General features: G+C 41.8%; 2 protein-coding genes across 4 annotated transcripts; both read right to left on the minus strand.

Annotated features, from left to right (window-relative positions):
* Positions 1-4434: 4434 nt before the first annotated feature.
* Positions 4435-14321, minus strand: LOC139167468 (pulmonary surfactant-associated protein D-like). Its single transcript, XM_070751903.1, has 5 exons — positions 14159-14321; positions 11169-11344; positions 9133-9213; positions 6747-6830; positions 4435-5077 (listed from the first exon to the last, which is right to left on the minus strand). The coding sequence occupies exons 2-5, from the start codon at positions 11326-11328 to the stop codon at positions 4698-4700; spliced, it is 705 nt and encodes a 234-aa protein (XP_070608004.1). The 5' UTR covers positions 11329-11344; positions 14159-14321; the 3' UTR covers positions 4435-4697.
* Positions 14322-38006: 23685 nt separating this feature from the next.
* LOC139167469 (mannose-binding protein-like) lies at positions 38007-55688 on the minus strand. 3 transcript variants are annotated; one of them, XM_070751906.1, is made up of 5 exons: positions 55407-55688; positions 46689-46906; positions 43209-43292; positions 40997-41080; positions 38007-39101 (listed from the first exon to the last, which is right to left on the minus strand). In XM_070751906.1, the coding sequence occupies exons 2-5, from the start codon at positions 46888-46890 to the stop codon at positions 38722-38724; spliced, it is 750 nt and encodes a 249-aa protein (XP_070608007.1). In that variant the 5' UTR covers positions 46891-46906; positions 55407-55688; the 3' UTR covers positions 38007-38721. The 3 variants fall into 3 exon arrangements, with proteins under 3 accessions (XP_070608007.1, XP_070608006.1, XP_070608005.1); XM_070751905.1 differs by having other exon boundaries at positions 43203-43292; positions 55558-55631; XM_070751904.1 differs by having other exon boundaries at positions 43203-43292; positions 55407-55630.
* Positions 55689-69072: the final 13384 nt, after the last annotated feature.

The following is a 69072-nucleotide window of genomic DNA, read 5'->3' on the forward strand; positions in this document are numbered from 1 at the left end:
CTGAACGCCATCACTCTGCTAAACAAATAATTCCCTCAACACTGTCCAACTATTTACTAAGGCTGCACTACTCTAGCTACTAATTTTTCTTCATCATTCCTATCACCCATTTCCTCCCACTTAGGACTGTATGACTGCAACTTGTTGCTTGTACCCTTAAGATTTTTATTAATATTGATTGTTTCCTCATTGCTTATTTGCCCCCTTTGACAATCATTGTTGTCTCTCATGATTCTTGACAAATGTCTCTTTTTCTTTTATGTACGCTGAGAGCATCTGCACCAAAGACAAATTCCTTTTGTGTCCAATCACACTTGGCCAATAAAGAATTTTATTCTATTCTATTCTTTCTATTCTATTCTATTCTATTCTATTCTATTCTATATTCTTCTATATTCTTCTATATTCTTCTATATTCTTCTATATTCTTCTTCTATATTCTATATAGAATATAGAATATAGAATATAGAATATAGAATATAGAATATAGAATATAGAATATAGAATATAGAATATAGAATATAGAATATAGAATATAGAATATAGAATATAGAATATAGAATATAGAATATAGAATATAGAATATAGAATATAGAATATAGAATATAGACGTGGTAGATAAATCCACAGTAACTGAATTTAAACATGCCTGGGATAAACATACAGTGGTACCTCATGATACGAACTTAATTGGTGCAAGGAGGAGGTTCGTAAGATGAAAGGTTCGTAAGACGAAACATTGTTTCCCATAGGAAACAATGTAAAGTCAATTAATCCGTGCAACAACAAAAAAAAAACCCGCAAAAAAACCGCTGCCGCCCGGCTGTCACCTTTTAAAACAGCGGGGGGGGGGGGGCTTCCCAGCAGCCTCCCGACCCGGAAGTTTGGCAAAATTTTGGGGTTCGGGAGGCTGCTGGGAAGCCCCGCAGCCCGGCTGTCACCTTTTAAAACAGCCGGGCATGGCGGTGACGGCGGCGGTGCTGCTGCTCCGGTCGCCCGATTGTCTCCTGCCTCCCACGCCCTTCGCTTTGGAAATGGACCCCAGCGGGACTCGGGAGGAAAAGTGGGAAGGAAAAGTGGGAAGGGGCGCCAGGGAGGAGACCCTTCTCCGTGGGGATGCTGGTCCAGTCATCCCTCCCGCCCACGAGAAGCGGGTTGCAGTTTTCCCCGCACACCGATGAAGGTTGGGGAGAGCGGGAACCCCGGATCCGCCCCCTCCCCAAGTCCAGGGGGCAAGGAGCGAAGGGGCTGCGAAGGGGCGCGCGGCAGAGCTCCGGCGGAGGAGCCGCGCACAAAGGCAGAGGCAAGGCTGAGCAGGAGGAGAAGCCAACCAGCGAGGCGGTGGGCTGGGAGCCGCAGGCGAAAGGAGCTCGGGCATCGGAGCGCGGTGCTAGGCATTGTTCTACGGACCCCGCCCGCTCAGCCCCGCGGCGGCCCTTTCCCTCTCCAGGCTGCGGGCGAAGAAGAAGGGGAACCCCGGATCCGCCCCCTCCCCAACCCATTTCACTTTTTAAACAATGCCAGGGAAGGTTTCAGGTTTGCCTGAAAAGAAAACTGAAACAGTTGCCAGTCCGGGATACGTAACGAAAATGGGGGGGGGGGGACGGGACTTTCACTTAGGCAGCTTCGTCTATCATTGCAAAGGAGAGGCAAAGATCAAGCTGTTTCTATTCCGTTCTAAGGCAAGCCTCTGTATCAATGAGGCTTCCTCCCATATGTGCCTCACGCAGCTTCGCAGCCTTGTGTTTCCCCGGGTGGGGGTTTCCTTTTTTTCTTTCTTTCTTTCTTTCTTTCTTTCTTTCTTTCTTTCTTTCTTTCTTTCTTTCTTTCTTTCTTTCTTTCTTTCTTTCTCTCTCTCTCTCTCTATCTATCTATCTATCCATCCATTATCTCTCTATCTCTCTCTCAGTCTCTCAATCTCTCTATCTATCCATCCATCTACCCATCCATCTATCCACGATCTCTCTATCTCTCTATCTCTCTATCTCTCTATCTCTCTATCTCTCTATCTCCCTATCTATCCATCCATCCATCCATCAACCCCCCCACCCACCCATTCATTTATCCATCCATTTATCCATCCAGCCAGGTTTGCCTGAAAAGAAAACTGAAACAGTTGCCAGTCCGGGATACGTAACGAAAATTGGGGGGGGGAGGAACGGGACTTTCACTTAGGCAGCTTCGTCTATCATTGCATTGGAGAGGCAAAGATCAAGCTGTTTCTATTCCGTTCTAAGGCAAGCCTCTGTATCAATGAGGCTTCCTCCCATATGTGCCTCATGCAGCTTCGCAGCCTCGTGTTTCCCCGGGTGGGGGCTTTCTTTCTTTCTTTCTTTCTTTCTTTCTTTCTTTCTTTCTTTCTTTCTTTCTCTCTCTCTCTCTCTCTATCTATCTATCTATCCATCCATTATCTCTCTATCTCTCTCTCAGTCTCTCAATCTCTCTATCTATCCATCCATCTATCCACGATCTCTCTATCTCTCTATCTCTCTATCTCCCTATCTATCCATCCATCCATCCATCAACCCCCCCACCCACCCATTCATTTATCCATCCATTTATCCATCCAGCCAGGTTTGCCTGAAAAGAAAACTGAAAGTTGCCAGTCCGGGATACGTAACGAAATTGGGGGGGGAGGAACGGGACTTTCACTTAGGCAGCTTCGTCTATCATTGCAAACGAGAGGCAAAGATCAAGCTGTTTCTATTCCGTTCTAAGGCAAGCCTCTGTATCAATGAGGCTTCCTCCCATATGTGCCTCATGCAGCTTCGCAGCCTCGTGTTTCCCCGGGTGGGGCTTTCTTTCTTTCTTTCTTTCTTTCTTTCTTTCTTTCTTTCTTTCTTTCTTTCTTTCTTTCTTTCTTTCTTTCTCTCTCTCTCTCTCTCTCTCTCTCTCTCTATCTCTCTATCTATCTATCTATCTATCTATCCATCCATTATCTCTCTATCTCTCTCTCGGTCTCTCAATCTCTCTATCTATCCATCCATCTATCCACGATCTCTCTATCTCTCTATCTCTCTATCTCTCTATCTCCCTATCTATCCATCCATCCATCCATCAACCCCCCCACCCACCCATTCATTTATCCATCCATTTATCCATCCAGCCAGGTTTGCCTGAAAAGAAAACTGAAAGTTGCCAGTCCGGGATACGTAACGAAAATTGGGGGGGGAGGAACGGGACTTTCACTTAGGCAGCTTCGTCTATCATTGCAAACGAGAGGCAGCCCGGCTGCCAAAGACAAAGCTGTTTCTATTCCGTTCTAAGGCAAGCCTCTGGATCAATGAATGGATGGGTGGGTGGGTGAATAGATACGGCCAGCTTGCCTCTCCAGCGCTAAAAAGAAAAGTTGCCAGCCAGCGCTGCGAACGACCGAGTCCTGAGCCTCCCGTTCTCTCCTGTTCTCTCCCCCACTGCCCCTTCGCCATCCCTGTGTTCCTAGGAGAAGCTCTGGGGATTGAGACAAGTCAGCCCTTCTGCTCCTCCCCAGCGCTTCTCCCGGAACCGCTGGGAAGCCTCCCGGCTGTTTTAAAAGGTGACAGCCGGGCTGGGGGGCTTCCCAGCAACCTCCTGAACCCTGAACTTTTGCCGAACTTCCGGGTTCGGGGTTGGGGGGGTGCTGGGAAGCCCCCCAGCCTGGCTGTCACCTTTAAAAACAGCCGGGCGGCTTCCCAGGAGCCTCCGAATGCCGAACCCGGAAGTTCGGGTTTGGCGTTCGTAAACACGAAAAAAGTTCGTAAGAAGATGCAATTTTTTTCTCAACCCCGGGTTCGTATCACGAGTTGTTCGTAAGACGAGGGGTTCGTATCTTGAGGTACCACTGTATATCCATCCTAAGATAAAATACAGAAAATAGTATAAGGGCAGACTAGATGGATCATGAGGTCTTTTTCTGCCATCAGACTTCTATGTTTCTGTGTTTCTGTGTTTCTGTGTTTCTGTGTTTCTGTGTTTCTGTGTTTCTGTGTTTCTGTGTTTCTGTGTTTCTGTGTTTCTGTGTTTCTGTGTTTCTGTGTTTCTGTGTTTCTGTGTTTCTGTGTTTCTGTGTTTCTGTGTTTCTGTGTTTCTGTGTTTCTGTGTTCTGTGTTTCTGTGTTTCTGTGTTTCTGTGTTTCTGTGTTTCTGTGTTTCTGTGTTTCTGTGTTTCTGTGTTTCTGTGTTTCTGTGTTTCTGTGTTTCTGTGTTTCTGTGTTTCTGTGTTTCTGTGTTTCTGTGTTTCTGTGTTTCTGTGTTTCTGTGTTTCTGTGTTTCTGTGTTTCTGTGTTTCTGTGTTTCTGTGTTTCTGTGTTTCTGTGTTTCTGTGTTTCTGTGTTTCTGTGTTTCTGTGTTTCTGTGTTTCTGTGTTTCTATATCCTATATTCTGTTCTATTCTATTCTATTCTATTCTATTCCATTACATTCTATGTAAGTTAAATATAGAGTCTCAAGCAACAAATGCTGGTAGGAAATGCATTTATTTAGAAATGGTAGGAAATGGATCTATAAGCCGTTACATTTCTTGTGCAAGTTTTGCTATCCAAGCTAAGCTAGAGAAGACTTGGCAACGTCTATCGGGTGCTGGATCGTAAAAGCTAAGCATTATCAAGTGTGCCTACTACTTCAATGGCGGACTGAGGAAGGATTCCAAGAGGGCTGGCTTAAGTGGAAGAAGGCAACTTCCGTTGGAATGACAAGGCTGAAACCTGACCTCAGCTCCCCTTAGATGCTAATTTCGCAGGTGATGGACCAGCCGACGTCACACATTCTGTTATGCCACTTGCCATCCGGGTGCATTTCGACACATTTTTCCACACCGAGGTTGTTTGGTTCTCCTCTAGCCCAGTTGAAAAACCGTAGGTCTTGGCCTTTGAGGTCCTTAAACTTGCCTTCAGCTGTATTGTAAGTGATGGCCAGGATCGCCGGTTCCTTATGCCACGCTACTATGTCTTGGAGGGCCTTGTTCTCTTCTGCGTTCCTTGGCAAGGGGAGTGTGGCGCTCAGATGTGCACAAATGGTGGTGGCGACCTGGAAATCTCCTTTACTGTTGGCTCTTTTGAACATTTTTTCACCCACCAATGCTCCATTGGGAAACAGGACAGCTGGAAGGAAAGAGAATCACAAAACATTGTTTGTTTATTTATTTTGTCCAATACACAATAATGTGAGAGCCGGGGTGGCGCAGCAGGTAGAGTGCAGTACTGCAGGCCATAGAAACTGACTGCTAGATCTGTAGGTCAGTGGTTCAAATCTCATCCCCAGCTCAAGGTTGACTCAGCCATCCATCCTTCCGAGGTGGGTCAAATGAGGACCCGGATTGTGGGGGCAATATTGCTGGCTCTGTCCAAAAGTGCTATTGCTAACATGTTCTAAGCCGCCCTGAGTCTAAAGAGAAGGGCAGCATAAAAATCAAATAAATAGATAGATAGATAGATAGATAGATAGATAGATAGATAGATAGATAGATAGATAAATAAATCAATAAATAGATAGATAGATAAATAGATAAATAAATAAATAGATCAATAGATCAATAGATAAATAAATGAAAAACACAATGAAGGTTATAGAGGATATGGTAGAGACGAAATATGAGATATAGGAGAGACTATAGGACAGGGGATGAAAGGCACTGTAGTGCACTTATGTGCCGCCTCTATGTGGGTTGAGGCAGGCAGGGTTCCCTTGGGTCCCATTTGTTGTGGGTCAGGGGAAAGGGAGGGTCTTGCCTTCTCTTTCTGCTCAAGATCCCCATGGACAATTGGTGGGCCACTGTGGGATACAGAATGCTGGACTTGATGGGCTTTGGCCCAATTCAGCAGGGTTCTTCTTATGCTCTTATGTTCACTGCACCACCGAGTCTCTTCTCTCTCCTATATAGCACTGAGATATATAGGAGATTTCTTTTATCTCTGCTGCCTCGGCCTGTGTTTGTACCCACTTACTGTTCTGCCAGGCTCTCTGATAGGAACCTCCCGAAAATTCAAGGGTACAAATTTCAGACACACACATGTTTGAAAATTCAAAACAATGTTCTTTATCACAAAAGTCAAAATAAACTAAGCACTCTTTTTGTATTGCAAAGAGCACTCATCCCAAAACAACCGGGTAGTCTGTACAATTTCCCTTAGGCAGTCATTAAGTACTTAGCTAGCAGCTATGAAGAAACTTCACACCCCTTCTTCTTCCAACGAAGTGAGACACACACACAGACATTGCTCTGCTTTGGTTTCAAAGGCATGAAAAATCAACAAAGTCCAGAAAACAGCAACCCAGGATTCCTGAAGAACTGCGATCAGATATTCTTCCACAACGGCCAAACCCACACGCTGCTATTTATAGCAGCAGCCCTAATTACTGGAGCCCCACCCAAACACAGGTGGCCTCCCTTATTTCCTGTAATATGTCCTTAATGGAAGATAATGGAGATTGACTGCCTGGGCTGTGTGCCAAGCCCCCCTCTTCCAAGTCACTCCCACCTTCTTCTTCCTCCAAGGAAACTAAACTCTGAACTGACTCTGTCGGCAATAACACAGGCCTATGACATGTTGAAGTTTCCCCTGCATCCACCTCCACATTTACTGGGGCAGGGGCTGGGCCAGAGCCAACCACAACACTCTACCCACATTGGAAAAACCAGCATGGGTATTGTGTGTATGCCTTATGTGTGGTTATGCATATAAAGAAGTTTTGAATTCTGCCGAATTGCTGAGTTGTGCCTGCCACAAACTCTGACAGAAGGGCCTAACCCCTTCTCCCAAAATGTCTCACCTTGTTGAACTTTCAGGAAGGTAGCTTTGAGAATGTCCATTTGAACCCGAAGTTCTTTCACTTGCAGTTTAAGAAGTTCAAGGTCTGAAGGGCAATGAAATTGAATTAGACTTCCTCGTTGCTATCAAACTCAATTAGAGATTCTTCAATGAAAAAAAAAGATATTTATCATAGGCATAAACTTGGGGAACATTTTCATCTAGTCAGTAGGACTTCGTTACTTGACCCTCATTTATTTATTTATTTATTTGTTTGTTTGTTTGTTTGTTTGTTTGTTTGTTTGTTTGCTTGCTTGCTTGCTTGCTTGCTTGCTTGCTTGCTCGCTCGCTCACTCACTTACTTACTTACTTACTTATTAAATTTGTATGCCGTCCCTCTCCGCAGACTCGGGGCGGCTCACAACAGCAACAGAAAAACAGTGTAAAATACAAATTCAATAATTAGAAAGCTAGAAACCCATAATTTAAAAAACATTCACACAACATACCATACATAAACAGTATAGGCCTGGGGAAGACATTTCAATTCCCCCATGCCTGATGACAGAGGTGGGTCTTAAGGAGTTTGCGAAAGGCAAGGAGGGTGGGGGCTGTTCTAATTTCAGGGGGGAGCTGGTTCCAGAGGGTCGGGGCCAACACAGAAAAGGCTCTTCCCCTGGGACCCACCAAACGACATTGTTTGGTGGACGGGACCCGGAGAAGGCCAACTCTGTGGGATCTAACCGGTCGCTGGGATTCGTGCGGCAGAAAGCGGTTACACCAACACTCCGCAGTCTGCATTGGTTGCCGATCAGTTTCCGGTCACAATATAAAGCCCTTCATGGCACCAGACCAGAATATCTCCGAGACCGCCTTCTGCCGTACGAATCCCAGTGACCGGTTAGGTCCCACAGAGTGGGCCTTCTCCGGGTCCCGTCGACTAAACAATGTCATTTGACGGGACCCAGGAGAAGAGCCTTCTCTGTGGCGGCCCTGACCCTCTGGAACCAGCTCCCGCCAGATATCAGAGTTGCCCCCACCCTCCTTGCCTTTCGCAAGCTCCTTAAAACCCACCTCTGTCGTCAGGCATAGGGGAATTGAAAAAATTTTCTCCCTCCCCCCTCGGCTTATAGAATTTATACATGGTATGTTTGTTGGTATGATTGGTCTCTTAAATTGGGGTTTTTTAGATTACTTTTTAAATATTAGATTTGTTACCTTGTTTTTTATTGTTGTTAGCCGCCCCGAATCTTCGGAGAGGGGCGGCATACAAATCTAAATAAACTAAAATAAACTAAACTAATTAAAACAGGAAATAATCAAATCGTCTGATTTTAACCCATAAATTCTTTAATCATTTTAATTATTATCTAGAACTGAACTTTTATAGCAATGGAAGAAAATCGAGCTACTTGCCCAATCTATTATCTCTCTCTCTCATCTCTCTCTCTATATATATATATCTAAATCTAATCTATTATGTCTGTCTGTCTGTCTGTTTCTCTCTCTCTCTTATCTATCTATCTATCTATCTATCTATCTATCTATCTATCTATCTATCTATCTATCTATCTCTATTATGTCTGTCTGTCTGTCTGTCTGTCTGTTTCTATCTATCTATCAATCTATCTGTCTGTCTATCTATCTATCTATCTATCTATCTATCTATCTATCTATCTATCTATCTATATCTATTAAAGCATAAATGCTTTAATCATTTTAATTATTATCTAGAACTGAACTTTTATAGCAATGGAAGAAAATCGAGCTACTTGCCCAATCTATTATCCTACTGAATCTTCGGAGAGGGGCGGCATACAAATCTAAATAAACTAAACTAAACTAAACTAAACTATATTTCTTATATGCATATTTAAATTTGGGGTGGGAAGCGCCTCCATGGATCCCTGATATTATTTTTTCCTTATGAATTTTTCTACGAAACACAGTGTCTTTATTGCCTGAACAAGAAGCAGAGTAAACTTCATAATAGAAGGAACAGGAGGAAATTCACCCAGCCCCAAACAATAGATATTCTGTCTTCTGGTGTTTTATACAAACCTCAACTCAGCTATTGATAGGAAGGCTGGTTGGGCAAGTTTTGCCTGTAGAAAACAATGGGTTCTAAATCTTTCCTTCTTTCTGGATAGACCACAATTGTCTTTGCCCAAGAAGCAAGTTTATTAACTCAGTGGATGGCAGAAAAATTACTCCACCCTTCTTTGGAACAGGAAGTAGAACAACCTTGTGTAAATATGCCCAAGTTCAACAAACAGGAACCAAAATCCCTGAAAAAAATCTGTGAGCCAAGGAATATTTATCCAAGCCCCTTCTTTGGGGGGCAACGGAGGTAGAGTCACAGTATTTTTTCACCATAGTAAATTTCTTTTCTGGAAAATGAATCTCACCACTTGTTCCACTCCTCTGTTGGTCTTTGTTCATTGCAGACATAGCCAGGAGTTCCGATGGACTTGAAAACTGTTGAAGTCCTGGGGATTTTATAAAGAGAATGACAGATGGGTTCAATGACTCAAATGGAGACTTTCCCCTCCTACAGTGTTGTTATCAGCTGAGGTCCCTTACGTATATCCCAAGCACTTCCCCTTTTGCAAATAGGCAATTGTTGACATAAATAAGTCAGGATTATAAGAAAGCCTGGCTTATCCTTCAGAAAATCCTGCACCAAACCGTGTCTGTGATTAGATTACCGTAGATTTTAGGTTATTATTTTATTCCCTCCGAGGAAGCTTTGGTAGCTGGCAAGAAGAACGGCCCTTCACTGGTGACATATATTTATTTTCTTTCTTTCTTTCTTTCTTTCTTTCTTTCTTTCTATCAATCTATCTATCTATCTATCTATCTATCTATATCTATTATGTCTGTCTGTCTGTCTGTCTGTTTTTCTCTCTCTCTCTCATCTCTCTCTCTCTCTCTCTCTCTCTCTCTCTCTCTCTCTCTCTGTATCTAAATCTAATCTATTATGTCTGTCTGTCTGTCTGTTTCTCTCTCTCTCTTATCTATCTATCTATCTATCTATCTATCTATCTATCTATCTATCTATCTATCTATCTATCTATCTCTATTATGTCTGTCTGTCTGTCTGTCTGTCTGTCTGTTTCTATCTATCTATCTATCTATCTATCTATCTATCTATCTATCTATCTATCTATCTATCTATCTATCTAATCTATTGGATTTGTATGCTGCCCCATTCCAAGAACTTGAGCCGGCTCACAACATGTCAAAAACAATATACCATATACATATCTAAAAATCCAATTAATATACTAAAAACTTTGGAAAGCTCTAATAAGATTTAAAATCATTCATTCCCATCCACACAGCAAAACACACTACACTCGTCGGCCAGGAGACTAAGGTCTAATGGCCCCAAGCCTGGTGGCATAAATAGGTCGTTAAGCTTTTACAGAAGGTGAGGAGGATGAGGGCAGTGTCAATCTCCAGGGGGAGCTGATTCCATAGGGCTGGAGCCCCCACAGAGAAGGCTCTTCCCCTAGGCCCTGCCAAGCAACATTGTCTAGATGACGGGACCTGGAGAAGGCCAACTCTGTGAGACCTAACTGGTCGCTGGGACTCATACTGCAGAAGGTGGTCCCGTAAGTAATCTGGTCTGATGTCACTTAGGGCTTTATAGGTCATAACCAACACTTTGAATTGTGTCCAGAAACTAATTGGCAGCCAATGCAGTCCGTAGAGTGCTGGAGAAATATGGGTATGCCTTGGGAGGACCATAACCACTCGCATTATTATGATATTACCAGCTGTTCGCTACTGGTTTGGATGAACCAATCCGAACCAGGAGTAACCCACCCCTGTCAGAAGGTTATCAGAAGACACACATAGAAACATAGAAGACTGACGGCAGAAAAAGACCTCATGGTCCATCTAGTCTGCCCTTATACTATTTCCTGTATTTTATCTTAGGATGGATCTATGTTTATCCCAGGCATGTTTAATTAAATTCAGTTCCTGTGGATTTACCAACCACGTTTGCTGGAAGTTTGTTCTAAGCATCTACTACTCTTTCAGTCAAATAATACTTTCTCACGTTACTTCTAATCGTTCCTCCAACTAACCTCAGATTGGGCCCCTTTGTTCTTCTGTTCACTTTCCTATTAAAAAAACACTTCCCTCCTGAACTTTATTTAACCTTTTAACATATTTAAATGTCTCGATCATGTCCCCCCTTTCCCTTCTGTCCTTCAGACTATACAGATTGAGTTCATGAACGTCTTTCTTGATTAGTTTTATACTTAAGACCTTCCACCATTCTTGTAGCCCGTCTTTGGACCCATTCAATTTGATCCATCTCTTTTTGTAGGTGAAGTCGCCAGAATTGAACACAGTCTTCCAAATGTGGTATCTGTCCCCTCCTTCTATGCATTTATAAAATTAGCACACTCTCATCCAGATGTTTAGTTACCTTGAATGGCCATTTCTCTTCTGGGGTCCTCTTTGTTAGGTGCACACATAATTAACATGCATGCATTTTGCAACCAGTCTTGAGGAGCAATAGATGCTTTGGGGGTGTCTTGGAGTGAGACCTCCAAGGCCACCAGAAGAATCGTTAGGGATATCAGCATTATTTGGAAGTTTGGCCTAAGATGACAAAAATAATAATAATATGAAACCAGTTAACTTACATTGTCAGAATCTGAATATGGAAACAATATCTGAACAGTTGATTGTAGAATCCTTCTTGGGTGTCTGTGGACATTTCATTCCTATATAATCTAATCTTATTAATTAATTAATTAATTAATTAACGTATTTACTTATTTACTTATTTACTTGTTTGTTTGTTTGTTTGTTTGTTTGTTTATTTATTTAGTTAGTTAGTTAGTTAGTCCAATACACAATGAGGGTTTCAGTGGGTATATATCTATATACACATAGTAAAATGCATGATGAAGGTTATAGAGGAGATACTCATAGTAAAATATATCTAAGGAAGAATAGAAAAGAAGATATAGTAATAGAACATATCAATGAAAGAATAGTAGAAGAGATATAGGAATAGAAGAAAGGTCTAGGAGATATAGGAGAGCAATAGGACAGGGGACGGAAGGCACTCTAGTGCACTTGTACTCGCCCCTTATTGACCTCTTAGGAATCTGGAGAGGTCAACCGTAGATAATCTAAGGGTAAAGTGTTGGGGGTTTGAGGATGACACTATGGAGTCCGGTAATGAGTTCCACGCTTCGACAACTTGGTTACTGAAGTCATATTTTTTACAGTCAATTTTGGAGCGGTTAATATGAAGTTTAAATCTGTTGTGTGCTCTTGTGTTGTTGTGGTTGAAGCTTAAGTAGTCGCCGACAGGCAGGACGTTGCAGCATATGATCTTGTGGGCAATACTTAGATCTTGTTTAAGGCGTCTTAGGCAGCTTCTTCTCTGGTAACTTTGAACTGCTAACCAGAGCTTACAAAACATTTGTCAGACCAATTCTAGAATACAGCTCAGCTGTATGGAACCCGCATTGCGTATCAGACATTAATACAATTGAGAGTGTCCAGAAATATTTCACAAGAAGTGTCCTTCACTCCACCCCCCCGCAACAAAATACCTTATTCCACCAGACTTGAATTTCTGAAATTAGACAATTTACAACTACGTCACTTCTGAACTGATCTAATCATAGTTCACAAAATCATATACCAAAATGTCCTCCTTATTAATGACTACTTCACCTTCAACCACAACAACACATGAGCACGTAACAGATTCAAACTAAATTTAAACCGCTCCAAACTAGACTGCAGAAAATACGATTTCAGCAATAAAGTGATCGATGCCTGTAATTCACTTCCTGGCTCTGTGATTTCTTGCTTCAACCCCAAAATCTTCAACCTTAGATTATCTACAGTTGACCTCTCCTCTTTTCTAAGAGATCTGTAAGGGGTGTGCATAAGTGCACCATTGTGCCTACCCTCCATGTCCTATTGCCCTATTGTCCCTGTCCTATTGCCCGATAGGATATACTATCCTATACTTGATTGACAAATAAACAAACAAACAAACAAACAAACAAACAAACAAACAAGTAAGTAAGTAAGTAAGTAAATAAGTAAGTAAATAAATAAATAAATAAATAAATAAATAAATAAATAAATAAATAAATATTAGTGCACAGAGAAAGAGAAAGAAACTCAAATGCCACCAAAGTCCTAACAATTGAACTCTTAGCTATATTCACTGCTCAAAAAATAAAGGGAACACTCAAAGAACACATTGGGTAGTTAGGTAGGCAGGTAGGCAGGTAGGCAGGTGGGCAGTTAGATACATAGATAGATAGATAGATAGATAGATAGATAGATAGATAGATAGATAGATAGATAGATGATAGATAGATAGATAGTTAGATAGATAGATATGAGATGATATAATATAGATAGATGATAGAATAGAATGAATGGATGGCATAGATAGATAGATAGATAGATAGATAGATAGATAGATAGATAGATAGATAGATATCATCTTTCTATTTATCATCTATCTATCTGTCTGTCTGTCTGTCTGTCTATCTATCTATCTATCTATCTAGCTAGCTAGCTAGCTAGATAGCTATCATCTGTCTGTCTGTCTGCCTCTATCTCTGTCTGTCTGCCTCTATCTCTGTTTGTCTGTCTATCTATCTATCTATCTATCTATCTATCTATCTATCTATCATCTATCTATCTATCTATCTATCTATCTATCTATCTATCTATCATCTTTCTGTTTATCATCTATCATCTATCATGTATCATCTATCTTTTCTGTCTGTCTGTCTGTCTGTCTGTCTGTCTCTCTCTCTCTATCTATCTATCTATCTATCATCTTTCTATTTATCATCTATCATCTATCATCTATCTTTTCTGTCTGTCTGTCTGTCTGTCTGTCTGTCTGTCTGTCTGTCTGTCTGTCTGTCTGTCTATCTATCTATCTATCTATCTATCTATCTATCTATCTATCTATCTATCTATCTATCTATCTAATAGCTGATGGAATAAGGAATGCTGGTTTCCATCCCAGCCCTCATTACCGTATAAAAGTATACATGGAATTAAGTCCTGCCTTACACAAGGAAATCCATGTTCTCAGAGGTATTGAAATAACATATAGAACGAAGTCTTCCATAAATAGAAAAAAAACATTCTAATTGCTCAATCAAATAAACTCTTAGTTCCCCATATATTTAGAAATAATCAGCAGTCTGCATAGAAAAATACAGCATTCATTTTTTTAAATCTAACTCTCGATCTTTATATTTGATAAAAGGAAATATTTAACAATCAACTCTTAATCCATTCCCAGGTTTAGAAAAATGACTCTGAAGGCTGATTGACTGACAGATTTAGAAAGGAATCACCAATGATTTTACATGAAGTATCTCTTTTCATTGTTGAATCAAAAGTCAGATCACTTACTTTGTGATTTCCAATGTTTCACAGGCGTCTTGGGAAGAATAAATTGGTAGACTTTAAAGTTTCCGTTTATAGACCATCGCTTACGTAATGAGGTCTCACATTTCACATCCGCATTATTAGAATAAATGTTCTAAGTCACCATATTCAAACCACATTTTTCAGCAAAGCAAGGTGTCACTAACGGCTTGGACTTCCTCCTTGCTTCCTTATTGACTCTTGTCAGGATATGAACCACAAAACAACTATTGTTGGGGAGTTTTGACACATAAGCAAGCAGTACTCTGCCTCGTTCTATCTGGTGGAAGCAAATATTTAAGGATCAACTCTTAATCCATGCCCAGCTGAGCAGAAATTTCTCTGAAGGTTTTCTTTAAAAAAAAAAAAAGTTTCATTTTAAATTTTCAGTTATAAAAGAAAACTTTTCAATAGTCATATACAGATCATTGGCCGCTTCAGATTTCGGGTTCTTTTTGCCAATGTGGAGGGTAGAGCATTTGTTGGTTGATATTTGAAGTTGCCAGGTGTTAGACCAATCTGAGACAAAGTCGAGGTCTTTTTGGAGAGTAGTTTAGTTTAGTTTAATCAGATTTGTATGCCGCCCCTCTCCGCAGACTTGGGGCGGCTCACAGCAATAACAATACAATGTAAGACAAATCTAGATGTGTTGTCTGTGGCGTTGAAAAGTTTTACATCATCGGCGAAAAGAACACAGTTGCTTGTGAGGTTGTTGATGTGGAGAATGAAGAGAGTAGGACCTCGTACGCTGCCGTGGGGAACGCCACTTTTGACAGGGACAGGGGTGGAAATGGCGCTTCCAGTTTTGACAACTTGTTGCTTAGAGGTTCAGCTATAGCAGAAGAGAGCTTTTTTAGGAAGTATGCACAAAGACCATCTGGTCCGACTGATAAGGAAGGTTTGAGGTCACGGATTGCTTATTCAACGTGGTCTACAGTGAAGTCTAGATAGGTTGTTGAGAGAGTTTGAGGTGCAATTTGCAAAGATGGTGTTCTGTCTGGGTCACTCCAGAAGCCAATACCAACCCAAAAAGAGAAGCCAGACACACTGGTAAAAGTCAAAGGCAGTTTTATAAAATTCAAGAAAAACACAGGTAACAGAAAATGTCCTTACAAACAGGAAAATGCTGTATCTTCAGATATATTTCACGAAGGCCAAAAGTCCATGCAGCAATACAGAATTCTTGCTGCCAAGCCAAAGCTGCAGATAGCAGACCTATACCTCCCACGGATCTTCCAAAGCTGCTGGGCCACAAGCCAGGAACAGAGACGCCGAGAAACAAGACAGGATAACGCCACACCAAGCTGATAACAATCCACATGGCTTAAAGGACTGGCCTGCCTTTTAAACCCTGCTGATGAGGACCACACCCAAACCCAGCTGTTTCTACTTCAATGGTGAAAATATCTCTTTAACTGCTCCTTTCGTTGCTCTAAACGTCGCTGTCTCATGTCAATGACAGCTTGTGCATCATCACCTAATGACTCCAAGCTACTGGCTGGGGAGAGCCCCCCCCTCCCCGGGGCTCTCATGCTGTTCTCCTTCATCCCATTCCTGATTTTCCTCTCCCCCGTCCGACTGTTCAGCCCCCTCCTCTGCGCTGTCATCCTCCTCCGGGCATGGAGCCAGCAGAGACACAGCTGGTCCCTGAGCAGCCTCAGGCTGAATCACAACAGATGGGGGATGAGCCATTACTGTTAACAAAGACCGAGCCAAAGAAAGAGTTGAACAGGTTAGCTGTGGATGGATCATTGTGCTATTCTTTGTTGTTGGGTCTTATGAGAGGTGGAATAGGTCTAGGGTCATTGAGTTTGTCATTGAGTCTAGAGTCATCGAATCATTGAGTTTGAGTCATTGAGTTTCACATGTTGTCAGTGCATTCAACTTTCTACAGAACCAAGTATTCCGTGAGAATATTTCATTCATTCAGATCTAGGATGTGTCATTTAAGGGTTCCTTTTATTTTTTTTGAGCGGTGTATTTTTAAAACGGGATTTTCTTTTTCTTCTGAAGGGTTTTTTTTTTTTTGCTTTGTCTATTGAGAAAAGAGCTATTTTAATAACGCAATGGAAGAAAGCAAAATTAAAACTGCACTGCAATGTCACAGGTTTAATAAACATTAAAAATGGGTAGTTTGGATATGACTTATTATACTTGTATATTATTCTGTAAAATCTTAAGGTGAAATTGCTTTAATTTTATTTATTTTATTTATTTATTGGATTTGTATGCCGCCCCTCTCCACAGACTCGGGGCGGCTAACAACAGTGACAAAAAACAGAATGTAAAAATCCAATATTACAACAGTTAAAAACCCTTGTTATAAAACCAATCATACATACAAACATACCATGCATAAATTGTAGAAGCCTAAGGGGAAAGATTTTCTTAATTCCCTCATGCCTGATGGCACAGGTGGGTTTTGAGGAGCTTACGAAAGGTAAGGAGGGTGGGGGCTATTCTAATCTCTGGGGGGAGTTGGTTCCAGAGGGTCGGGCCCGCCACAGAGAAGGCTCTTCCCCTGGGTCCACCAGACAACATTGTTTAGTTGACGGGACCCGGAGAAGGCCCACTCTGTGGGACCTAACTGGTCGCTGGGATTCGTGCAGCAGAAGGCGATCATGGACATATTCTGGTGCCATGAAGGGCTTTATAGGTCATAACCAACACTTTGAATTGTGACCAGAAACTGATCGGCAACCAATGCAGACTGCGGAGTGTTGGTGTGACATGGGCATATTTAGGGTAGCCCATGACTGCTCTCGCAGTTGCATTCTGCACGATCTGAAGTTTCCGAACACTTTTCAAAGGTAGCCCCATGTAGAGAGCATTACAGTAGTCGAGCCTCGAGGTGATGAGGGCATGAGTCGGCGCTTGGGGTTATTCCAGAGGCACTCGTCCACAGTTCGGCGGAGTCCCTCGCTGAGGCCTGGAACAGGGCTGCGGCAGGGGCTCTTGACCGGATTGCGCCTTTGCGACCTCTCCGCGGCGCTAGACCCCGTAGAGCCCCATGGTTCAACGAGGAGCTCCGGGTGTTGAAACGCCAAAAGAGACGTCTAGAGAAGCGATGGAGGAAGAGTAGGTCCGAATCTGATCGAACACTTGTAAGAGCTTTTATTAAGACTTACAAAGTGGCGCTCAAGGCGGCAAGATGTGCGTACCATGCCGCCTTGATTGCATCAGCGGAATCCCGCCCGGCTGCTCTGTTTAGGGTGACCCGCTCCCTTCTTAATCAGGGGGGAGTTGGGGAGCCCTTGCAGAGTAGTGCCGAGGAGTTTAACACGTTTTTCGCTGATAAAGTCGCTCAGATCCGGGCCGACCTCGACTCCAATTGTAAAACAGAGTCGACTGACAACGAGTCAGTCGAGGTGACTGGGGCACGTACTTGTCCACCTGTCTGGGAAGAGTTTGATCTGGTGACACCTGATGAAGTGGACAAGGCCATCGGAGCTGTGAGTTCTGCCACCTGCTTACTGGATCCGTGTCCCTCCTGGTTGGTCTCGGCCAGCAGGGAGGTGACACGGAGCTGGGCCCAGGAGATTACCAACGCTTCCTTGGGGAGGGGAGTTTTTCCATCACTCTATAAAGAAGCGCTTGTGCGCCCCCTCCTCAAGAAGCCCTCCCTGGACCCAGCCGTACTTAACAACTATCGTCCAGTCTCCAACCTTCCCTTTATGGGGAAGGTTGTCGAGAAGGTGGTGGCACTCCAGCTCCAGCGGTCCTTGGAAGAAGCTGATTATCTAGGTCCCCAGCAGTCGGGTTTCAGGCCCGGTTACAGCACGGAAACCGCTTTGGTCGCGTTGATGGATGATCTCTGGCGGGCCCGGGACAGGGGTTTATCCTCTGTCCTGGTGCTCCTCAATCTCTCAGCGGCTTTCGATACCATCGACCATGGTATCTTTCTGCGCCGGTTGGAGGGGCTGGGGGTGGGAGGCACTGTTCTTCAGTGGTTCTCCTCCTACCTCTCTGGCCGGTCGCAGTCGGTGTTAGTGGGGGGGCCAGAGGTCGGCTCCGAGGTCTCTCCCTTGTGGGGTGCCTCAGGGGTCGGTCCTCTCCCGCTTGCTATTTAACATCTACATGAAACCGCTGGGTGAGATCATCCAAGGACATGGGGTGAGGTATCATCAATATGCCGATGATACCCAGCTTTACATCTCCACCCCATGCCCAGTCAACGAAGCGGTGGAAGTGATGTGCCGGTGCCTGGAGGCTGTTGGGGCCTGGATGGGTGTCAACAGACTCAAACTCAACCCGGATAAGACGGAGTGGCTGTGGGTTTTGCCTCCCAAGGACAATTCCATCTGTCCGTCCATTACCCTGGGGGGGGGGAATTATTGACCCCCTCAGAGAGGGTCCGCAACTTGGGCATCCTCCTCGATCCACAGCTCACATTAGAAAACCATCTCTCAGCTGTGGCGAGGGGAGCGTTTGCCCAGGTTCGCCTGGTGCACCAGTTGCGGCCCTATCTGGACCGGGACTCATTGCTCACAGTCACTCATGCCCTCATCACCTCGAGGTTCGACTACTGTAATGCTCTCTACATGGGGCTACCTTTGAAAAGTGTTCGGAAACTTCAGATCGTGCAGAATGCAGCTGCGAGAGCAGTCATGGGCTTACCTAGGTACGCCCATGTTTCACCATCACTCCGCAGTCTGCATTGGCTGCCGATCAATTTCCGGTCACAATTCAAAGTGTTGGTTATGACCTTTAAAGCCCTTCATGGCATCGGACCAGAATATCTCCGAGACTGCTTCCTGCCGCACGAATCCCAGCGACCGATTAGGTCCCACAGAGTGGGCCTTCCCCGGGTCCCGTCAACTAAACAATGCCGGTTGGCGGGTCCCAGGGGAAGAGCCTTCTCTGTGGCGGCGCCGGCTCTCTGGAACCAACTCCCCCCAGAGATTAGAACTGCCCCTACTCTTCCTGCCTTCCGAAAACTCCTTAAGACTCACCTTTGCCATCAGGCATGGGGAAACTAAACATCTCCCCTGGGCATGTTAATTATACATGGTATGCTTGTGTGTGTGTTTGCTATTACATGGGGTTTTCTTAAATCGTTAAATATTTTAATTAATTGGATTGTTGTGACTGTTTTTACTTGTTGTGAGCCGCCCCGAGTCTCCGGAGAGGGGCGGCATACAAGTCCAACTAATAAATAATAAATAAATGAGTGACTCCCGGTCCAAATAGGGCTGCAACTGGTGCACCAGGCGAACCTGGGCAAATGTCCCCCTCGCCACAGCTGAAAGATGTTTCTCTAATGTGAGCTTTGGATCGAGGAGGACACCCAAGTTGCGGATCCTCTCTGAGGGGGTCAATAACTCCCCCCCCCCAGGGTAATGGATGGACAGATGGAATTGTCCTTGGGAGGCAAAACCCACAGCCACTCCGTCTTATCAGGGTTGAGTTTGAATATTAAAGAATAGGATATGGTAGGATAGGGTAGGGTAGGATAGGATAGGACAGGATAGGATATTCCTGAATACTAGTCCTATCAAGGCTCTGAAGAACCTTTTGCATATAATGGTCCAAGGATTTCAAGGTAATGTAGCAACAAGATTGTATGACCATTAGTGATGGGCGAACTGAACTCGCACAATTCGGGTCCATACCGAATTTTGCAGTGTTCGGTATGCCGAACCCGAATTTTTTTGAAACTTCGGGCAAAGTTTGGGGTCATGTTTGGCGTTCGGAGCTTTGACGTCACCGGCAGGTTGCTAAGGACGCCAAGGTGATCACTTCCTGGATTCCATGGAATCCAGGAAGTGATCACCTTGGCGTCCTTAGCAACCTTCCGGTGACGTCAAAGCTCCGCCCCTGGAATCTCTTCATGGGAGGGATTCCCCAGCTCCTTCAAAGGGAGGTCTTCACGTAAAAATAAACATTGTTATTTTTACGAAAAAGGACATCGCAGCGGCGCTGCAAGCAAAGGGCGGTCCTTTCACGTAAAAATAAACATAAACATGTTTGGGTTCAGCCGAATTTTGCATAACGTTCGTCCGAACTTGCCGAACCTGAACACCGTTGGGTTTGCCCATCACCAATGACCATGTCAAATAAACTACCTCTCAATGTCAATAAAAAAAGAGTCTCAAACAACAAAGGCTGGTAGGAAATGCATTTATTTAGGTATGGTGGAAAATGGACCTATAAGCTGTTACATTTCTTTTGCTATCTAAGCTAAGCTAGAGAAGTCTTGGAAGATGGCAACACCTATCTGATGCTGGATCGTAAAAACTAAGCAGTATCAAGCCTGACCACTACTTCAATGGAAGATTGAGGAAGGATTTCAAGGTAGCTGTTTTAAGCAGAAGAAGGCAACTTCTGTTGGAATGACAAGAGTGAAGTCAATGGAGTATCTCCTTGCTGAAAACAGGGGAAGCTATTGGATTAGGACTTAATTGCCATAGGCTAGATGGTACAGGGGGTGGACAAAAGAATGGAAACACCTTGCAGCTCTTCCGTGGAATCCAGGTTTGTGAAGCTCCCTTCGAACAGTTTTTGTGCAAACTGCGTTCTGTACATGTCTATTGAGCTCTGCAGTGATTTTAGGAGCTGCGGTCTTGCGATCCGCTCTAACCATTCGCTTTAGAGTCCGACCGGTCTCTCTCAGACAACTTCGACTTTCGACCAGACCTGTGCTTGGCTGAGAATGTTTTCCCTTCTCTTTCCAAAGCAGTCATGACTTTTGAGACGTGACCTCTTGAAACGCCAAACATTCGGGCACTTTCTGTTACACTAGCGCCTGCCCTTCGAGCACCAACAATTTGGCCTCTTTGAAAGTCTGAGAAGTCTGCCATTTCTAGAAGGTTATTACCAATTTCCTTAATTTTTTGTTTAAAAAAAGAGGTAGTTTAAAAAAACATATCAAATAACAGAATTTTAAAAAATTATAATGTTGTGGTTAGCTCTGGCCCAGCTCCTGCCCCAAGGACTGTGGATGTGGGGGAGACATCCACATGCTGCAGGCCTGTTTTGCCCCCAGTGGAATCTGATGATGAAGGCTCCTCTGATCAAGAAGACATGAGTGACAGGGAGGAGGAGAGTGTGGCAGACAGCTCAGAAGGAGATCAATTATCTAGCTCCTCCTTGGATTCAGAACAAGAGTTAATGATACAGCCACACATGCGGAGAGCGATGCATAGGCAACAACAACTGAGAGATTATTATCAAAGAAAATGAGGCCACCTGTGGTTGGGTGGGGCTGTGGTCATTAGTGAGGCTGCTATAAAGAGCAGCCTGTGGGTTTGGCCATTGTGGAGGATTATCTGATCGTTGTGTTTCGTGCCTGCCTGGCTGACTTTGACCTTTTGTGTGCTGATTTTTCCCCGCTGTGAAACTAAACCAGAGCAAAGTGTGTTTCACTTTGTGAAAGAAGAAGGACTGTGAATTGCCTCAAAGCTGCAAGCTAAGTATCACAGAACTGATAAGGGACTTGTACAAATTACCAGTTTGTTTGGAGACATTGCTCTTTGCTATACCAAAAGAGGGCTTAATTTAAGTGGATTTTCATGATAAAGAACATTGTTTTGAATTTTCAAACGTGTGTGTCTGAAATTTGTACCTGTGAATTTTTGGGAGGAGTCTACCAGAGAGCCCGACAGAACAAGTTTTGATTGATTTGAACATGTTCAAACATTATGATGCCAAAAAGTGTTTCCATTTTTTTGTCCACCCCCTGTATGCATAACAGACAGAGTAAGCTTTCTTTTTCAGCTCTATAGTCGAATCCCCCAACCCAACATCTGTTAGTTTTTATATTCACAAATCATTGCCCGCTTCTCCTCACAATAATCAATCATCCACTCCCCATTTGTGAGCATTATGGTACACTTTTGATTTTTCAGGATTTTCGGTTGTCCTGGAGCCCATTTGGAAAATTGGAGGCGGTGGCCGTTGAGGTCCTCAAACCTGTCCTCCTTTGCGTTGTAATTGATCGCCAGAAATCCCCTTTCGTTTCGTTCTTCCAATATTTGTTGGAAAGCTTCGTTCTCTTCTGCATTTCTCGGCAAGGCGATGTTGTCGCAGGTATTTAGGCCGCCCTGAAAAGTACTCAATTGTTTTTCTCTTTTAAAAATTTTGCCATCCATAATCGCCCAATTGCGTTCAAGGAGAACTAGGAGGAAAGAGAAGCACAAATGGTTTCGAATGCCGTGTTTATTCGTGTTGCAACATTGAAATGTACCAAGATTACTTCCCTGGCAGTTTAATGGAAGGCTTTTCAATCAAATATAAAACACGGTCTGGAAAATAGCTCATCAAAAAATGGGTCTATGGTCCAAAATACAGTGGTACCTCTACCTAAGTACGCCTCTACTTATGAACTTTTCTAGATAAGAACCGGGTGTTCAAGATTTTTTTTGCCTCTCCCCAAGAACCATTTTCCACTTGCAAACCCAAGCCTCCGAAACTGTAACCAGAAAAGGCGGGGAGAAGCCTCCGTGGGGCCTCTCTAGGAATCTCCTGGGAGGAAACAGGGCCAAAAAAGGCGGGGAGAAGCCTCCATGGGGCCTCTCTAGGAATCTCCTGGGAGGAAACAGGGCTGGAAAAGGCGGGGAGAAGCCTCCGTGGGGCCTCTCTAGGAATCTCCTGGGAGGAAACAGGGTTTAAAAGATGGGGAGAAGCCTCCGTGGGGCCTCTCTAGGAATCTCCTGGGAGGAAACAGGGCCGAAAAAGGCGGGGAGAAGCCTCCATGGGGCCTCTGTAGGAATCTCCTGGGAGGAAACAGGGCTGGAAAAGGTGGGAAGAAGCCTCTGTGGGGCCTCTCTAGGAATCTCCTGGGAGGAAACAGGGTTGGAAAAGATGGTGAGAAGCCTCCGTGGGGCCTCTCTAGGAATCTCCTGGGAGGAAACAGGGCCAGAAAAGGTGGGGAGAAGCCTCCGTGGGGCCTCTCTAGGAATCTCCTGAAAGGAAACAGGGCTGGAAAAGGCGAGGAGAAGCCTCCGTGGGGCCTCTCTAGGAATCTCCTGGGAGGAAACAGGGTTGGAAAAGATGGGGAGAAGCCTCTGTGGGGCCTCTCTAGGAATCTCCTGGGAGGAAACAGAGCTGGAAAAGGCAAGGAGAATCCCTACCATTGATCTGATTTATTGCCGCCCATTGCTCTAGTTTATTTGTTTAATTAAATGTGTATGCCACCCACTCTTGAAGGACTTGGGATTTATACTGTGTTATTAGCAATACCAACGAGCAATGCCAATGAGCAAGTTGCCTAACATAGATAATTGCAAGTCTTTCCATTTTTCTAGGTTTTTGTTTGTTTCTTGTAAAAGTTTATTATAATTATCTTTTTTGAGAGATATAATTTTATTTGATATTGTTAATCCTAAATATTTAATTCTTTTTGCGGTTTGTAGTTTTGTGGTTTCTTACAATTTCTTGATTTGTTTGATGGTCATATTTTTTGCATTGAGCATCATTTTTTGTTTGTTAATTTTTAATCCTGAGAGTTCACCACATTTTTCTATTTCTTTAATTATTTCTGGGTCAGATCTTATAGGGTCTTCTAAGAAAAATACAATATCATCTGCATACGCCTGCAGTTTGTATTCTTCATCTTTTATCTTAATTCCTTTTATTTCTTTATTATGTCGAATTTTATTTAATAGTATTTCCTGAGTTAATATGTATAGTAGAGGAGACATTGGGCATCCCTGCCTTACACCTTTTTCTATCAAAATTAACTTAGTCATATCATTATTAATTATCGCTCTGGCTGATTGTGTTGTGTATATATTTCTAATAATATTTTCAAACTTAATGCCCAGTTTTAATTCTTTGATTACTTCCAATTAGTATTGCCAGTTGACACTATCAAAGGCTTTTTGTGCGTCCAGAAAAGCTAGGGCTACTTGTTCTCCTGGATGGGCATCTCCTAGGAGGAAACAGGGCTGGAAAAGGTGAGGAGAAGCCTCTGTGGGGCCTCTCTAGGAATCTCCTGGGAGGAAATGGGGTCTCCACCCTCCCTGTGGTTTCCCCAATCACACACATTATTTGCTTTTACCTTGATTCCTATGGGGAAAATGGCTTCTTCTTACAAACTTTTCCACTTAAGAACCTGGTCATGGAACGAATGAAGTTCGTAAGTAGCGGTGCCACTGTAATTTCATATCAACAAGCAAATGAAGAGAGACAAAATCCCTACCATTGATCTGATTTATTGCTGCCCATTGCTCTAGTTCATTTATTTTATTTGTTTAATTAAATGTGTATGCCACCCACTCCTGAAGGACTTGGGATTTATACTGTGTTAGTAGCAATGCCAACGAGCAGGTTGTCCATTTTGTGGTCTCTTTTTTTCTGTATTTTTTTAAAAAAATGCAAATAATTAATAATAATAATTATTTTTTTTAAAAAAAGAATTGTTAATATTTGGATGGAAAAACAGCAGAGAAATCCAGGGTTGTTACCTACTCATAGATCAAGATGTGGAAGCAAACATCCCAGAAGTTCTCCCAAAGGTCTTACCTCTAAGATAGTGGAGGAAACGTCTTTGTGAATTGTTCATCTGAGTCTGAAGGTCAGTTATTTTCGATTTAAGAAGTTCAAGCTCTGGATGGGAATGGAATTGAGTTTGTCTTAGAAACATAGAAACATAGAAGACTGAAGGCAGAAAAAGATCTCATGGTCCATCTAGTCTGCCCTTATACTATTTCCTGTACATACAATGGATATATGTTTATCCCAGTTACCGTGGATTGACCAACCACGTCTGCTGGAAGTTTGTTCCAAGGATCTACTACTCTTTCAGTGAAATAATATTTTCTCACGCTGCTTTTGATCTTTCCCCCAACTAACTTCAGATTGTGTCCCCTTGTTCTTGTGTTCACTTTCCTATTAAAAACACTTCCCTCCTGGACCTTATTTAACCCTTTAACATATTTAAATGTTTCGATCATGTCCCCCCCTTTTCCTTCTGTCCTCCAGACTATACAGATTGAGTTCATTAAGTCTTTCCTGATACGTTTTATGCTTAAGACCTTCCACCAGTCTTCCTCATTGATATCCAATTCAGTTAGAGATTCTTCAGTGCAAAGAACGATATTTCTAATAGTTCCATCTAGTCACCCTGGTATATTGATTCGACACAAATAACATGTGACCCTTCCCTGGTACAGAGCTGAAGGGATTGGATACTGTAGCCTGGAGGTTAATTCTCTGCCTTACAAGGCCAAGGTTGCAAGTTCAAGTGCCAGTGAGGGTATGGCTAGCTGATGAGGCCAAAATAAGGCCGAAATAGATCTATCCTAGTCTCCCTTAATTTTAAAAATTCAGCAAAAACATGTGATACATACAGAATATAGTTTGTTGGCTATGAATAAATTAACTGCCTTGGAAATGGCCCCGGGTTGGGCCAAGAGGCAAAAAGGAGCTGTGATGTTCCTTCAATCTACCAGGGTCATCCAACAGAGAAAGCACACACACACACACACACACACACACATATATATATATTTGTTTCTTTTTGTAGATTTTCATGGGTATATGTATGTGGATTGTTCTGAGTTCGGGTTTTACCCCGTGTAATATTTTGAGTGTCTATGCGACGTTTCGGTGAAATGATGGTGAATGTGATTTCACCAAAACATCGCATAGACACTCAAAATATTACACGGGGTAAAACCCAAACTCAGAACAATATATATATTCAAGTCCCAGTGGGTATGGCTAGCTGATGAGGCCAAAATAAGGCCAAAATCGATCTATCCTAGTCTCCCTTAATTTTCAAATTCAGCAAAAACACACACACACACACACACACACACACACACAAATTCACACACATAGAACAAGGACAGAAGCACCAGCCTGAAGATGATGAGTGGGACCTTGTCGAAACGTCGCCAGAAATTTCTGAATCCTACATGGGAAGAAACCCAAATATACCAAAACCATACATACATATACATATACATATACATATACATATACATATACATATACATATACATATGCATATGCATATGCATATGCATGTGCATGTGCATGTGCATGTGCATGTGCATGTGCATGTGCATGTACATGTACATGTACATGTACATGTACACTTATGTACACTTATGTACACTTATGTACACTCATGTACACTCATGCACACTCATGCACACTCACGCACACTCATGTACACTCATGTACACTCATGTACACTCATGTACAATTATGTACACATATACACATACACACACACACATATATATGACGGTCTTGGTATATTCGGGTTTCTTCCTTTGTAGGATTTGGAAATTTCTGGCGATGTTTCGACAAGGTCCCACTCGTCATCTTCAGGCTGGTGCTTCTGTCCTTGTTCTAGGGGGAACGCAGCGAGACCTGAGATGCCTTCCTTCTATAAATACTGGTGGCTGGGTGTGGTTTGATGGCTCAGCAATTGCCTGCTGTGTAGAAACTTCCTGGTGAGTCAGTGGGGTAACATCTGGGGTCATTGATGTAACTGAGGTATGCTGATTAGTTAATGGTTGTTGATTAGGCGTGATATCCTGAGTAGTTGGAGCTTGTAGGCTACTTGATTGTTTTGCAATGTGTGTTCTGAGTCTGGTTTCATTTTGTATGGCTGGGATACGTTTGTTAATGAGGGCTGGTTTCCAGATGTCTGGTAGGGGGGAGGTATCATCCCGCTTGTTCATATTTTGGGGATGTTTTTCTATCTCGATGGCTTCCCGAGTTTGCGGAGAGGGGCGGCATATAAATCCAATAAATCTAATCTAATCTAATCCATTATTATTCTTTTGATGTAGTGTTCTGTTTTGGAAATTGATTTGGTACTGTCAAAATCAATTTCATGTCCTGTGTTGGAAAAGGGTGGAAGGTTCCCCCCCCTTAATACGTTCTTATGTTCTGCAACACATGCATTTACTCTCCTGCTAGTTTGTCCAATATATGTGGCTGGGCAGATTTTACACGGTATTTGATAAACTCCCTGGTTTTCTAGCCCAAGACCATCATACCTGTACCCGTGAAAATCTACGAAAACATATATATATATATATATATACATACATACATACATACATACATACATACATACATACATACATACATATATATGAGCCGAGATGGTGCAGTGGTTAGAGTGCAGTACTGCAGGCCACTTCAACTGACCGCTAGCTGCAGTTTAGTGGTTCAAATCTCAGTAGGCTCAAGGTTGACTCAGCCTTCCATCCTTCCCAGATCGGTAAAGAACATGGAAGCTGAATTTGACTCAGAGGGTTGTGAGAAGACACAAAATGTCTGCACCCTCTTTCTATGCTTTTTTTTTTTAAAGCAGCATGCAAATATTTAGATACCTTGGGTGTCCATGTTTATTCTGGAATCCTTTCCGTTATATGTGATCTCCTCTTGGAGTGAAACACTGAAGGCCAGCTGAAGAAGCATTAACAAGGTCAGCAGCGTTTGGATGCATGGCCTAAGATGACAAAAATAATATAAAACAAGCTGTCAGTCACTGGGTATGGGAGCAATTCCTGAGCTTTTGATTGTGGAATCCTTGAGGGGGTTCCTCAGATATTTCATGAGAGGTGGGGGAACCACAAAAGTTCCCACAATTGAATCCAGAGATGGATATATTCTCCACTCTTCTGGCATTCCGCGTCCAATTATACTCAATTATATATATATATATATATATATATATATATATATATATATATATATATATATGTGTGTGTGTGTGTGTGTGTGTGTGTGTGTGTGTGTGTGTGTGTGTCACATGTTTAATCTGAATTTGAAAATTAAGGGAGACTAGGATAGATCTATTTCGGCCTTATTTTGGCCTCATCAGCTAGCCATACCCACTGGGACTTGAACCTGCAACCTTTGCCTTGTAAGGCAGAGAATTATCCTCTAGGCTACAGTATCCAATCCCTTCAGCTCTGTACCAGGGAAGGGTTACATTTTGTGCCGAATCACCCTGGTATATTGAAGGAACAATATACCAGGGTGATTCGACACAAAATGTAACCCTTCCCTGGTACAGAGCTGAAGGGATTGGATACTGTAGCCTAGAGGATAATTCTCTGCCTTACAAGGCAAAGGTTGCAGGTTCAATATACCAAGACCGTCATATATATATGACGGTCTTGGTATATTCGGGTTTCTTCCCGTGTAGGATTTGGAAATTTCTGGCGACGTTTCAATGAGGTCCCACTCATCATCTTCAGGCTGGTGTTTCTGTCCTTGTTCTAAGGCGAACACTGCGAACAAGGACAGAAACACCAGCCTGAAGATGATGAGTGGGACCTCATCGAAACGTCGCCAGAAATTTCCAAATCCTACACAGGGAAGAAACCTGAATATACCAAGACCGTCATACCTGTACCCGTGAAAATCTACGAGAAAACACACACACACAAACACACACACACATATATTATTGAGTGTAAATATTAAAGAAACATTTAAAACACTTAAACACAAACATTAGACAATATAGTACAAATCATGTTAGATGATTTTTAAATGATGGGGGTTTTAGCTGTTTTTTAATACAGTAGTACCTCTAGATACGAGCTGCTCTACATGCGAGTATTCCAAGTTACGAGCCGCAATGTGAGCAAAAATTCTGTTCGACACCCGTGCTCAAATTCGGGATATGAGCCGAGCTTCCGCTAGGTGGCGCAAGAATCTCCTTGCTTCCGGTTATCTCGGCACGAAAAACAAAATCTAAAGGCATTCGTTCGAGATGCGAGTTGATCGACTTACGAGCTCGGGTCTGAAACGAATTAAACTCGTATGTCGAGGTGCCACTGTATTAGATTTGTTTCCATTGTAACATTGTTATTATTGTTGTTGTGAGTCGCCCCGAGTCTTCGGAGAGGGGCGGCATACAAATCTAATAAATTATTATTATTATTATTATTATTATTATTATTATTATTATTATTAGCAGTAGTAGTAGTAGTAGTAGTAGCAGCAGTAGTAGTAGTAGTATTAGCATTATTATTATTATATTAAAACATTGAAACATACAAAAACACATAACAACTTTTGTAACACTTTTTACAGTAAATTGCACTGATGACATATTTCCATACAACCATATTAAACTGTATTTCTTTAACAGTTTTCATCTATCAATCTATTTAGGTATTAATCAATGTTACCTATTGTCATATAAATTGTTTCTATTCCTTATGTATCCTTACTTCAATCAAGAAGTTTATTTTCCTTTACACTTATAGTTATAACTATGTACATTTATACATCCTCTTTTCCCTCTGTTTCCTTCCTTCCTTCCTTCCTTTCTTTCTTCCTTTCTTTCTTTCTTTCCTTCTATCCAATTATAAAACATATTCCAAACCTCAAAGTATTCCGAGTCTTCTTTTTGATTTAACTCAGTTGTTAATTTATCTAGCTCTGCACATTCTAATATTTTCCTAATCACAACCTTCTCATCTGATACATCACCCTGCTTCCATTATTGTGCTAACAATATTCTTACTGCTGTTAGTATATGCAGGATGATGTACCAATGTTTTCTTTTGAATTTTTCATCAAATATTCATAGTAGAAATGTTTCTGGTTTCATGTTTAGTTTGCATTCTATTATTGCTTCCAGCCACTTACGTATCTTATTCCAATTTTTTTAAATTATTGGGCAGGTCCACCACATATGATAATACGTTCCATTGATTTGATGGCATTTCCAACATTTATAATTCATATTTTTATACATTTTAGCCAACTTTGCCAGTGGCAGGTGCCATCTATACTACATTTTATATTGATTTTCTTTATAAGCAACTGCTTTAGTTAATTTATAATTTGTAATCCAAATCTTTTCCCAAGATTTGGGGAAATTTTGATTTGATCCAAATTATTATTGTGGCCAAAGTTTTTTGCCTGACTTGTCATATTACCCTGCACTATTTCTTCCTCCATTTTATGATTCAGTAAATATTTATCAATTTTTGTTATCATTCCTCCCCCCCCCCGTCCCAATAAGATTTTATCGAATCTTGTTCTCTCCTTTGCTATCCCCTATTTCCTTTTATCTTCATTAAACTTAGAGTTAATCTGGTAGTATGATCACCAATCAAGTTTAATTCCTTTTTGCTTTAAAATTTCTAATTCTTTTAACTTTCCTCAGGGAACCAAAATTTCTTCATATCTAATTATTTTTTGTCTATCCAGTGCATCGGGATATATAACAGTTTCCATGCTTGAAAGCTGGGGAGGGGGGTATTTCCCTATAATGTCGGTGTTTTATTTTAAGCTATATCTTATGTAATGATTCCTGATTTTGTGGTTGTAAAAGTAGGGGTGTGTTTTGCGTTTTTTGTACCATAGAAAACCATGCCATCCAACCTGTAGCTCATGTCCCTCAAGTGCCAGTATTCTACTGTTTAAAAGTATCCTTTTGATTATCCATTGTAGGGCTACTGCCTGATGATATAGCTCTAGATCTGTTGTTTTGCAGATATTTTAGTTTGACCCTTGGTTTTTTCCCCTGCCCAAATAAATTTCAATATCATTTTATTTAAATTTTGAAAATATTTTCTGTCTAATTTTATCAGAACCATTTGGAAGAAATAGAGTAGTTTGGGAATAGACTTCTTGATAATCAATATTCTTCTTATTAACGAGATAGGACTTATAGTAAAATCCCAATTTAAGTTATCGAATGCCTTCTGGCCATCAAGGAATATTTATACTCAATTCTAATCAGGAATATTTGAGTTTAAGGAAGTAAGAGATGAAAAGTATTAAAAGTACAACAAATAACAAATAAGTGAGTGAAAGACTATGGCAAATTGTTCTGCTTAATAGAGTAATAATCGGTGGCAGAAAATAAACAGAACATACCTTGAAGACAGCTTCATCATGAGTTCAGTAAGGCAGATCCTTCAATAGAATGGCCACTCAACTTCTCTGTGTCTATGTGTCTATGTGTCCCTTGTAACCTTTACCAGACATTCAGAGAAGAAAAATCAGCACAAAATTAGATAGATAGATAGATAGATAGATAGATAGATAGATAGATAGATAGATAGATAGATAGATAGATAGATACTTCACCAGAAGAGCCCTCCACTCCTCCACCCGAAACAGAATACCCTACGGAAACAGACTAACTATCCTGGATCTTGAAAGCTTAGAACTGCGGCGCCTAAAACAAGATTTAAGTACTGCCCACAAAATCATTCGCTGTAATGTCCTTCCGGTCAACGACTACTTCAGCTTCAACCGCAACAACACAAGAGCATGCAACAGCTTCAAACTCAATGTTAATCGCTCCAAACTTGACTGTAAAAAATATGACTTTAACAATCGAGTCGTCGAAGCGTGGAACTCATTACCTGACTCAATAGTGTCAACCCCCAACCCCCAACATTTCTCCCTCAGACTCTCCTCGATCGACCTCTCCAGGTTCCTAAGAGGCCAGTAAGGGGCGTACATAAGTGCACTGATGTGCCTTTCGTCCCCTGTCCAATTGTCTTTCCTTTCCATTTTATCATATATATTCTCCCCTTCCCACCTACTTCTCTTCCTCTTCACTTCCTATCTTTATAGTATACCACTTAATGTCTATTCCCTTTCATATGTATTGTATATTAGACAAAGAATAAATAAAAATAAAAAAATAAATAGATAGATAGATAGATAGATAGAAAGAAAGAATTGGTGTTGAACCTTGGGAAGAACTAGATTGAAGTTATTGAATGGTCACTCAACTTCTCTGTGTCTATGTGTCCCTTGTAACCTTTACCAGATATTCAGAGAAGAAAAATCAGCACAAAATTAGATAGATAGATAGATAGATAGATAGATAGATAGAAAGATAGATAGATAGATAGATAGATAGATAGATAGATAGATAGATAGATAGATAGATAGATAGATAGATAGATAGAATGAATGGGTGTTGAACCTTGGGAAGAACTAGATTGAAGTTATTGTTGAAGTTTTTCAAGTTTTCACAACCATGCGTGATAACAATGAGGCAATTGCTCTCTCTCATTTCTATCTGTCTGTCTGTCTATCTATCCCCCCCTCTCTCAATCTCTCTCTTATGAGAAGCTTATCTTTGTGAGGTCTTCTATAAATAAAGACAAGCATTTTGACTGCTCAATCAAATAAACTTTTAGTTCTGCATATATCTAGAAATAATCAGCAGTCTGCAAAGAAAAATACAGCAGCCGTATTTTTACTTAACTCTTAAGGTTCCCTCTTTATATTTCCTAACTATATAGTTGTTTTTAAATTTTTTTAATTATTTTTTAACAAATTTATATTACACACAACATAAAACAGTGCATAGTGAAAAGTGCCCACCACCCAGACACACACACTCTCCCCACCATCAAATCGGGGGTGTTCTTGTATAGTCCACTTGACCCAAGAGCAATATATCTATTTACATATTATAGAGTGATTCCAATTTATTTCTTGTAGCTTGGTCTCGGATTCTGCTCATCATATATCGTCTTACCTTGTCCCACCATCCCATCAGCTGTCCCAACTCAGTTTCATTTTCCGAATTTATCCTTTTATCCATAATTTCAAATTGAATATGGTCCACCATGTACCTATACCAATTTTGCATTGTCCATTTTGTCGCATCCGTCCAACCAAAGACTATTACTGCCTGAGCGCTTTCTATTGCTGCTTTTTTTAATTTCTCTAAATTCTCCCATCGCATTACTTTTAACTAGTATTGTCATTTCCTTAGTGATTGTCCATTGTATATTTAGCATTCTATTGATATCCTCTTTCACTTTTTTCCAAAATTCCTGCACTATCGGGCATTCCCAGAACATATGCATAAACACTCCTTTATCTTGACACCCATGCCAACAATTCCCCCTGACATTCTGCTGAAAGTGTGCGAGTTGAACGGGAGTAAAATACCACTTATGTAATATTTTCCTTCTCATTTCCCTGATTCTTGTATTTTTTAATTTTCCTTATATTTTCTACTATATTTTCCATCTCTTGTACCTCTACTTGTATCTCATTTTGCCACCATTTAGTCAATCCTTCAATCGTGTCCCCGTCTGACTGCACTAGCAATTTATATATATTGGCTGCTTGCGCCTTTATCCCCTCACTTTTTTCTCTTATTATTTTCTCTAACCCTGTCTCCTCCCTCCATAGTACTTCTTTATTCTCTCTTTCACTAAGATATTTACATATTGCATTTATTTGTAGACACCTTCCCTTACCTAACCACCATTCTATACGATTTCTACTTGGCCTGCCATCCTTCTCATATAACTGTTCTATCTTAGTTATCCCTCTTCCTTTCAGCTCTCCTATAACCCTATTTAAATCCTAACTATATAGTTGATGAAAGAAATTTTTTTAATATTAAATTCTTAGTCCCATTCTAAGCTTGCAGAAAGTTCTCTAAAGATTCTCAACTGATTTACTGACAGATTTATAAAAGAATCACCAAAGGTTTAAAATGAAGTACTGTATCCCTTTTTGGGATTGAGTCAAAAGTCAGACCACTTACTTTGTGATTTCCAGAGTTTTACAGGCGTCTTGGGAAGAATAATTTGGTAGACTTTAAGGTTTCCTTTTATAGACATGGGCTTATGAAACAAGGTCTCACATTTCACATTCTCATTTTTGGAAAGAAATGTTCCGACCCACAATTTTCAAACCACATTTTCAGCACAGCTTGGTGTCACGTAGGGCTATTGTTCCTCCATTTCTTCCTTATTGACTCTTGTAAGGCAATATGTAAGACTTAGATGAGGGAATAGAATGGGAATTCGTCAAATTTGCAGATGATATTCTCCTTTTGGGGGAAATTGTTCTGACCCACAATTTCTAAACCACATTTTCAGCACAGCTTGGTGTCACGTAGGGCTATTGTTCCTCCATTTCTTCCTTATTGACTCTTGTAAGGCAATATGTAAGACTTACATGAGGAAATAGAATGGGAACTCATCAAATTTGCAGATGACATTAAGCTGGCAGGAATAGCCAATACTCCAGAAGTCATGTTTAGGATACAGAAGGATCTTGACAGAATGAAATTTAATGAGGAGAAATTGTCTGGTTTGGTGCTGCAACCCAACAGGACCGACACAGACTTCAGAGCAGAATCAGAACTGCAGAAAAAACAATGGCTGCCAACCTGCCTTCCATTGAGGACCTGTATACTGCACAAGTCAAAAAGAGGATGGGGAAAATATTTACTGACCCCTCACATCCTGGACACAAACTGTTTCAACTCCTACCCTCAAAACGTCGCTACAGAGCACTGCACACCAAGACAACTGGACACAAGACCAGTTTTTTTCCGAACGCCATCACTCTGCTAAACAAATAATTCCCTCAACACTGTCAGACTTTCTACTAAATCTGCACTTCTATTCTACTAGTTTTTCTCATCATTCCTATCACCCGTTTCCTCCCATGTTGACTGTATGACTGTAACTTGTTGCTTATATCCTAAGATTTTTATTAACATTGCTTCTTCATTGCTTATTTGACCCCTATGACAATCATTAAGTGTTGTACCACATGATTCTTGACAAATGTATATTTTATTTTGTGTACGCTGAGAGCATATGCCCCAAGACAAATTCCTTGTGTGTCCAATCACACTTGGCCAATAAAATTCTATTCTGTTCTATTCTGTTCTATTCTATTCTATTCTATTCCATTCCATTCTATTTTATTCTATTCAACTTATCTTTTATGCTACAAAAGGCGATCCATCAGTGAGACAGAATGACATAACCATTCTACAAATTTTTGGATAAGAAGGAATATGAAATTTGGAAAAACAGTTCTAGCATTTGAATTTGTGGCCTGTTGCCCTTTTAACCCTTGGCTTTCTTTGTGTGTGTCAGAGGCACCTACAGACTATAGACGGGTAACATTCTTCAACACTAAGCAGATAAAATAGGCCATACAGCACACGTAATAAAATATGTGGAATAAATAATATTAAAACCAAGGGATATATTATGCTACACCGAAAGCATATGCTCTCACTAGTATGAGGTCATTTGTGGAAGGACATTATATGCCCCGAAGCATTGTGTGACAGGGTAGCTTCTATAGGAGAGCCCCATTTTCTTAGCTCAAAAGACAATCAAGAACCCTTTGGTGATCTGCTTTGAAGGCTTGGAGTAGATGGTTCTTGGTGGAGTTATCCTAGTTAATTAGTTAGGTGTTGGTGAAATGGACCCAACTGCTAGGAATTGTTGGACTTATGTCAACTATCCCAACCACTCCCAAGGAATAATTGACACTTGGAGTCCTGTGTACAGTTCTGGACACCGCACCTCAAGAAGGATAGAATGGAACTAGAAAAGGTGCAAAAAAAGGCAACAAGAATGATCAAGGAAATGGAGCCCCTCCCTTATGATACCAGGTTGCAACGCCTTGGCCTCTTCAGCCTTGAAAGTTGGCGTTGAAGGGGTGACTTGATCGAAGTGTATAAAATCATGCATGGGATAAAAAAGGTGGATAGAGAAAAATCCTTTCCTCTATCACACAATACTAGGACAAGGGGGCCCTCCCTAAAGCTCATAGGTAAGAAAGTGAGGACAAATCAAGGAAAGTATTTCTTCACCCAGAGGGTCCTTGGTTGAGGGAATTCCCTTCCAGAAGAGGTCGTGACAGCTGTCAGCCTTGATAGCTTCAAGGCAGGATTGGACAGATTCATGGATGCCAAGCATATAGATGGTTATTGAAACGGATGTCCAAGTGCTGCCTCTATGTTGGTTGAGGCAGGCAGGATTCTCTTGAGTACCACTTGTTGGGGGTCAAGGGAAAGGGAGGGTCTTGCCTTCTCTTTCTGCTCAAGATCCCCATGGACAATTGGTGGGCCACTGTGTGAGACAGAATGCTGGACTCGATGGGCTTTGGCCTGATTCAGCATGGCTCTTCTTAGGTTCTTATGTTGATAGCATATTTCAGGGTGTCCCAAGTAAGAATTTATTATTATTATTATTATTATTATTATTATTATTATTATTATTATTATTATTATTATTATTATTATTATTATTATTATGATGTCAGTACAACACAGCAAACGAGATCACTATGCTGGATTTCGTATTCCATCACCAGTCGGGCGCTTCCCAAGCACCTAGGACTGCGTGATGTAGTGGCGAATTATGTTTGCCGATCCCAATAAAGCGGCCTTTTGCAATTGACAGATGGAGATTTTGTCAATTCCGATGGTTTTCAAATGTCTGCTGAGATCCTTTGGCCCTGCGCCCAGCGTGCCATGTACCACTGGGACCACTTTCACGGGCTTATGCCAGAGTCGCTGCGACTCGATTTTTAGATCTTCGTATTTCACTAATTTCTCTAGCTGCTTCTCCTCAATTTTGCTGTCTCCTGGGATAATAATAATAATAATAATAATAATAATAATAATAATAACAACAACAACAACAATAATAACAACAACAACAACAACAATAATAATAATAATAAAAAGGAACAAAATATTATTATTATTATTATTATTATTATTATTATTATTATTATTATTATTTGGGAGACCTACACAAGAGTCTCCTACTCTTCTTATTATTTCTTGTCCTTTTACTCTTTTTCTTCCTCTAACCTTGCCAATATAATCGCACACCCCCTCAATCCATCATCTGCTCATATTCCATGCCCAAACTGTCTGTGTTACCATTGATCACTTCAAGGATCAAAGTCAGAGTGTATTTTGACCCATTGATTGTTGGTCAGATCTTCCTGTAGTCTTTAGTTCCTTTTTGTAACACGAGGTGGTCATTACAACAACTTCTATATCAGTTTTATTTTTCCCATTTTTTATGGACATTTCAGGTGGATAAAAAATAGGGAAATAACTACAAGGGTTATATGTGGATGCTTTCAACTCTGTGAATCAGATAGGATGTTTGCCCATTAAGAAATTCATTCGAGGTTTGCTTGACCACTCTATTGATCAAAATATGTCCACGCCAATAGTACAATCATGATCTATTTGAGCTTCTTTTTTCCAACCTCTGTCATCTTCGGGAAAAGACTTTGAATTAAAAGCCATAAGTAGTCTTGATAAGTGTTGTGCTTCAGTCTGAGGCTCCTCAGGGAACGGCTGGAACTCTGCCAGCTCCATGCTCAGAGGGGGAGGACGAGGAACAGGAGGAGGAGGAGGACCAGGCAGACGGGGAAGAGGAATGTCAGGACGAGGAGGAGGGAGAACAGCCTGAGACCCCCCGGGGGGAGCTCTCCCCAGCGTGTAGCCTGGAGTCATTAGATGAGAACGCACAAGCCATCATAGATATGAGGCAGAGAAGGGCAGCACAAAGAAGGGGACAATTAGCCAGGTATTTCCATCCCTAATAGGCAACAGCTGGGTTTGGGTGTGGTTCTCCTCAGAAAGGTTGAAAAGGCAGGCCCGCCCTTCCTGTATTGTGGAGAGTTATATTTTGGGAATCCTGTGACCTTGCTTCGATCCTTGGTGTCTCTGATTCTGGCTTGTGGCCTCGAAGGCTGAAAACTTGGGGGAGGCGTGGGTTTTATTATCTACAGTGGTGTGTGTGCCAGCAAGAAGCCTGTTTGGCCGTCGTGACTCTTCTGTGAAGCTTCATAGCATTCCAGTTTGTAAGAACAGTTTTTGTTATCTGTGTTTGTTTTCAAAGATATAAAATGACTTTGCTTTTTACCAGCGTGTCTGGATACTCTTTTTAGTTGGTGTTGACGTCTGGGGGAACCCAGACAGAACAATAAAATGGTTGCGAAAATGTTAAAAGGCCCTTAAGTGATATTGGTTTGGTGCAATATATTACATACAGTATATTTAACTAGTAAAACACAAATAAATATTACATTAAGGAGACAGTTTAATATGAAATTATCCAAACATGACAAGTGCCAATACATTATTTATTAGGTGATTTATCCACAAACATTTTTTCATGTTTTAAATTACATGTTTTAAATGCCCTCTTTCACTGTTGCCCAAGCAAACCTTGTAAAAAACTTTGTAAAATCTTGCTAGGTTTTTTTTTTTTAGTATCAGGGAGAATAAGGTCATTTTGCTCATGTTCTGAAGTTATAGGTGAATGTCATTTAGTATTTTGGAAACGATTAGGGGAATTTGGAAACTAAGATGGTCAGGGGACTGGAGGCTAAAACATAGGAAGAACAGTTGCAGGAACTGGGCATGGTTAGTTTAATGAAAAGAAAGACCAGGGGAGACATGATAGCAGCCTTCCAATATCTCAGGGGTTGCCCCAAAGAAGAAGGAGTCAACCTCTTCTCCAAAGCACCTGAGGGTAGAACAAGAAGCAATGGGTGGAAACTAAACTAGGAGAGAGGTAACTTAGAACTAAGGAGAAATTTCCTGACAGTCAGAACAATTAGTTGGTGGAACCGCTTGCCTCCAGAAGTTGTGAATGCTCCAACACTGGAAGTTTTTAAGCAGATGTTGGATAACTGTCTGTAGAAGTATAGACTTTCCTGCCTAAGTAAAGGGTTGGACTTGAAGACCTCCAAGGTCCCTTCCAACTCTGTTGTTGTTGTTATTATTATTATTAAATAGGTTCTTGCTCCCCTGTCATACTCAGAGAAGTACGATGGTTGGATCAAAACTCACAGATGATTAACCGACTTATATTGCAAGGGATGTCATTCCATCGGCCGTCCAGGTACAACTCGATGCAATCTTCTTCTTGCCCATTAGGTTCACCAGGTGCCCATTGGGAGTATTGCATGGGGTCCCCATTGAGGTGCTTAAAATGACCTTCAGCCTCCGAGTCGGTCATCCCAAGGAAAGGGTGTTTTCCAAGCTTTGAAGCCAGTTTTACCAGGGCTGCGTTTTCCTCTGCGTTTCTTGGCGAAGCAAGTTGGCCTCCAAACTTGGAGCAGAGGGCCTTGCCCCTTTCAAAATTGGCTTCAGCTCCGTTAGATGCAAACTTTTTGGTTCCTGTTATGGTGAAGTTTGGGAAAGCAGCCTCTTGAGCACCTAAGAAAGAAAAGAACGGAAATGAATTCTTTCTCAGCTGTTGTCGTGATGAGAACTCAATTTTAGGACCCATCTGGCTCTCTACATCAAATGAGCTGAAGGGACATCAGGAAGTATCAGAACAAAGTACAGTGGTACCTCTACATATGAACGTCCCTATTTATGAACTTTTCTAGATAATAACAGGGTGTTCAATATTTTTTTTGGCCTCTTTTTTTGGCATTTTCCCCTTACAAGCACCAGCCTCCAAAACTGTAACTGGAAAAGGCAGGGAGAAGCCTCCGTGGGGCCTCTCTAGGAATCTCCTGGGAGGAAATAGGGCCAAAAAAGGTGGAGAGAAGCCTCCATGGGGCTTCTCTAGGAATCTCCTGGGAGGAATCAGGGCCAGAAAAGGTGGGAAGAAGTCTCAGTGGGGCCTCTCTAGGTATCTCTTGGGAGGAAACAGGGCCAGAAAAGGTGGGAAGAAGTCTCAGTGGGGCCTCTCTAGGTATCTCCTGGGAGGAAACAGGGCCAGAAAAGGTGGGGAAAAGTCTCCATGGGACCTCTCTAGGTATCTACTGGGAGGAAACAGGGCCAGAAAAGGGAGGGAGAAGCCTCCGTGGGGCCTCTCTATGAATCTCCTGGGAGGAACCAGGGCTGGAAAAGGTGGAGAGAAGCCTCCATGGGGCTTCTCTAGGAATCTCCTGGGAGGAATCAGGGCCAGAAAAGGTGGGAAGAAGTCTCAGTGGGGTCTCTCTAGGTATCTCCTGGGAGGAAACAGGGCCAGAAAATGTGGGGAAAAGTCTCCATGGGACCTCTCTAGGTATCTCCTGGGAGGAAACAGGGCCAGAAAAGGCAGGGAGAAGCCTCTGTGGGGCCTCTCTAGGAATCTCCTGGGAGGAAACAGGGCCAGAAAAGGTGGAGAGAAGCCTCTGTGGGGCCTCTCTATGAATCTCCTGTGAGGAAACAGGGCCGGAAAAGGTGGGAAGAAGTCTCAGTGGGGCCTCTCTAGGTATCTCCTGGGAGGAAACAGGGCCAGAAAAGGTGGGGAGAAGCCTCCGTGGGGCCTCTCTATGAATCTCCTGGGAGGAAACAGGGCCAGAAAAGGAGGGGAGAAGCCTCTGTGGGGCTTTCTAGGAATCTCCTGGGAAGGAACGGGGCCAGAAAAGGTGGGGAGAAGCAAAAACTCCCTGAAATCTCTCTTGCACTGGTGTCCCCTCGTGAAATTTTGCTTCCTGCACATGTGCAGAAGCAAAACCACACTGGTACGTGCGCATGCGTGTATAGAATAAGAGAAACTGTACACTCAGTGCACCGGTAGTGGCGAAAACAGGGATCGGCCCCTGCCTAGCAGGCCTCCTACCTCGGCCTCCCAAGAGCCAAAATGGCTGATGTTGGGACTCCTGGAAGTGGCGGGGCAGGAAGGGGTGGAGCTAGCCAGCTAGAACCAGCTGACTTGACCTTGCTGTTCTCTGAGCTTGGTTGTTTTCTTACAGATGTTTCATTTCCAACATAATGAATATACCCAGGGCGTGGTGATGATGTCACTGAGTTGGCAATGAAACATCTGGTGGGATTCAGTTGGTTCTGAATTCAGCCAGGGCACAATCTGAGGTTAGTTGGGGGAAAGATCAGAAAATATTATTTGACTGAAAGAGTCATAGATGCTTGGAACAAACTTCCAGCAGATGTGGTTGGTAAATCCGCAGTGACTGAATTTAAACCTGCCTGGGATAAACATAGATCCATCCTAAGATGAAATACAGGAAATAGTATAAGGGCAGACTGGATGGACTATGAGGTCTTTTTCTGCCATCAATCTTCTGTTTCTATGTTTCTAAGCTCGGACTTAGGACCCCTCGAAAGTATTTATGAAAGTCTTTGCGAATATTCCTAATGAGACTGATCCATCTTACTTTCCTGATAGTTCCTTGCGATCTCTTTCAGGATCTTCACCTCCGCCTGTAAATCATGAATCTGAGTTTTAAGAACAGCGAGCTCTAAAGGGTATGAAAAGAGAGAATTATTCTTCACTTCTGTTAGAAACAAAATAGATTTTTAAAACAATGTTGGAAAGCTTCTTCGCTGGTGATGGGCTCCTACAGGTACAATCAGGTACTGTTCTGCCGGCGTGTGCCAACCATCCCTAATTACAGGTTTGTTTGTTTGTTTGTTTGTTTATTCATTCATTCATTCATTCATTCATTCATTCATTCATTCATTTGTATGCCGCCCCTCTCCGTAGACTCGGGGTGGCTAACAACAATGATAAAAAACAGCACATAACAATCCAATTAATAAAACAACTAAAAACCCTTATTATAAAACCAAACATACACACAAACATACCATGCATAACTTGTAATGGCCTAGGGGGAAGGAATATCTCAACTCAAATTGTATCTCTTTGAGGCCAGGCACCCTAACCCTAACCCAAACCCTTGATATAAGTGACGTCAAGTTGGCCATCTTTAAGCCAGTCACATGACCTTTAAGCCACCACCCCTCAGTCACATGATAATCAAGCCTCTCCTACCGGGTTACATGGCTGACAAGCCATATCATTATTCCTTGTCTGGCCTTCAGGGGCTTTGGTTGACAGCCCCTCCTTTCTATGACAGTCCCTCAAATATTGGAACACTGCTATTATGTCTCCCCTGGTTCTTTTCTTCACTTGACTAACCATGCCCAGTTCCTGTAACCATTCATCGTATGCTATAGCCAGACATGGAGCGTGGTCAGAGCTCCAGTGACACCGCATAAATTTTGGGCCTCCGAAGTTTCACTGAATCCCGTTGTCATTGGGGGTCTTTGTGACCCAGAGCTGTCCTGGAAGGACAGTGAAGAAGCGAAGCACAGTCTGGTGTGGATGGGGAAACCGGAATTTCCCCAAAAAGTCAGTGAAAAGCCCTGAACTAGGCAATGTGGAAGTCAGCCAGATGAGCTGTTCAAAAGACATTAGCTCCCCGGCTGATGAATGGAATGTATGTTTGACTGTCTAAATGAGAGTGATTGGTTTTTAAGGAATTGGGGTTTTAGATTAGTCGGTTTAATTTTAAAATTTGGATTTAGCATATTTTCATATATTGTAGGCCGCCCTGAGTCTGCGGAGAGGAGCAGCATAAAAATCCAAATTATTAATCGATCGATCGATCAACCAATCTATCAATCAGTAAACAAACAAACAAACAAACAAACAAACAAATAAATAAATAAATAAAAGCTGGGGTGACCACACCAAAGTAGGAGGAACAGAATGAGATCTTTTTGCTTTGCTCTTGTAAAAAAGAACATTATGTTAAAAGTAGTTCTCCTTGAAGGAAGAATTTTGAAAAAAAAAATGTTTGGAGAAAAGTGAAGCCAAGTGTAAAAATGGTTACTGCTTCACACACATAACAACAGTGAACAATTACAGACTAAAAAAATAAAAATCTGAAAACACTTTTAAATGTTTTTAGAAAAAATCTGGAAAGCAGGATTGGGATTTTTTTATTTTTATGGTCTACATATTTTCCTTTTCTAAATGGGTTATTGAAAATTAAAAGTGAAAGTAAATTTACGGAGTTCTGGAGTTCAATACTGCCACCTAATGGATAAAGAAGGAAAGTAACATGACCTTGAATAGTGCCAGATAATCATAATATCAGATGGAGTTCAATACTGCCACCTAATGGATAAAGAAGGAAAGTAACATGACCTTGAATAGTGCCAGATAATCATAATATCAGATGGAAGTTTTATATTTTCTTAAGAATTACAGTGAAGAGATTTTGAAGTAGAAATCTGAGAGGCTTAGTTTTCATATCATTGGGGTTTTTTGGTGGGGATCTTTTTATTTTTGAAGATAAAACAGTGGCAAAATTTGGCTGGGGGGGGTTATTAATTTTTCTTGCTTTTTCTTTGGAAGTTATTTCCTTCCTTTTAAATTTGTGCTCTTAAATTTTCAAATAAGAAAAAAAATGGCTTTATTTCGGCAAAGATTCAGTTACTCCCAGATGATAGCTTTGAATGTTTTTTCACCGTGCAAAGTGACGAGAGGAAACGATAGTTGCACATTCCTTTAATATTCTACATAAACCCCAAAAGCCTTCTGCAAAATCTCAGCTCCTTCCTACCTCTTACCGTTACCTGCACTTTCTCCTTTTTCCCCTTGATCTCCTTTGGAGCCTGCAGGACCAGCTTTTCCCGGAGGTCCCTGTATTCCTTTTAATCCTGCCAATACAATTTAAAAAAATACAGAAAATGATAAGTGAAGAAACCGATTAACATCATAGCTAGCATGAGACACAAGAACAGAAGGGATTAAAGTGTCACTCTGAATATATTGCGCAGGAAGTCTGGAACCATAGAAACATAGAAGACTGACGGCAGAAAAAGACCTCATGGTCCATCACCAAATCATTGATCACCATCATTGATCACCAAATAGAACAGAATCCCCCAAACTTGGCAACTTTAAGACATGTGGACTTCAATTCAGGCATGGGAAGGTTTTGTGGCTCCCGGTGTTTTCTTTTCTGGGAGAAATGGGTCCAATGGTTCTTTCAGTGTTTGTTGCTGACCCCTGGTCTCTGTTGGCTGGAGAATTCCGGGACTTGAGGGCCACAAGTCTTGAGGGCCACAAGTTTGAAGACCTTTGGAGTAGAACATAGGGTAATAGGGTTGGAGGCAGTTGTGGTCTCCTCCCCTCACATGGGGGGACGCCATCCGGCCAGTGGAAATGGGAATGGGAACGGCATGCCAATAGATTTCAGCCATGGCACAACGGACAGATTCCCAGACCGAAATTTATTTATTTTATTTATTTTATTTATTTATTAGATTTGTATGCCGCTCCTCTCCGTAGACTCGGGGCGGCTCACAACACAATAAAACAGTTCATGACAAATCTAATAATTTACAATTTAAAATATTTTAAAAACCCCATTATTAAGCAGACATACATACAAACATACCATACATAAATTGTATAGGCCCGGGGGAGATATCTCAGTTCTCCCATGCCTGATGACAAAGGTGGGTTTTGAGGAGTTTACGAAAGGCAAGGAGGGTAGGGGCAGTTCTAATCTCTGGGGGGAGCTGGTTCTAGAGAGTCGGGGCCGCCACAGAGAAGGCTCTTCCCCTGGGGCCCGCCAACCGACATTGTTTAGTTGATGGGACCTGGAGAAGGCCCACTCTGTGGGACCTAATCGGTCGCTGGGATTCGTGCAGCAGAAGGCGGTCTCGGAGATATTCTGGTCCGATGCCATGAAGGGCTTTATAGGTCATAACCAACACTTTGAATTGTGACCGGAAATTGATTTGCCAGTCTTTTTCTTTGGGGCATGTGTGAAAGCAAAAATACCGGCGAAAATAGCCCAAATCTTGCTTGCGCTCCAAAATATAGGCAAAAATAGTCAAAATCTCACACATGCACCAGTTGCCAAGGACCATCCGGTTAGCATGGTAAGCGGCTGCCCATTACTGGTTGGAGGTGTTTTAGTCCCACCCCCTGCTCAAACAGAAATCCTATATCTATATCAGAGATCAACAACCGGTGGTTTGGAGCTGCTTTGGCTCTATCACCCCCCTGTTGCAGCTCCCTGTCATTCAAAATATGCGTCACAACTGCCAATGCGTCATCCCAGCTGGTATGTGATTTATTGAGCGTTTCGAGGCCAGTCGTCCAACCATGGATAAATCCAAGTAAAGAAAATTTTTAGAAGAAAACAGAACATTTAATTCAACTTCATATGCTAGTTCTGTGGCCGCTCAAGAAATGATAATGATAATGATAATGATAATGATAATGATAATGATAATGATAATGATAATGATAATGATAATGATAATGATAATGATAATGATAATGATAATGATAATGATAATGATAATGATAATGATAATGATAATGATAATGATAATATGATAATGATAATGATAATGATAATGATAATGATAATGATAATGATTATGATTATGATTATGATTATGATAATATGATAATGATAATATGATAATGATAATGATAATGATAATGATAATGATAATGATAATGATAATGATAATGATAATGATAATGATAATGATAATGATAATGATAATGATAATGATAATATGATAATGATAATATGATAATGATAATGATAATGATAATGATTATGATTATGATTATGATTATGATTATGATAATATGATAATGATAATGATAATGATAATGATAATGATAATGATAATGATAATGATAATGATAATGATAATGATTATGATTATGATTATGATTATGATTATGATTATGATTATGATTATGATTATGATTATGATTATGATAATATGATAATGATAATGATAATGATAATGATAATGATAATGATAATGATAATGATAATGATAATGATAATGATAATGATAATGATAATATGATAATGATAATATGATAATGATAATATGATAATGATAATGATAATGATAATGATAATGATAATATGATAATGATAATATGATAATGATAATATGATAATGATAATGATAATGATAATATGATAATGATAATGATAATGATAATGATAATGATAATGATAATGATAATGATAATGATAACAACAACAACAACAACAACAATAATAATAATAATAATAATAATAATTTATTAGATTTGTATGCCACCCCTCTCCGAAGACTCAGGGCAGCTCACAACAATAAAACAATGTTACAATGGAAAACAAATCTAATATTAAAAAACAGTTAAAAACCCATCATTTAAAAACCATGCAATAGTCAGGCTTGGGAAGGTTTTGTGGTTCCCGGTGTTTTATTTTCTGGGGGAAAAGGGTACAATGGGTCTTTCAGTGTTTGTTGCTGACCCCTGATCTATACAAATGGCTGTCCAGTGTTTTTTGAAAACCTCCAGTGATGGAGCACCCACAATGTTTGTAGTCAGAGGTGAAAGATGGTTTTCTAATGTTAGCTGTGGACCAAGCCATGTCCCACCAACCAAGCCATGCCCACAGAACTGGTAAAAAAAAATTGAATCCCACCACTGTTTATAGTCAACATATGAGGGTCGTCCAGAAGGTAATTTTTTTCTCAGCCTACAGTAATAGTATGAATGGAAAACTTTAGATATACATTATCTGAATTATCAGGGGTGCGTGTGTAAATTTTGTGTTTCTTCTGACAGATAGTGTATCTGTAGCAGTGTTTCGAAATGGCGTCTGTAAGTGATGTATGTTACAAGCAGTGTATCGTCATTGAATTTCTCACTGCGGAGAAAGAAACTGTTGGGAACATTCACAAATGTTTGTGTCCAGTTGATGGAGAATCTGCAGTCGACAGAAATACGGTTAGTCGCTGGGCACAGAGGGTGAGGCCATTACAGTGTAGAAATGGCTTCGTGGCCAGAACAAGGCGTGGTACTGACAGGGGATACACGCCCTTGTGTCTCGCTGGAGGAAAGCCATAGAACGGGGACGGAGATTATGTTGGAAAAATAGGGAGTGTAGAAGAAACACCCTTCTTTCTTGTGTGTAAGTTTCATTGTGTTCAATAGATAATTGTTGAAGAAAAAAAATGTGGTGCATTACTTTCTGGGCGACCCTCGTAGATTTAAGAGAACTGTTTGTGCTGTACCTGGGTCTCCTTTTGGTCCCGGAGGTCCTTCCTTCCCATCTCTTCCTGGTAACCCATTACTCCCAGGGGTTCCTGGCAACCCATTGAGGCCTGGAACCACAGAGCAGACGTTGACTTTCTCTTCACATCTGCATGTCTCAGGATCTGACGGTTTCACCAGCGAAACTCCCACCACCAGGGTGTAGAAAGCATGAAGCAGCATGGCTCAAGAACGGGACCTAAAGAGGAGGACAGTGGGACATATTTCGTTCACCTTTTGTTTCTGACATTTTGTGGCTTTTCAGTTGGCAGAACAAGCATTTCCACTCCTGTTCACTTTCCCCATTGATCAATTGGAGGAAAACCACTAGCTGGGTGTTGGTCATAGTTCCCTCTAAGCTGAGCAGTGAGTGATCGCTCACTTAAAAATCATCATCAACTCAGAGTTTTCCAAACCTGCCCAGAAGCCGAGAGGGAAAGAGTGAGAGGGAAGGAGAGAGAGAGGAAGAGAGGAAGAGAGAGAAACAGATAGAAAAAAGAGAGGAAGGAAAAGAGAAAGAAAAAGAATGGGAGTAAGGAAGAGAGAAAGAAAATCAAAATCTAGTTTGAAACTAGCTCAACTATTTAAGTGGCATTTTGATATTGATAGAGTTGCCCTATTATGAGCTCACTGTTATAGACACACAGGACAGTATTTTATTTTGAAATTCTCTGAGGCAAAACAGGGTGGGTTTTTTGTTTGTTTGTTTGTTTGTTTGTTTGTTTGTTTATTCATTCATTCATTCATTCATTCATTCATTCATTCATTCATTCATTCATTCATTTATTTATTTATTTATTTATTTATTTATTTATTTATTATTTCTGTGCCGCCCAGTCCTGAAGGGACTGCTGCTCAGACACTATACTTTTCCGCCCACCCCCCCAAAAAATTAGAGGGAACACTGGTGTTGGTGTCTCCCTCCCTTCCGAACACCTTTGAAGAGTGATCGGAAACTTCAGGTCATGCAGAATGCAGCTGCGAGAGCAGTCATGGGCTTTCCCAAATATGCCCATGTTACACCAACACTCCGCAGTCTGCATTGGTTGCCGATCAGTTTCCGGTCACAATTCAAAGTGTTGGTTATGACCTATAAAGCCCTTCATGGCACCGGACCAGATTATCTCAGGGACCGCCTTCTGCTGCACGAATCCCAGCGACCAATTAGGTCCCACAGAGTGGGCCTTCTCCGGGTCCCATCAACTAAACAATGTCGCTTGGCGGGACCCAGGGGAAGAGCCTTCTATGTGGCGGCCCCAGCCCTCTGGAACCAACTCCCCCCGGAGATTAGAATTGCCCCCACCCTCCTTGCCTTTCGTAAGCTACTTAAAACCCACCTCTGCCGCCAGGCATGGGGGAATTGAGATACTCTTTCCCCCTAGGCCTTTACAATTTTATGCATGGTATGTCTGTATGTATGTTTGGTTTTTTATAATAATGGGTTTTTAATTGTTTTTAGCATTGGATTATTATTATTATTATATTATATTATATTTATTTATTTATTTATTTATTAGATTTGTATGCCGCCCCTTTCCGTGGACTCGGGGTGGCTCACAACACTGTTTTATTATTGCTGTTAGCCGCCCCGAGTCTCCGGAGAGGGGCGGCGTACAAATCCAATAAATAAATAAATATTCCTTGAGGTCATCAGAAGGAAACTGTAGACTGTAGCTTGTTTTCATATTGTGTGAGGGACTGCAGAGTAGAAATTGTTCTGCACTGCACACCAAGACAACTAGACACAAGAACAGTTTTTCCCCGAATGCCATCACTCTGCTAAACAAATAATCCTCTCAACACTGTCAAACTATTTACTAAGTCTGCACTACTATTACTTCTATTTTTTTCCCCATCATTCCTATCACCCATTTCCTCCCACTTAGGACTGTAACTTGTTGTTTGTATCCTAAGATTTTTATTAATATTGATTGTTTCTTCATTGGTTATTTGACCCCCCATGACAATCATTAAGTGTTGAACCTCATGATTTTTGACAAATGTCTCTTTTTCTTTTATGTACGTTGAGAGCATATGCACCAAAGACAAATTCCTTGTGTGTCTAATCACACTTGGCCAATAAAGAATTTCTATTCTATTCTATTCTACTCTACTCTACTCTACTCTACTCTACTCTACTCTACTCTACTCTACTCTACTCTACTCTACTCTACTCTACTCTACTCTACTCTATTCTATTCTATTCTAAAATTAACGAATGGGACTATCGCTACCGATTCAACCAGGTATGGCAAACCAGTAGCGGCGGCATTGAGAGGCTTTGCTCACCTGCCAGGCCGTCATCAAAAAATGCTCTGCGCACGCCCAGAAACATTTGCACATTCACAAAATATGAGTGCGCCCCCATGTGCTTCCGTTCCTGAACCGGTAGCAAAGGTAAGTGGAGCCTACTACTGGTCTACTACTACCATGCTACATCCACCAGCAGTGTCACAATCCAGAAGACCCTGTTTGTTTCTTCAACAACGGTAAAAGGTTGTCCCCTTGTTATAGGGGTACGGATAGTCGCATGTGCAAATATGAGATTTCAGAGCTGTTGAACTAGTTAATCATCAGCATCTTTCTGGAAACGGAATGAAATAACCTTCCCTCGTTTAAAAGACAATATTTGTTAGGGAAGGTTAGATCAACAGAGGTGGGAAAAACTGAGCTTGCAAGATTTGAGGCATGGCACACTGGAAGCCCTCCACAGGGAATGGGAAAACGGTATTAATTAAGTTAATCAGTTGTGTATTATGCAACAGTTCGTCAAATGCATACAAGCTAAAAACAGCCATTACTGGCAATCATGGACAAAAATATTGCTCCGGCCATCTCACACTACTCACCAGAGCTTACAAAACTTTCGCCAGACCCATCCTCGAATACAGCTCACCTGTCTGGATTTCGGACATCAACACCCTAAAAAGGTCCAAAGATACTTCACCAGAAGGGCCCTTCACTCCTCCACTCGAAACAGAAGACCCTATGAGACTAGACTTACAATCCTGGGTATAGAAAGCTTAGAACTACGACGCCTTAAACATGATCTAAGTATTGCCCACAAGATCCTATGCTGCAACGTCCTGCCTGTCGGCGACTACTTCAGCTTCAACCGCAATAACACAAGAGCACACAACAGATTTAAACTTAATATTAACTGCTCCAAACTTGACTGTAAAAAATATGACTTCAGCAACTGAGTTGTTGAAGCATGGAACTCATTACCGGACTCCGTGGTGTCAACCCCCAACCCCCAACATTTTTCCCTTAGACTTTCCACCATTGACCTCTCCAGATTCCTTAGAGGTCAGTAAGGGGTGAGCATAAGTGCACTAGTGTGCCTTCTGTCCCCTGTCCAATTGTCTCTCCTATATTTTAGATATCTTTTCTCCCATCCATATATCCTTCCTCTACTCTTCATTGACGTATTCTATTCTCATATCTCTTCTTCTATCCCTTCCCTGATATTTACTACTACACGTTTTTATTCTCTTTAACTCTCAATTTGTATTGGACAAATAAATAAATAAATAGATAGATAGATAGATAGATAGATAGATAGATATAGATAGATAGATAGATAGATAGATAGATAGATAGTTAGATAGATAGATAGATAGATAGAAAGATAGATAGATAGATAGATAGAAAGATAGATAGATAGATAGATAGATAGATAGATAGATAGATAGATAGATAGATAGATAGATAGATAGATAAAAATAAAATAAAACAGTTCGTCGAATGCATACAATCTAAAAACAGCCATTACTAGCAATCATGGACAAAAATATCTCCTCATCTATTCAAGGCTGACGACTTTGGTCCACTATAGCAAGTGTCCTCATATCAGAGCAGTGATGGGTTCCTATGAGTACGGTCAGGTATGCACAACCAGTAGAAAAATTTTGTTCAGGTATGCAGAACCGGTAAAAAAAAAATGATTTTTTCCCCTTTTTTTCCCTTCTAGGCTCTGGGTATGTTTTACCTATTGCAGTAAATGAGGTTGAATGTGTATAATTTTAGAAGAGCTGTGCGTGTATGTATGTGTGTACATACACATACAATTTATATAGTAGATAATGTATGTATGTATGTATGTATGTATGTATGTATGTATGTATGTATGTATTCATTCATTCATTCATTCATTCATTCATTCATTCATTCATTCATTCATTCAATTTTTATGCCGCCCTTCTCCTTAGACTCAGGGCAGCTTACAACATGTAGCACTTTTTAACAGAGCCAGCCTATTGCCCCCACACTCCAGGTATATTTTTGTGTGCCTGCATGTAATATGTATGTACACATATGGCATATATACACAGAATTAATTAATATATTTTGGATGTTCAGTGATAGTAAATAGAGAGGGAAATTGTCTCTCTTTGAGGCAAGCAGAGGCCAGGCACCCTTGCTCAACCCCTTGATGTGAGTGACGTCAGTTTGGCCAGCTTTAAACCAGTCACATGACCTTTAATCCACTCCCAGGTCAAATGATCATCAAGCCACTCCCGCCTGGTCACATATTTGCAGTGATGGGCTCCTAGGGGAACAGTCAGGAACGTAGTTCCGGTAGCAAAATTTGGAGCTCCACCCCAGAGCACCCAATTTGCACTGAAAGATGATGAAACAAAATGCATAAGCCACGCCCACAGTGTGGTAGTAAAAAATTTGGTAACATGTTCGGGAAACCACACCAGCAAAATAAGCCACGCCCACAGTGTTGTAGTACCTCGGCTCTCTTTTACCCTATTTGTACATGTTTTTAAGGCCAGGCATATGCGCGGAAGGCTCACACACGACAAAAGCGCATAGCCAGGATTATTCTTTATAGTATTCGTGTTGTCTTTATTCTGGTATGGACTGCATCAGTAGAGGCTAAATCAACTTGTATGACAATAAAGGCTTTGAGCTTTGAGCCCATGAAATTGTGCTGGAGCTGCCATGGTTGAGTCATCAACTCTCTGTACCTTTGAACTTATGGACTACTCAAGGTAGCATCAAAATATCAAATTTTCCTCTTGGAACAATTTGTCTCTGGTTTGCTTTCACTATTTTTAAGCTATCTCTTTCCTCTTTTCTGCTAGAGTAAATAAGTAGTCACTCTATCTGTCAGAACTTCCAATGACGTACCAAGTAATGATGCATTACATTACCTTGCTGTTTCAAATTTCATTTATTTCAGCTTGCTGCTTCAAATTTCCTTTAGTTTATCTTAATTCCTGCTTATAACTGGTTTCCTGTGCAACCCAAGATTGAATAAATCTCATTGTTGCTGATTTTACTGTAAAGTAGCATCAACATTGATCCTTCGGGGTATCAATTACTCCAGAAAAGCCAAACATAGGAACACTGCCCTATCAAAGCTTAATTTTGTTGCATTTGTTAATCTACATAATATAGCATCATTTATTTATCAAATGATTCACAAAAACTATTTTTGTTACGCTACTAATTTAATGCAGAAGTTAAATATAGAAACATAAAAAGATAGAAGACTGATGGCAGAAAAAGATCTCATGGTCCATCTAGTCTGCCCTTATACTACTTCCTGTATTTTATCTTACAATGGATATATGTTTATCCCAGGCATGTTTAAATTCAGTTACTGTGGATTTAACAACCACGTCTGCTGGAAGTTTGTTCCAAGGATCTACTACTCTTTCAGTGAAATAATATTTTCTCACGTTGCTTTTGATCTTTCCCCCAACTAACTTCAGATTGTGTCCCCTTGTTTTTGTGTTCACTTTCCTATTAAAAACACTTCCCTTCTGAGCCTTATTTAACCCTTTAACATATTTAAATGTTTTGATCATGTCCCCCCTTTCCCTTCTGTCCTCCAGACTATACAGATTGAGTTCATGAAGTCTTTCCTGATACGTTTTATGCTTAAGACCTTCCACCATTCTTGTAGCCCGTCTTTGGACCCGTTCAATTTTGTCCATATCTTTTTGCAGGTGAGGTCTCCAGAACTGGACACAGTACTCCAAATGTGGTCTCACCAGCGCTCTATATAAGGGGATCACAATCTCCCTATTCCTGCTTGTTATACCTCTAGCTATGCAGCCAAGCATCCTACTTGCTTTTCCTACTGCCCGACCACACTGCTCACCCATTTTGAGACTGTCAGAAATCACTACCCCTAAACCCTTCTCTTCTGAAGTTTTTGCTAACACAGAACTGCCAATGCAATACTCAGATTGAGGATTCCTTTTCCCCAAGTGCATTATTTTACATTTGGAAACATTAAACTGCAGTTTCCATTGCTTTGACCATTTATCTAGTAAAGCTAAATCATTTACCATATTACAGACGCCTCCAGGAATATCAACCCTATTGCACACTTTAGAGTCATCGGCAAATAGGCAAACCTTCCCTACCAAACCTTCCCCTATGTCAGTCACAAACATATTAAAAAGAATAGGACCCAGAACAGACCCTTGTGGCACACCGCTTGTAACCTGTCTCTGCTCAGAATACTAGCCCATGATCAATTCATACCTGCTACTTAGGGTGTTGCTGTCTACTGATGGCACCTCAGATACCGCTGTGCTGATCCTATGTTTGTTTTATTTTACAGAAGATTATCTGATATTTTGGAGAATTGCTAGTGGCATAGTAAGCATTTCACATCTTGCTCTCGCTGTGAATAAAAATGGGAAATGTGTAGTTTCGTAAATGGCGTATTTGGCAAAAGAATTCAATGTTTAAAGAATTGCTTTCTTGGAGAGTTTAATCACCCATGACCTTTAAAGCCCTACATGGCATTGGACCAGATTACCCCCGGAACCGCCTGCTACCGCACGAATCCCAGCGGCCGATAAGGTCCCACAGAGCTGGCCTTCTCCATGTCCCGTCGACTAAACAATGTTGTTTGGTGGGCCCCAGGGGAAGAGCCTTCTCTGTGGCGGCCCCGACTCTCTGGAACCAGCTCCCCCCGGAGATTAGAACTGCCCCCATCCTCCCTGTCTTTCGTAAACTACTCAAGACTCACTTATGCCACCAGGCAGGGGGGAGTTAAGATATTCCTTCCCCCTAGGCCATTACAAAAGTTATGCATGGTATGTTTGTGTGTATGTTTGGTTTTATAATAAGGGTTTTTAGTTGTTTTATTAATTGGATTGTTACATGCTGTTTTTTTATCGTTGTTGTTAGCCGCCCCGAGTTTGCGGAGAGGGGCGGCATACAAATCAAATCAAATCAATAAACAAACAAACAAACAAACAAACAAAATAAAAATAAAATAAAATAATAAAATAAATAAAATAAAATAAAATAAAATAAAATAAAATAAAATAAAATAAAATAAAATAAAATAAAATAAAATAAAATAAAATAAAATAAAATAAAATAAAATAAAATAAAATAAAATAAAATAAAATAAAATAAAATAAAATAAAATAAAATAAAATAAAATAAAATAAAATAAAATAAATAAAATAAAATAAAATAAAATAAAATAAAATAAAATAAAATAAAATAAAATAAAATAAAATAAAATAAAATAAATGTCATCAGTGATAGATGGGAGAAGGATTTGTAAGGAGAGGAGGAGGAGGAAGATGAAGAGGAGGAGGAGAAAGACAACTACGTGATCCTTGATCCTCCCTGAGTTTGATTGTTTTCTGGTAGACAATCATTAACTAAACCAGTCTATCACGGATGATATCACCCAGTTTGGATAAATGAAACATTTGCAAACTCATAGAGTATCAAGAGCCCTTCCTTTCAACCCTGAGCTAAACTTTTATAAATAGATAAAGTTTTATAAATAAACTTTTATCTAAAAGCTCATCTGTTTGGAACCCATATCGCATCTCAGACATTAACACCCTTGAAAATGTCCAGAGATATTTCACCAGAAGAGCCCTTCACTCCTCCACTGGAAACAGAATACCCTACGAGACTAGACTTTCAATCCTGGGCCTAGAAAGCTTAGAACTACGACACCTTAAACAAGATCTAAGTATTGCCCACAAGATCATATGCTGCAACGTCCTGCCTGTCGGCGACTACTTCAGCTTCAACCACAACAACACAAGAGCACACAACAGATTTAAACTTAATATTAACTGCTCCAATCTTGACTGTAAAAAATATGACTTCAGTAACCGAGTTGTCGAAGCGTGGAACTCATTACCAGACTCCGTAGTGTCATCCCCAAACACTTTACCCTTAGATTATCCACAGTTGACCTCTCCAGATTCCTAAGAGGTCAGTAAGGGGCGAGTATAAGTGCCCTAGAGTGCCTTCCGTCCCCTGTCCTATTGCTCTCCTATATCTCCTATACCTTTCTTCTATTCCTATATCTCTTCTTCTATTCTTTCATTGATATGTTCTATTACTATATCTTCTTTTCTATTCTTCCTTAGATATATTTTACTATGAGTATCTCCTCTATAACCTTCATCGTGTATTTTACTATGTGTATATAGATATATATCCACTAAAACCCTCATTGTGTATTGGACAAAATAAATAAAATAAAAATAAAACCCTTTATTAATTTCATCTGTTCCTTGCTGTGGCATTCCATCTTTCCCCTTTCAGTTTATTCCCTGTTTCCCTGTCCCCTCATCCCATTTTTACCCACCAAAAATAATTAAGATTCTGCTTCAGAAGTCACAGAAAACAGATTAAGAAGGAGAAGGCTACTTAAGCAATTTCGATATTGCAAAATAATTACTTACACAGCGCTGAAAGAAACCAACTCTCCTCCGCGTATGCGTTTCTTGGGTAGTGATTTTGCAAAATCCAATTCTTTCACTAATCATTATCTAAAACAACAGGGGGAAAAAAATATTTGTTTCCTGATTTTGCCCAGGTTTTTTTTTCTTTTACCTGTTGTGGGAATTCCGGTGGAATTCACTCTCGAATCCCCACTCGGTCGAAATATGTTGCAACCTTTCGCAGCAGAAGGAAAAAACAAATGAAGCAAGAGTTATCTGGAGGAACTGCAATTTTTTAAAAAAGCAAATTAACAAACCAACTTTTGCTTTAAACAAGGAGGAACATCCCTGTGTTGCAAAAATGTTTCAACATAGGATGGGACAGAACAAATTTAAAAGAATTTACTCAGGGAACTGACAAAAAGAAGATTTTTAAAAAAGAAACGAGTGAAAGAAAAGTTGGAAATATTATTATTATTATTATTATTATTATTAATAATAATAATTATAATATTATTATTTATTAGATTTCTATGCCGCCCCTCTCCGAGGACTCGGGGTGGCTCGATATTAGGTATTAGGCAATCACTCCAAGCATTGAACACAACATATATAACTTTGTTCAATCATAAAAGCAGGCACTTTTTCAAGCCCCCCCCAAAAAACATATTCTTTACTCTTCTTATTTTTCTCACAAGAACAACCTTGTGGGATGAGTTGGGATGAGAGAAAATGAGTGGTCCCCCAAATCATCTAGATGGCTTTCATTTATTTTAGTTATTTATTGTTGTGATTCCGTCTGAGGCTCCTCAGGGAACGGCTGACCCTCTGCCGGCTCCATGCTCAGAGGGGGAGGATGAGGAACAGGAGGTTCAGGCAGACGGGGAGGAGGAATCTCAAGCTGAGGGAGAGGGAGAACAGCCTGAGTCCCCCGGGGTGGAGCTCTCCCCAGCAAGCAGCCTGGAGTCCTTAGATGAAAATGCACAAGCCATCATCGATCTCAGGCAGAGAAGAGCAGCACAACGAAGGGGACAATTAGCCATGTATTTCCAGCCCTAAATAGGCAACAGCTGGGTTTGGGTGTGGTTCTCCCCAGAAAGGCTGAAAAGGCAAACCCACCCTTCCTGTATTGTGGAGTATTATCTTTGGGAGTCCTGGGACCTGGCTGTGATCTTTGGCGTCTCTGATTCTGGCTTGTGGCCTTGAAGGCTGAAACCTTGGGGGGAAAGGCGTGGGTCTTATTCTCTACAGTGGTGTGTGTGCCAGCAAGAAGTCTGCTGTATTGTCTGGCCGTCAGGACTCTGCTGTGAAGTCTCATAGCCTGCCTGTTGGGAAGAACAGGTTTTTCTCTGTGTTTATTTTTCAAACTATAAAGTGCCTTTGCTTTTACCAGCGTGTCTGGCTGTTTTTTCCAGTTGGTGTTGAAGTCTGGGGGCACCCAGACAGAACATTTATTTTGTCCAAAACACAATACAGTGTTCCCTCGATTTTCGCGGGGGATGCGTTCCGAGACCGCCCGCGAAAGTCGAATTTCCGCAAAGTAGAGATGCGGAAGTAAATACACTATTTTTGGCTATGAACAGTATCCCAAGCCTTCCCTTCACACTTTAAACCCCTAAACTGCAATTTCTCATTCCCTTAGCAACCATTTAGATTATTACTCACCATGTTTATTTATTAAAGTTTATTTAAAAAAATATTTATTAAAGGCGGACGGAAGTTTGGCGATGATGTATGACGTCATCGGGCAGGAAAAACTGTGGTATAGGGAAAAAAACAGCAAAGTATTTTTTAATTAATATTTTTGAAAAACCGTGGTATAGCCGTTTCGCGAAGTTCGAATCTGCGAAAATCGAGGGACCACTGTAATACACAATGAAGGTTATAGAGGATACACTTGAAGTAAAATATATCAAAGAAAGAACAGAAGAGAAAATATAGGAATAAAATATATCAATCTGAGAGAATAGAAGAAAAGATACGGCGATAGAAGAGAAGATATAGGAGATATAGGAGAGACAACAGGACAGGGGACGGAAGGCACTCTAGTGCGCTTATGCACGCCCCTTACTGACCACTTAGAAATCTGGAGAGGTCAACCATGGATAGTCTAAGGGTAAAATGTTGGGGGTTAGGGGATGACCCTACGGAGTCCGGTAATGAGTTCCACGCTTTGACAACTCAATTAGTAAAGTTGTATTTTTTACAGTCAAGTTTGGAGCGGTTACTATTAAGGTTGAATCTGTTGTGGGCTCTTGTGTTGTTGTGGTTGAAGCTGAAGTAGTCTTTGACAGGCAGGACATTGCAGCATATGATATTGTGGGCAATACTTAGATCGTGTTTAAGGCATCGTAGTTCTAAGCTTTCTAGACCCAGGATTGTAAGTCTAGTTTCGTAGGGTCTTCTGTTTCGAGTGGAGGAGTGAAGGGCTCTTCTTATGAAATATCTTTGGACATTTTCAAGGGTGTTAATGTCAGAAATGTGGTATGGGTTCCAAACAGATGAGCTGTATTCGAGGATGGGTCTAGATTCGTAGGGTACTCTGTTTCGCAAGTATTTTCTTTCATGGCTAAGACTGGACTAGAAGTCATATCCCCTTGGTTTCTAGCCTTCTGCCTTAGCCATTAGGCCATTGGACTCTCCAAATATATAGATAAAGATGGTTTACAACAGCAATAGCACTTATATACCACTTCACAGTGTTTTTACAGCCCTCTCCCAGCAGTTTATGGAATCAGCCTATTGCCCCCAACAATATGGGTCCTCATTTTACCCACCTCAGAAAGATGGAAGGCTGAGTCAACCTTGAGCATGGTGGGATTCGAACTGCCAAACTGCAGACAGACGACAGGGAGCAGAAGTAATTGAAATGACAAATATTAAAGAGGGAGGGGGGGGGGTCTATTCTTTGAATGTTGCCCAACAAAATAAGGCGACTTAGAACACAGAAAGAAAAGATTAGGGAGTGGTAGAAATTAATACTTGAGGATTGAAAACATGTCAGTCCTGTTCTTTGAATCCTACCTCTTGTAAAAAATAAATCAGTGCTGGTCTACTCTGGATCAATTGTGTAGCAAAATGCCACAACACACACACACACACACACACACACACACACACACACACACAGAGGAAAGCTAGTTAAAATGCAGAGGTAGAAACGCACTGATAAGAATTGAATTTGCTATTATATCACAGCTCCAGAGTGAGCAAAACTGCATTGTATTTATTGTATTTATTAAATTTATTAAATTTGTATGCCGCCCCTCTCCGCAGACTCTGGGCGGCTCACAACAGCAACAGAAAACAATATATAATACAAATTCAATAATTAGAAAGCTAAAAACCCATAATTTAAAAAACATGCACACAACATACCATATATAAACAGTATAGGCCTGGGGAAGTTATCTCAGTTCCCCCAAGCCTGATAGCAGAGGTGGGTTTTAAGGAGTTTGCGGAAGGCAAGGAGGGTATGGGCGGTTCTAATCTCAGGGGGGAGCTGGTTCCAGAGGGTTGGGGCCGCCACAGAGAAGGCTCTTCCCCTGGGACCCGCCAAACGACATTGTTTAGTCGACGGGACCCGGAGAAGGCCACCTCTGTGGGACCTAATCAGTCGCTGAGATTCGTGTGGCAGAAGACTGGGAAAAAGTTGTCTTCCCAGACACTTTATCTCTGGAAGGAGAGGTCATCTTAAATTCCCCAAGCATCCAATAAAAGAAAAATAATTATTTTTCCTCCTCTCCAATCTTCCTTTGAAGTAGGCGATGATCTTAAATTTGAAGATAAATTAACTTACTTTTCAGATAAATCCAGGGTAGAAAAAAGAAGTCTTTGGGAGTTAACAATGAGATCAGGACTAAACAGATGCCTTTTTAAATATTTTAGATTTCAGCTCTTATCAACTTCTACCAGCATAGCTGGTGGCAAAGAATTGGGTGAGCAGCAGTATTCCAAAATAACTGGAGGTCACTGGTTGCATTTTTCTAGCTGAACTGTAATAATAATAATAATAATAATAATAATAATAATAATAATAATAATAATAATAATAATAAATGATTCTATCCATGAACACTCAAAGAACACATCCTAGATCTGAATGAATGAAATATTCTCATTGAATACTTTGTTCTGTAAAAGTTGAATGGGCACAACAGCAGGTGAAATTGATGGTCAATCAGGGTTGCTTCCTAAGTGGATGGTCTGATTTCACAGAAGTTTGATTTACTTGGAGTTATATTGTGTTATCTGAGTGTTCCCTTTATTTTTTTGAGCAGTGTATATTTGGGCCCACAAGGAAAGCACATATTTAATTGTGTTGACGGAAATAAGAAATACTTGATGTAAAATCACTGGTGATTCCTTCCTAAATCAGTCAAAATAAAAGAACGTTAACACTAGAGGGGCACGATCTTCAAACAGGTTGGCACGCCCATTTTATGGACTGACGAATACAAAAGCAGAACGTGTTCAATAAACACATGATCAGAAAATCCTTACTGAAAACCTGGCATGAAATAAAAATGAAAGGGAAGGGAGTCCCTTTGGCATTGTCAATAGATTCAGAGCTGCTCTCTCTCTGCTTATAATGCATTCCCAGATCTGCTACTTTTGTGAGGCGAAACACCGCTTGCTGGACAGCTGTGTTTTCCTGGGGGAAGCAAGCTGACCACCGGCCCAGACACTGGTTGTCTTTCAAGCTTCAGAGATGCCTTGAAAGCAATTAGATTCGAATAGTTTCCTGCCAACGTGTTTGCCAACTGAGAATCAATGAGCAAAGAGGAAAAGTGAATCTGTGAAGCCAGTCATGGAGAATAACAGAAGACTAGGAGCAGCCAGTTCACCTCTACCTCCCTCCCTCCCTCTCTCTCCCTCTCTCTCTCCCTCCCTCCCACCCCCTCCCTCCTACTTTCTCAACAAACCATGGATCCTTTAAGGGTTTTTTTAATGCATCCATTTCATCTCTTAAAGCTCTCGAATGCCGCACGTACATTTTTTGAAGCATGGAGAGCTACACTTGGGCTAGTATGAACATAAAAGCATAAGAAGAGCCCTGCTGAATGGGGCCAAAGCCCATCAAGTCCAGCATTCTGTGTCACACAGTGGCCCCCAATTGTCCATGTGGATCTTGAGCACAAAGAGAAGGCAAGACCCTCCCTTTCCCTTGACCCACAACAAATGGGACCCAAGGGAACCCTGCCTGCCCCAACCAACATAGAGATTAGATTAGATTAGATTTATTGGATTTATATGCCGCCCCTCTCCGCAAACTCGGGGCGGCTCACAACAACAATAAAACAGTACATAATAACAAATCCAATGCCCACCAATCTAATTACAGTTTAAAATTAATAAATTTATAAAACAATCCCAATGTATATAAAAACAGACACACAGTCAATCAATCAATGGCAAAACAACATGGGCAAGGGGGAGATGTTTAGTTCCCCCATGCCTGACGGCAGAGGTGGGTCTTAAGGAGTTTACGAAAGGCAGGGAGGGTGGGGGCAATCCTAATCTCAGGGGGGAGCTGGTTCCAGAGGGTCGGGGCCCCCACAGAGAAGGCTCTTCCCCTGGGTCCCGCCAGACGGCATTGTTTGGTCGACGGGACCCGGAGAAGGCCGACTCTGTGGGACCTAACCGGTCGCTGGGATTCGTGCGGCAGGAGGCGGTCCCGAAGATATTCTGGTCGGTACATGGACATCCATTTCAATAACCACCTATGATACACTTGGCATCCATGAATCTGTCGAATCCTTCTTTGAAGGTATCCAGGCTGACAGCTGTCATGACCTCTTCTGGAAGTTGTGAATTCCATCAACCAAGGACCCTCTGAGTGGAGAAATATTTCCTTTTATTTGTCTTCGCTTTCTTACCTATGAGCTTTAGGGAGGTCCCCCTCATCCTAATATTGTGTGATAAAGAAAATATTTTTTTCTCTATCCACCTTTTCTATCCCATGCATGATTTTATACACCGATCAAGTCACCTCTTAAATGCTGTCTTTTAGGGCTGAAGAGACCAAGGCATGGCAACCTGGTTTCATAAGGAAGGGGCTCCATTTAAGAACTAAGAACCTAGAACTAGGAAAAAAATTACTGACAGAGAGAACAATTAATCAGTAGAATTGTTTAGCTCCAGAAATTGTGGGTGCTCCATCATTTAGACATTCTACTCCCCCTCCCCACCTGAAAAGAACTCTATTCCAACTGCCAGTTACCTTATAACCTGTTTTCCCCAAAATAAGACATCCCATGATAATAAGCCCAATTGGGCTTTTGAGCGCATGGCAATAAGACCAAGCGCTTATTCCAGGGTTCAAAAAAAATATATAAGACAGGGTGTTATGTTCAGGAAAACACTGTATTAACATGCTCCGATGCTAAGGAGTTACACATTCTGCATAAATTTTCAAGCCTTTCAAGGCAATGTATCAAGCCTGATGGTAACTACTCATTGATTTTCAAGCTTTAACTGTCAATTTATCAAGCTCGATCACACAGTTTCCGAGCGAAGCACGGGCATCCAGCGACTAGTTAGATATATAGCTTGAAATCAATATGTGTTCCGTAATTAATGTGATCACACCACGATGGCGCATGTTCCAATGAAGGCTCAGAGAAAGTGTGCGAAGTGACAACATCAACCAATTTCACACTTCAGTATGTTTAATTTCCACAAGATGTTTGAACAAGATAGCAGGTCACAGCTGTTTTCTGCCTTGCAGAAATCCTCCCTGTAATTTTCATCCTAGCCCAGGTAAGACGGATAATTGCCAGAAGGAAATGTGCAAATTGAATGGCCAGTGGGAGCAGTTTCCAATGGTTCAGTTGTGCATGAGATCCACAATTGGATATATCAATCCGCCTGGCCCAACAAGCTTGCACTTTCATAGAAACATAGAAACATAGAAGTCTGACGGCAGAAAAAGACCTCATGGTCCATCTAGTCTGCCCTTATACTATTTTCTGTATTTTATCTTAGGATGGATATATGTTTATCCCAGGCATGTTTACATTCAGTCCCTGTGGATTTATCTACCACGTCTGCTGGAAGTTTGTTCCAAGGATCTACTACTCTTTCAGTAAAATAATATTTTCTCATGCTGCTTTTGATCTTTCCCCCAACTAACTTCAGATTGTGTCCCCTTGTCCTTGTGTTCACTTTCCTATTAAAAACACTTCCCTCCTGGACCTTATTTAACCCTTTAATATATTTAAATGTTTCGATCATGTCCCCCTTTTCCTTCTGTCCTCCAGACTATACAGATTGAGTTCATGAAGTCTTTCCTGATACGTTTTATGCTTAAGACCTTCCACCATTCTTGTAGCCCGTCTTTGGACCCGTTCAATTTTGTCAATATCTATTTGTAGGTGAGGTCTCCAGAACTGAACACAGTATTCCAAATGTGGTCTCACCAGCACTCTATATAGCGGGATCATAATCTCCCTCTTCCTGCTTGTTAAACCTCTAGCTATGCAGCCAAGCATCCTACTTGCTTTCCCTACCGCCTGACTGCACTGTTCACCCATTTTGAGACTGTCAGAAATCACGACCCCTAAATCCTTTTCTTTTGAAGTATTTGCTGACACAGAACTGCCAATACAATACTCAGATTGAGGATTCCTTTTCCCCAAGTGCATTATTTTACATTTGGAAACATTAAACTTCAGTTTCGTTTTGGACTTTCTTTGTTTTTTTCCTGGCTTTTGTTTGAGAGAATGAGGGTGGGTGTCTTCAGGGCAGGGGTGGGCACCAGGCAGAACGTAGTAGTTCCACCGGTGGAAATGAAGGTGAGTGTGCAGCTCCAGCTGATCGGCGGCTGTCACTTCCTGGATTATGGGTCTCAGCTCGTATCTTCTTATTTTCCCTGCTGCTCTGACTGCGCTCCTTGCTTTTTTCCTCTTTCCTCCTTCCTGGCCTCGGACGAGCTGCCCTCTCTCCTGTCCAGCTCCCCTCCAGCCTCACGCGGCCACCTACCACCTGAGGTGCAAGCAGAAGGCGTGGGTGGAAGCGGCGCTGGCAACATTTATGCTTCTGGCAGCCCCCGTTCGCCTAGCCTGAGGCAGCGGGGCGACCCAGGAAGGAGAGTGCGGGAAACACAAAGCAAATTGTCACCCCAGCGAGCGACACTGGTAAGGTTGTAAGTCGAGGACGATGATGATCGTTCAAGCCACTCCCACCTGGTCACATGGCTGGCAAGCTACTCCTACCCAGTCACATGACCATTAAGCCACACCCACAAAATAAGCCACACCAAAAATTTTGGCTGCCCCAAAATGACCACTGCCCTTTTCTGCCGTCAATCTTCTATGTTTTTCTATGTTTCTATCACTGCCCTTCACCAATTCTGACAGGTGGCAGTCTAGTCTCGTCTTGATGAAGCTTCCATGCCTTCTGAAGGCCAGCTGTTCCATTGGTTGATTGCTTTCACTGTCAGAAAAGGTCTCTTTGTTTCTAGGTTGAATCTCCCTCCTTGATTAATTTCCATCCATTGTTCCTGGTCTGGCTTTCCAAGTGTCTTGGAAAATAGCTCGACTCCCTCCTCTCTGTGGGAGCCCCTCAGATTTTGGAAGACTGATCTCATGTCTCCCCTAGACTTTCTCTTCGCTAGACTAGCATGCTCAATTCCTGCAATCAATCTTTATATGTTTCAGCCTCCAGTCCCCTAATCATAGGTCATAGCTCATAGGTAAGAAAGTGAGGACAAATCAAGGGAAATATTTCTTCACTCAGAGGGCCATTGGTTTATGGAATTCCCTTCCAGAAGAGGTCGTGACAGCTGTCAGCCTGGATAGCTTCAAGACAGGATTAGATGGATTCATTGATGGCAAGTGTATCATGGGTGGTTATTGAAACGGATGTCCAAGTGCCGCCTCTACGTTGGTTGAGGCAGGCAGGGTTCCCTTAGGTCCCATTTGTTGTGGGTCAAGGGAAAGGGACGGTTTTGCCTTCTCTTTCTGCTCAAGATCCCCATGGACAATTGGTGGGCCACTGTGTGACACAGAGGGACCACCAGCGGTGGCAGATATGTCAATGGGGGATTGGTCCAAGTCAGAGGATGAAGAGGACATTAGAGATAATGAGACACTCTTAAATGCTAGATTCAGGTTACAAAGCAGACAACAACACCTGTATGGTAAAAGGAAATAGTTTGTATTTTAACTCTAGGGGTTTGATGACCACTCCCAGCAGGTATATAAGGGAAGGCTTCTGGGTAATTCTGGGTGGAGTTTCAATGTTGCTTCCATGGATGCTGTGTTAGATCTGGGGTTCCAGAAAGGTTCCCCAAAATACCTGATTTCTGCTAGAACAGTGATGGCAAACCTTTTGTTCCTCAGGTGCCGATAAAGCTTGGACATGTTCTATCGCATATACACGAGTACCCACACCCATAATTTCTGGGAGGGTGAAAGCAGCTTCTCCTGCCCCCTGGAGGCCCTCTGGAGGCTGGAAACAGCCTGTTCCCCAACTTCTGGTGGGCCCAGTAGGTTCGTGTTGCACCCTCCCCAGGCTCCAAAGGCTTCCCTAGAGCCAAGGGAGGGTAAAAATGCCCTATCCCATCCCCCAGGAGTCTCTCTGGAAGCCAAAAACACCCTCCCAGAGTTTGTGTGCAAGCCAAAAATCAGCTGACCAGCACACACATGCACGTTGGAGCTGAGCTAGGGCAACAGCTCGTGTGCCAGCAGATATGGCTCCGCGTGCCACCTGTGGCACCCTTGTCATAGGTTGGCCATCACTGTCATAGAAGCTGCCTGCTTGATAGAATGTGGTGAGCTGAATTTATTTATTATTTATTTATTTATTAGATTTGTATGCCGCCCCTCTCCGTAGACTTGCAGAATTGTATTACCTGTGACTCACACCTGGTTTATCTTGCTGGAATGCAATTAGCCCTGGCTCTGGCGTCTTTCCCGGAGGCCTATCTGATAACTCTGCAGCTGTGAAACCTATTTCAATGATCTTTCCAAGACTGACTTCTGCCTGTAAATGAGGCTTTTTCATATAGAGAGTGTAATTCAAAGCTTAAATCGTGGATTTTCACCTTTTGTTTCAACCTGAGTAATGCAACATTCTAGGTATGGTCTTACTAAGGTTTATAGAGTGGCACTAGCACCTCCTGCGATGTTGATTATATCCCCCTGTGAGAGTAAGGCTCTCCTAAATTGTACTGCGGTGCCTAAAACACGACTTGAGTATTGCCCACAAGATCATATGCTGCAATGTCCTACCGGTCAGTGACTTCTTCAGCTTCAACAGCAACAACACAAGAGCACGCAACAGATTCAAACTTAATACGAACCGCTCCAAACTTGACTGTAAAAAATATGATTTCAACAATCGAGTTATCGAAGCATGGAACTCATTACCGGACTCAATCGTCTCAACCCCTAACCCCCAACACTTCTCCCTTAGACTCTCCACGATTGACCTCTCCAGGTTCCTAAGAGGCCAGTAAGGGGCGTACATAAGTGCACCGGTGTGCCTTTTGTCCCCTGTCCAATTGTCTTTCCTTTCTTTTCATATATATTTTCTTCCTTTCATATATCCTCTCCTCTAAGTTCACTTTTACCCTTATATATATTACTACATGTCTATTTTTCTTCCTATGTATTTATGTATTGGACAAATGAATAAAATAAAAAAATAGAAAAATATTAGGAAACTCAGTTATATACTATATCAGGTGGGAAGTGTACTTGAGAACGGCCCTTGGTGGTAAAGTTATTTTAATTGCAGACATGAAATCAACAGTTCCCCCTCGCTATAATTTTGGGAGGATTAGCTAAGTCACGATTTCTTTAACGCCTATAGATAAGAAGCAAAATTGGTACAGTGATACCTTGTCTTACAAACGCCTCGTCATACAAACTTTTCGAGATACAAACCTCGGGTTTAAGATTTTTTTTGCCTCATCTTACAAACTATTTTCATCTTACAAACCCACCGCTGCCATTGGGATGCCCAGCCTCCGGACTTCTGTTGCCAGCGAAGCACCCGTTTTTGCGCTGATGGGATTCCCCTGAGGCTCCCCTCAATGGGAAACCCCACCCCATCGCAAAAAACAGAGGTCCGGAGGTGGGGTTTCGAGGATGCTGCAATTTCACTGATGCTCCCTTCGCCGGGAAACCCCACCTCCGGACTTCTGTTGCCAGCGAAGCACTCATTTCTGCAATGCTGGGATTCCCCTGCTGGGATTCTCCTGGAGCATCGCAAAAACACAGAAGTCCGGATGCTCCAGGAGAATCCCAGCAGGGGAATCCCAGCATTGCAGAAATGAGTGCTTCGCTGGCAACAGAAGTCCGGAGGTGGGGTTTCCCGGCGAAGGGAGCATCAGTGAAATTGCAGCATCCTCGAAACCCCACCTCCGGACCTCTGTTTTTTGCGATGGGGTGGGGTTTCCCATTGAGGGGAGCCTCAGGGGAATCCCAGCAGCGCAAAAATGGGTGCTTTGGCTGGCAAAAGGGGTGAATTTTGGGCTGGCACGCATTAATTGCTTTTCCATTGATTCCTATGGGAAACATTGTTTCGTCTTACAAACTTTTCACCTTAAGAACCTCGTCCCGGAACCAATTAAGTTTGTAAGACAAGGTATCACTGTATTTCGAACCTCCCTGGATCGAAATGCTGCACGATTTCTAGAGGAGTCTAAAATTCGCAAACCAGGAGCCGTCTCTCCCCGCACGATTTGTCATTCCATTTCCCGTTCGAAAAAAGTTCGACACAATTCTCTTTGCCCTGATTATTGGGCTCCCCGGGCAGCCAGTTGACGTAAGTGAGGGGTTGATCATTCAGGTACTTAAATGTCCCTTCGGTCTTTAAGTCAGTGATGCCAAGGAAGGCCGCCTTGTTGTAGAGCAACACAATCTTTTGGACAGCATCGTTCTCCGCGACGTTTCTCGGGGTCGCAAGCTGGCCTCCAGCCTGCGCGCATCTTTGCCTCAAGTCATCGAAGTTGCCTTCGTAGCCGTTCGTTTTGAACACTTTGCTGCCAACTATGCGCCCGCCTGGGAACATGGCGACTGGAATGAGCAACAAAAAAAAAAGGTGCATTCTTAGGTCGGCGTCAACATCAGCCATTGTGTAGTAAATTATTACCCTGGTGCATGTTGATTTAGAGGTCAATTTGCCATAGGAAAGAATTGTTTGGCTCTTAAAATACTGCTGTTAGCAATATGTCATTTTCCCCAATCACCCTGGCTTTGGAAAATCTCCATGGTTTGTCTAGAAATACAACAGGCTCACAGCCCTTCATGGCATCGGACCAGAATATCTCCGGGACCGCCTTCTGCCACATGAATCCCAGTGACCGGTTAGGTCCCACAGAGTTGGCCTTCTCCAGCTCCCGTCGACTAAACAATGTCGTTTGGCGGGTCCGAGGGGAAGAGCCTTCTCTGTGGTGGCCCCGACCCTCTGGAACCAGCTCCCCCCTGAGATTAGAACTGCCCCCACCCTCCTTGCCTTCCGCAAACTCCTTAAAACCCACCTCTGCCGTCAGGCATGGGGGAACTGAAATATCTTCCCCAGGCCTATACTGTTTATGTATGGTATGTTGTGTGCATGTTTTTTTAAAACTATGGGTTTTTAGCTTTCTAATTATTAATTTGTATTATATATTGTTTTCTGTTACTGTTGTGAGCCGCCCCAAGTCTGCGGAGAGGGGCGGCATACAAATTTAATAAATAAAATAAATAAATAAAGTATATGCAACGAGGGGTGAAATTGCGCAGGTTCTGGAGAACTGTTAGCGGAAATTTTGAGTACTTCGGAGAACGGGCAAATACCACCTGTGGCTGGACCCAGATTGGGGTGGGAATGGGGATTCCCTCCTGCAGTATCCTTCCCCCAGGAATGGGGAGGGAATTGAAATTTTGCAGTATCCTTCCCCTGGAGTGGGAAAGGAATGGAGATTTTGCAGGATCCTTCCCCCAGGAATGGGGAGGAAATGGGGATTTTGCAGTATCCTTCCCCTGGAGTGGGAAAGGAATGGAGATTTTGCAGGATCCTTCCCCCAGGAATGGGGAGGAAATGGGGATTTTGCAGTATCCTTCCCCCAGCAGTGGGAGGGAATGGGGATTTTGCAGGATCCTTCCCCCAGCAGTGGGAGGGAATGGGGATTTTGCAGTATCCTTTCCCCAGGAGTGGGGAGGGAATGGGGATTTTGCAGGATCCTTCCCCTGGAGTGGGAAAGGAATGGAGATTTTGCAGGATCCTTCCCCCAGGAGTGGGGAAGGAATGGGGATTTTGCAGGATCCTTCCCCCAGCAGTGGGAGGGAATGGGGATTTTGCAGGATCCTTCCCCTGGAGTGATGAGGGAATGGAGATTTTGCAGTATCCTTCCCCTGGAGTGGGGAGGGAATGGGGATTTTGCAGGATCCTTCCCCCAGGAGTGGGGAGGGAATGGGGATTTTGTAGGATCCTTCCCCCAGCAGTGGGATGGAATGGGGATTTTGCAGTATCCTTCCCCTGGAGTGGGAAAGGAATGGAGATTTTGCAGGATCCTTCCCCCAGGAGTGAGGAGGGAATGGGGATTTTGCAGTATCCTTCTCCCAGGAGTGGGGAGGGAATGGGGATTTTGCAGGATCCTTCCCCCAGCAGTGGGAGGGAATGGGGATTTTGCAGGATCCTTCCCCCAGGAGTGGGAGGGAATGGGGATTTTGCAGGATCCTTCTCCCAGGAGTGG

Source organism: Erythrolamprus reginae, chromosome 5 (genome assembly GCF_031021105.1).
Source record: "Erythrolamprus reginae isolate rEryReg1 chromosome 5, rEryReg1.hap1, whole genome shotgun sequence".
NCBI lineage: Eukaryota > Metazoa > Chordata > Lepidosauria > Squamata > Dipsadidae > Erythrolamprus > Erythrolamprus reginae.

What these genes read in the sequence shown, in the direction of transcription:
- LOC139167468 (XM_070751903.1), bottom strand. Translation starts at nt 11,328, where the DNA reads ATGCTGATATCCCTAACGATTCTTCTGGTGGCCTTGGAGGTCTCACTC. An exon ending in AAGAGAAATGGCCATTCAAG is followed by an intron (nt 9,214 to 11,168) that starts GTAACTAAACAT and finishes TAAAATCCCCAG; the next exon opens with GACTTCAACAGTTTTCAAGT. An exon ending in CTTCCTGAAAGTTCAACAAG is followed by an intron (nt 5,078 to 6,746) that starts GTGAGACATTTT and finishes CTTTCCTTCCAG; the next exon opens with CTGTCCTGTTTCCCAATGGA.
- LOC139167469 (XM_070751905.1), bottom strand. Translation starts at nt 46,890, where the DNA reads ATGCTGCTTCATGCTTTCTACACCCTGGTGGTGGGAGTTTCGCTGGTG. An exon ending in GGGACCAAAAGGAGACCCAG is followed by an intron (nt 43,293 to 46,688) that starts GTACAGCACAAA and finishes TTGTATTGGCAG; the next exon opens with GATTAAAAGGAATACAGGGA. An exon ending in CGCAAGGAACTATCAGGAAA is followed by an intron (nt 39,102 to 40,996) that starts GTAAGATGGATC and finishes TTTCTTTCTTAG; the next exon opens with GTGCTCAAGAGGCTGCTTTC.